At 42.9% G+C, this 71,855-nt stretch overlaps 2 protein-coding genes across 3 annotated transcripts in view; both read left to right on the top strand.

Moving 5' to 3' along the window:
- Cpd (carboxypeptidase D) overlaps nt 1-11,680 on the top strand; it is a 67,131-nt gene extending 55,451 nt beyond the window's left edge. The window contains exons 18-21 of the mRNA XM_028759331.1: nt 3,633-3,764; nt 4,960-5,145; nt 5,693-5,792; nt 7,664-11,680. Of these exons, the coding sequence (XP_028615164.1) occupies nt 3,633-3,764; nt 4,960-5,145; nt 5,693-5,792; nt 7,664-7,890 (645 nt within the window). The 3' untranslated portion in view covers nt 7,891-11,680. The remainder of the gene's footprint in view (nt 1-3,632; nt 3,765-4,959; nt 5,146-5,692; nt 5,793-7,663) is intronic.
- Nucleotides 11,681-22,356: 10,676 nt separating this feature from the next.
- On the top strand, nt 22,357-57,721 carry Gosr1 (golgi SNAP receptor complex member 1). 2 transcript variants are annotated; one of them, XM_028759302.1, is made up of 9 exons: nt 22,357-22,461; nt 24,510-24,630; nt 30,559-30,646; nt 30,918-31,025; nt 34,714-34,805; nt 36,882-36,956; nt 47,098-47,127; nt 50,052-50,134; nt 54,128-57,721. In XM_028759302.1, exons 1-9 carry the CDS (start codon nt 22,431-22,433, stop codon nt 54,250-54,252), a joined length of 753 nt encoding a protein of 250 aa, XP_028615135.1. In that variant the 5' UTR covers nt 22,357-22,430; the 3' UTR covers nt 54,253-57,721. The 2 variants fall into 2 exon arrangements, with proteins under 2 accessions (XP_028615135.1, XP_028615136.1); XM_028759303.1 differs by having other exon boundaries at nt 24,510-24,624.
- Nucleotides 57,722-71,855: the final 14,134 nt, after the last annotated feature.

Here is a 71,855-nt window from a genome sequence, read left to right on the forward strand (position 1 = left end):
ACAAAGAACCACCTCCTACAAGTTGTCTTTTGCCCTCACACATATACTGTGACATGGATGTCTACACAATGTTAATTTTAAATTTTTAATTGGGATGCTAGAGAGATGGTTAAGAGCACTGGTCGCTCTTCCAAAGGACCCAGGTTCAATGCCTGGTACTCACATGATGGCTAATAACCAACCATATATAACTCCAATTGTAGGGGTTCCAGTGCCCTCTTCTGGCCCCATTAGATACTGCACATAACATACACAACATACAGGCAAAACAGCATCCACACACATAAAGTAAGAGTGAAATTAAATTTTTTTAACTAATTGAATTGTTAGTTTTCTATATAGTCCACATATTAAATCCCTTTCATGTACATGACTTGCAGATAGTTTCAACTATCATCCTAGAGGCTGTTGGGTGTTTGTTTGTTTGTTTGTTTGTTTGTTTTTTCGAGACAGAGTTTCTCTGTGTAGCCTTGGCTGTCCTGGAACTCACTCTGTAGACCAGGCTGGCCTCTAACTCTCCAAACTCCAGGCTGGCCTGCCTCTGCCTCCCAAGTGCTGGGATTAAAGGCGTGCGCCACCACTGCCCAGCAAGGCTGCTGTTTTAACTTTTAAAAATTACATTGATTTGGGGGTGGAGCATGTGCCACTTGTGGAAGGAAGGAAGGGAGCAGTCTGTGGGAGTCAGTGCTGTCCTTCCACCGTGTGGGATCTGGGATGCAATTCAAGTCTCTTTCTTAGGATTTGTTGGCATATTAAGATTCTGTTTTTCTTGTAAGAGTTTTATGGCTTTAGCTCTTGATATGATTTAAGTTTGTTTTGTGTACAATGTGAGACAGGAGCTTAGTTTCATGAGAGGGCAAGGATCTAGATGGCTTTTTTTTTTTTTTTGTCAAAAAAATGTGAGTCTTTCCGGTCTTGGTGTCCTTTCAGAAAGCATTTGAACACAGAAGTATGGGTTTATGTCCAGACTTGTATTTCATGGGTTTACAGCTGTTCTTTTGCTGTTATATTGTTTTTGCTATAACTATAATTTATAAGTGTTTTGACACTGTTCTTCTTAAGGATTGTTTGGGTTATTCAAAAGTCCTTGCAACTCCAGCTGGACTTGAAGTTGGCTTTTCATATTCTGCATAGAAGGCTGTTTGGAGTTACTTAGGAGATGTGTGGACTCTATAGCTCGTCTTTCTGACCCCCATTTAGTAAGTGCACTTAAAATTACACAGTGAATGGTTAACTGATCATTTGTTCTTGTGAGTAACAGGAAATTAACTTCATTTTCATTTGTTTATTTATTTTTTAAGAGTTTACTATGTGGGGTCCTACAGAGCTAGTTCAGCAGTTAGGAACACTGGCTACTCTTCCAGAGGTTTCAGGGTCAGTTCCCAGCACCAACATGCTGGGAACATGCTGACTCACAGGTACTTCTGTCCCAATTTCAGAGAATCGGATGTCTCCTGACCTTTGTGGGTACTCCACACATGTGGTTCACATAGGTACATGCAGGCAAAACATGCAAATATATAAAATAAATCCAAAAAATGTTAAGGAATTTACTATGTGGGAAGCATTTTGCTGTACTAATGATAAAATATTTTCCAATGCCTATCAAACAAGTAGCTGTTTCAGAATTAATTGATTTGATCTAGAAGAAAGCATCTTCCACATATCATAAATTTAAAGACAGAAAACATTATACCAAGTCAGAGCCACAGAGCCGCAGAGCCACAGAGACACAGAGCCACAGCCTTTCCTTTATGTGAGGGATAGTGTCTGTGATGCAGAGATAGTGAAACAGGATGCTCAGAAAGAAAAAGTGGCATATACAGAAGCCAGCAAGCAGTTTACTGAGTAGCCTTTACCAGATAGAGACAAGAAGGAAAAGTGTTTAGGGCTTTGAATTAGTATATTTTAATAAGGACTGGAAAGTCACTGAAGGTTTTGAACAAGAATATAGTCTTTGAGCAAGAATATGGTCTGAGTTGTGCTAAGGAGAAATTAAGTTCATAATAGTGAGATACTGCTACTTTGGAAGGAGATATTGCACAGACACTGGTTTGAAATAATCTAGATAAGGAATAAGGACTTTGCTCAGGGTAATGACTATAGGATATGAATCAAGCATTAAAGCTTTAGTTTTGATACTGAAGTGCAGTGACAGGATTTGGAAATTATTGATAATAGTGAAACAAATCAAAATGGAGTTTCTGGCACAATAACCCTAAGAATGTAGTAGTGTCACAAATATCTTAGTGGCAACCAATAGCTCCCCAATTGGACTTAAGACAGGTTCAACAAGAAGGAAACCACTCATAGTATTAGAAACCTAATTAATAATTTAAGGCTAGTGAATTCACAGATCTTGGAGGAGAATCTACAACCACCCACTTTACTAAAACAGCATGAACACTAACTACATTCTAAGTATTTGTCCTTGTATCACAGATAAATGTAGTCCTTACCCTTCATCAACAGACAGACAGCATTACAGAAAACTACAACCAATCAAAATGCAGAGTTGCAGAGTCCAGTCCCAATAGATAAATCCTGGAAACAACTCTAGCACTTACAGGCTCAGAGAACATTGCAGAAGAGATGGCAGGATTATGAGAGTCAGAGAGGATAAAAGGGTTTACTGTGAGATTGTGTCTCCTAGCGATGCAGAAGCTAACCCAGAAAAATCTCACCAACATAACTGCCTAAAAATGAGCTGAACAAGGACACCTACAGTAGACATGCCAAAGTGGGTAGGGGGAAAAACACAGGGCCTCAACCCAAATAAAGAACTGCAGGCAACTTAGACATGCTTAGAGTTGGAGAAATAGTATTCCCCAAGGAACAGCACACCAATTGGTTATCCAGTACCACACCAACTGATTATAGCTATCCCTTGAAACATACATATTAGTTGCTGTATATAGACTGAGCAGGTTATATTTAGAAATCTATGTGCATATACATATGTGTGTACAGAATATAGGTAACAACAATCAATGAAAAAAGAGGCCATGGATTTGAAAGAGAGCGAGGAGTATATGAGAGGATTTAGAGGGAGAAAAGAGAAGGGAAAAATAATGTAATTATATTATAATGTCAAAAATAAGAAAAAAAGGTATATCAAAAAAAGGCAAAGTTTGTTGACAATGTGAGAAAGTTAGTATTAGGTAAACAGGAGAGCTGAGGGGAAGGTGGCAAGTAGAGTTAGGAGCTTGTCTGCACAGGTGGTCCCTGCACTTGACCAAGTGCTCCACCATGACAGCCATTGCCACAGCAGGCTCAGACAGGAAGGATCAGGACAAGTGCCTGTCCTCTGCCTCCAATGCTGGGGGAGCAGCAGTGGGGTTTGAGAGTTGAAAGGTTAGCTGGCTCTCCATGTGAACTTGTTTGCTCAGCAAACCCCAGTAAACTACCTGTTCTTACAGGCACCGTGGGAAGCACTGCCACATCAGAATGGACTAGACAGTCACTGTCCTCAAGGGATCTGTCTGTGACCCCTTATTATACATGCTGATTTATTTATATTTGTTGTAAGATGTATCACAGATGGTGCTTACATCACACATTTTCTTTAGTTCATTTGTTTTACAAAGTTAATTTCCACATGTACTAATTTGATTCTGGACTTTATATTTCAGGATTATAGTGTCACCTATGGCCATTGCCCAGAAATCACAGTCTACACAAGCTGCTGCTACTTCCCAAGTGCAGCTCAACTCCCTGCCCTGTGGGCAGAGAACAAGAAGTCTCTCCTTAGCATGTTGGTGGAGGTGAGCTCGTTTTGAGTTGTTGTTTCCCCCATACTGAGGATGAAACCCAGAGCATCATGCATGCTAGGCTTCATCATAGGAGTGTATTCAATGAGAACCTTTATTAAAGCATTCTATTTATTTATTTATTTATTTACTTATTTATTTTTGGTTTTTTGAGACAGGGTTTCTCTGTGTAGCCCTGGCTGTCCTGGAACTCACTCTGTAGACCAGGCTGGCCTCGAACTCAGAAATCCGCCTGCCTCTGCCTCCCAAGTGCTGGGATTAAAGGCGTGTGCCACCACTGCCCGGCAAAACATTATTTTTTAAATGTACATAGAAAGAAGAATTTTATTCTTTTGTGTGTGTGAGAGAGGCAGAGAGAGAGAGAGAGAAAGAAAGAAGAAGAGGGAGAGAGAGAGAGAAAGAAAGAGAGTTTTTATGTGTTTATGCTGTTCACACGTGGGCCATCACGTGTGTACATGTCTGAGGTTGAGGTTACTTTCCACTATACATACTAAGACACATATCTCGATGTACCCAGACCTCACTAATCTGGCTGTCCAACTTGCCCCAGGGTTCCCTATGTCTGCCTCCTGAACACTGGACTACAGGTGGGCTGACATGCTCACCCAGCCTTCTACATGGGTTATAGGGATCCAAGCTCCAGTCCCCACACTGGGGTGGAAAGCCGTCTTCTTAGGCTGAGCTTTAATCATCTCTTTGTTGCCAAAAGAGATGCCATGCAGTCACATGTCCTGAATCTGCTGACACTCGGAGCTTCTTGTTTTTCAAGCTCAAGATCACACAGTTACAGTCAGTGTTGCCATGGAAGGAAAGCATTCAAGGCATTTGAAAACTAGCTAATGCATTAGGCTTTCATTGTATCAGAGTTCTTATCTCTGACTCTGACTCAGAAGCACTGACTGATTAGCAGATATAGTCAGAGTCACTGGGGACACTATAATACCCCCATCAAACCCTGATTTTTTTTTTGAGACAAGGTTTGTTAATTTGATGATAGTGGCCTTGAACTCCATTTCCTACATATACCTCCTATGTAGCTAGTATTATAGGATGTGTCCTCTTGTAACTACAAGGTTTGTTGTTTTGTGTATGTGCACACACATGTGTTTAGTTGATTTTGATCAAGCCTCAAGCTATTGGCTGTAAAATATCTGCTGACATTGTGAAAATTATGTTTGGTTTTTTTCAGGTCCATAAAGGAGTCCGTGGGTTAGTAAAAGACAAGACTGGTAAACCGATCTCTAAAGCAGTCATTGTACTCAATGAAGGAATAAAAGTATACACAAAAGAGGGAGGGTACTTCCATGTGCTTTTAGCTCCTGGGGTCCATAACATCAATGCCATTGCTGATGGATACCAGCAACAGCATTCACAGGTAAGAAACTCAAGTTGGATTAGATAAGTGCTTCTTGTTATTAATGCTTGTGCCTTGTTTTGAAACTCTTGTTAGGAAGCAAGAAGCAAAAGTATGCCCACCTCTTGATTACAGAATCTATTCTCTTTCTGTTGCCAAAAGGTATCTTTCTGTTCCTCAGCAACAAAAGAATAGCTTGCATAGCATCTGTATAGTGTAGATGACACTTGCCTACCTTCTTGGTTTGCTTTTTAGGCCCAAGGCATTTAGTGAAACAGAGCTACAGTGTCCTATAAATGGCTTTTGCAAATTTAATTTTAACATTTGATGTGTATGGATATTTGCTTTATGGTCTGTGCACCATTCACATGCAATGTCAGCAGAGGCCAGAAGAGGGTTTGGATTTCTGGATTCCCTTGAACTAGAGTTATGGATAGTTGTGAGCCACTGTGTGTATGCTAGCAACCAAACCTGGGTCCTCTGGAAGAGCAACCAGTGCTCTTCACAGTGGAGCATCTCAGCAGCCCTGTAAGTGACTTTTTATGATTCTTAAATTTTATCCTTTTAGGTCTTTGTGCATCATGATGCAGCCAGTTCTGTGGTAATAGTCTTTGATACAGATAACCGGATATTTGGTTTGCCAAGGGAACTCGTGGTAACTGTGTCAGGTAAAAATTTTTCAGTTTTTAAATACTTGACGTTAAAGCCAGTTCTGCTATTACACTTTGAGAGTGGCTGGCCCCCACAGACACCTCTAGCTAACTGGTTATCCCCTAGAGTCTGCTTACTTAAAGCTTATCTGCTTGATTTTCCCAAGCTGCTTCTGCTGCTCTATATGTTCTCCTGACTTGCCCCTACCTTTTCAGGTCCATCCTCAAATTCATCTCTACTGAGAGACATGTTTGTATCTGCCCAGCACATTGTCTAATGTCCCCACCAAAACAAAGCTCCAGGCAACAGAGTCGATCTGCATCCCCAGATCTTAGAGCCACAGTTGGCACAAATGGGTCTTACTGAGTGTTGAACAAGCAAGTGTGACTTTATATCAAGATCATACTGGTTGCTAGAATTTACTCTTTGGTTTTTCAAAGTCCAGGAAAGAGGAAATGTTTCCCTGCCAGGGTTAATTTGTGCCATTGTTTGAATGTCTTAAAAGTTAAGGGGAAAATATGTGGAAAAAGCCATGTTCCAGTGTACTGTGTCTTGAATGAACTTCCATTGATTTCTCAGTGTAACTTGGACTTAAAGCAAAAACCCAAGCTGTATTGCAGGTGTGGGGGTCTCAGGTGAAAATGGTACCTTGGTATCATGGTGTGGTCACAGAGCCCTTCTGGGATGCTTACCATTCTCTTTGAACCTGGCAAAATACAAAGAAGTTGGTGATTAAAGCCACAGGAGTCAGGATTCAGCCATGGTTTAAGTCTAGCTTTGCCAGCTATTAGCTGCTGTGCACTCAGATTTTATTTCATGACTGTTTTTTTTTTTTTGCTAAGTCTATTGTTTTGCTAATCTTGTATACAAATTTAAATTAAAAAAGAGTTTAAGGCAGAAGGATTACTGCAAGTTAGAGGCCAGTCAGGACTATATTAGTCTCAGCTAGCCTGAGATACAGTGAGACCCAGGATGTTTGGATGGATGGCTGGATGGATGGATGTCAGCAAGATGGCTTAGTAGGTGGTAGCATCTTGCTACACAAGCCTGATGACTTGAGTTCAGCCCCTGAAGCCCACAAGTAGAAAGAGAACCAATGTTTACAAGTTGTCCTCTGAACTCCATATGCATATATGTGTGCACACATGTGCGCAAACACACAGTATAAATTTCTAAAAATGTAATTTAAATTGGGAGTGATGGCGCATGCCCAGCACTTGGGAGGCAGAGGCAGGTGGATTTCTGAGTTTGAGGCCAGCCTGGTCTACAGAGTGAGTTTCAGAACAGCCAGGACTACACAGAGAAACCCTGTCTCGAAAAACCAATATATATATAATATATACATATATGTATATATTATATATATTATTAAATATAATATATTTAAATATATATAATTTAAACATCTTTAACTAAAAATTAAAAAGAAAAAAAGAAAGAAGAAAGAAATAACAATCTTGGGCAGTCCAGTGATAGAGAGCTTGCCCTAGGATCAATTCCCAGCACAAGAAAGAAAAAGACAAGGAAGAGAGGGAGAGGAGGAGGGGGAGGGGGGGTGGGGGAGGGGGAGGGGGAGAGAGAGAGAGAGAGATCTTGGAAAATAACCCTAAAGCAATTAAAAATTACCGGGTTCTGCGTTTTGCTGGTTTGCTTATTGATCTCTCTCATTGTGGTATGGTAGGTGCGCTGCTTCTAGACGAGGGGGTGGGTTTGTTGAGATGCTAGAGATTGGGCCCCGGGCTTCTTGCCTGCCAGGTCTACCACAGAGGATCCCCTCCAGACAATCAAATTGCTCTTAATTATATGAAATTAAAGTAAATGACATATTATTAAAAGTGCCATCAGAGGTAGTTGCTTGTTAACACTCCCATGTGATTTTGTCGGACAGGAGCCACCATGTCAGCACTGATCCTAACGGCTTGCATCATTTGGTGCATCTGCTCCATCAAGTCTAACAGACACAAAGATGGCTTCCATCGGCTGCGGCAGCATCATGATGAATATGAAGATGAAATTCGCATGATGTCAACTGGCTCTAAGAAGTCCCTCCTAAGCCATGAATTCCAGGATGAAACGGACACAGAGGAGGAAACATTATATTCTAGCAAACATTGAAAAGCATGGTTTGCATATCTCCCTGCATAAGTACCAGGCAAAATGACAGCTCCTCTTGGGAGACACTGCAGTAAGAAGAGAGATGCCTTCCTCCTTCAAAGAGCTTTGGGAAGTTAGCCTGCTAAATTCAGACACTCAGAATGTCACAGGCAGTTTTGAACTTCCCTTCCTTAAAAAGTACTCTTAACCTTTTCTTTTTTAAAAAAAAAAATCTGATTTCTATTTATGCAGCAAAATATGGGACAGCCACTTTGTTTCCCTTTTTAATTTAAGATGAGCTGTTCAGAGATTCTGTAGAAACAGCATAAAGCCATCTAGTAGATGTTGTATTTTGCACATCAGGCATTTACTAGTGGCTTTAGTTTTGTTCTCTTTAATTTAAAGGCCAAAAGAATCCAGAAACATTAAGGCAGGGACACCAGTCAGACTCTGACATAAAGCTTTAAAAACTGGAGATTTTCTCCATCTACTGAGGAGTTCTCTTCTCCAGTTAGCAAATAGCTGGGGTTTCTCTTATTCAGGTTTAATGGAGGATGAATGATTCTTAAACAGATTTGACATTAGGAAATGGAATAAACGGGCTTCCGTATTTGTCTTTCTACCTGTTTCCAAGCTGGATTAGAACTGGTGGGCTATGCTTTAAGCAGGATTTTACTACCTCTCTTGTAAGGTTTAACAAAGTTCTAAATATCCTCATCCTAAAGGAGAACTCACTGGCTTTGCTGTGGAGGCACCAGATGTCCCGTGAGTAGAGGTGAAAAGGAGATGGAGCAGAAGCAAGGACATTGTCTGTCTTATGTTGGTTGGTAAAACCCATAGGTGCTGCTGCTTTATCTGTGAAGCACTCATTATGTTCCTTAGCGTTTCCTACATCTCAGCCCCTTCCGTGTGTATACCTGCGGTTTCCATATGATCTCACACCTAAAGGTTCTGAATTCTACTGCTGAAACCATCTAGAAGTATAAGAAACCTACTTGCACATTCTTAATACACTTGGATCCAAAATGTCTACACTTGATGCTCCAGCCCAAGCCTTCGCCCTGTGATGGCGTACTGTCATGGAAATAGTGTGGCCTCTGCATACAGGCCTCCGAAAGTAATTCGGTTCTTTGTCCTAATGATTCCTTTGACAGTCTCTTTTTTTTTTTTTCCTCTCTCTCTTTTTTTCTTTTCTTGATCAAGCAATTATGTTAAAATTTTCAGTTCTAAGCTTTGAAATATGGCTCTTTCCATGTAAAAAAGTCAACTGAAGGACTGCCATGTGATAGAACATTGGTATGAAGGTGTCCTCTTCCATGCCAGTCAGGCAGAGACCTAAATGATTGGCATTTTTTCGTGTCTGTCTGAATGCTGTTCAGTGGAATGATGCTTTTTGTGTGAGTCTTACCAATGACGTAACAGTTTAATATCTGTGAATCTTTTTAATGGCCAAGTTGCTGCTGAACTTGTAGTAAATCAGGGGATCACAAAACTAGCTCTTACCTTTCCAAACTGTATTCATACCATTGATGTATCAGTTACCCCAAAGGCTCAGCTCACCCAGGTCACTCGGCCACACTTGGTGAGGAATGCACCCAAGTGGCTGTATAAAGTTGAGATCTTGGTTAATGGAAGGGACTATGAGGTCGTGATATCTGTTAGCCATGGTCATTTAGGTGGCTTAGGTCCAGCTGTTCTGGAATCTGTCCTGGCATCAGCATAGCTGAATCGTTGTTTCACTGCATGAACAGAACAATCTGTGGCAGTTCATGCTAATGAGGAGCACATGACTCCATTTCTTCTAGTAACACTTTGTTTTCCTAAATGATGTGTATTGTTCTTTTTCAGCTTTATTTTTAAAAGTGCCAAGTCAGAAAACCAACAAGTGGCCTGTGGCTGGGCCCTGCTTGGGACAACTAGAAACCAAGTTCATGTGACAGTCTTCACTTTACTAGAGTTCACTAATGGACACTTTCCACTTGTTCTCTGGAATTAAATGTGTCTTTAACAGAACATCTCAGCGGTCACAGGCCACACCTTGGTCACAGGCCACGCCTTCTTAAGTATGTATGAAACATTTTTAGAGATGAATACATAGAATAGTTCTCTTAGTCATCTTTTCCTGAAATGAAACCCAAATTCTGCTCTATGTTTTGAGTCTTTAAATGAACTTCTAATGTACTGAGGTGGAAAATCAGGCCTCCCTAGCCTCTGTCACCTATGAACATGAATGTACAAGACCCATGACTACAAGACTTTGTTCTTAGCCCAGCCTTCTTTTGGTTGTGAAACCGATCTAATCTCACACTACTCCGGCAGCCAAGGGCACGGAAGCCATGCAGGGAGGGCAGTGCGTGCCTCCAGTGTTGCTCCTGAAGACCTTCTGTTTCTTCAGAGTCCTGGACTCAAGTGTCACAGTATTAGGAAGTTTGCCCCAGTCTGAGATGTGCCTTTCTTTGCTCACAAGATGTTGCTTTGTCCTGGTGATGAGTTTATAAGCCTTCTTCCCTCTCTGCTCCTTAACAAAAGCATCGTGATGGATAGGAGATGTTCACAGTGTCTGCCTGTGCGGATGCACTTGTGCTGATAGAGTTTGCTAAGATGATCTCAAGTAACTACACCAGCTTTGGTGTAGCAGTGAACTCTGGATGGTGCTGGGATCTGATCCAGTGAAGAACACTTGCCATTCTCACTTAAAGAGAATTGGCTTTGGGACTCTTAGCTTCGAGGAAGGAAACATTGTATGTTTTGGCTCAGTGTGCTTGACTGGTTAATCTTTGATAATTTCATCTGAATGAGATTTGCTGAATTAGTGAAAATTGAATTTAAAACTAATTATGAGTGAAAAATAAAAGGGTAGTGCTTATGTCTGAACTTGCTGCATTTTTGAGCTAGCACCAGCTCACCAGGAACCACACCTCTCTACTCCATTGATTTCCACCTGTTCCCAGCATTAAAGAGGTTTACTGTCTGCCAGACTCACATTTATGCCAGGTTCTGTCCCTGCTCTCTCAGATGCTGCTTGGCTATGAACACATCGTGGTGTCCTGCAGTGTGGGTTTCTGGTGGATTGTTTTATGGTAGCACCCAAATATTTTCCCCCCAAATTTTCCTTTATTGTTATTACTAAAATTCCACTAATGGTTAAATATTCAATGATCTTTCAGTCTAGCAACTTGTTGATAACTTTAGGTTTCTGATTTGTTTTAATTATAGCAGTTTTGGGGAGGGGGTGAATAGGGCCTTTGATTAATGTCAATTGAATCTGGGTTTCTAGTTTTTTGAAGAAAACCTTCCCAAATACACTTTTCCTTTATACTTGGAAAAACTTTATTAATAGTTCTACCTAGCTCTCAGAATATTATCCTGGTTGATTTTGAAATTTGGAAGTAGGTTACCATTTTGAGGCAATTGGATAGAAATTATGTAAATACAGACAATTACAATGTTTATAAATGGGATAAGATGAGTGTCTTAGCCACATTCTATGCTGCAGATTTTTGGAGGTATGACATGGTATTTCTTTATGTTCCTTTTACCTCTCTTTTTTTCAGAATACTTCCCCAGATCCAAAACTCTCCATGGCTATTTACATGATAAAACACCCATTCGTCTTAAGTGCTTCAGTCTTTTGTTTTATTTCATGCACTGTGCCTTCAAAATGAAAATTTAAAAGGGACTTTACGAGAATTGAATAGTAGTTTTAAGAAGTTAATCTGTGTAATTTATGTGAAATCTAACTGTAATGAGGTCCTTTGTTTTTTATATGTAAACAGATCTACTAATCCTGTATAAAAGTTATTTTATGATGTTTGTCTTTCTTTGTGTGTTGTCTCATAAGCTTTATTCAAAAATAGTAGACCAAAGAATGTTACTGTTCTAATCCTGAAAGTTTTAAGCTTAGTTTTTCTACCTAACTTGAAAAGAAAATAGTACCAAAGGCAGGATACAGAGAGCCACCTATAAAGTGTTCCCATCTTTATGAATTGACTAACAGAAGGTTTTGTTTCAGAAGTGACTGTTTTACATAGCAGCCACAACTGTGTAGCTCATCCAGAATGATGCATTCAGAAGCACCACACACAGTAGCAACACAGGGCTTACCACTGCGCCACCCACTTCACAGGTGTTCTATGTGCTACCTTTTGGATTAGGAAAGCCTGAGAGGCTTATAGACCCATGTTACCTTTGTTCATTAAAATTATGGTCCTTGTTCCAGGTGAAGCACAGTTAGAATAATCTATCCTGGCATCTCAGTCATGGCAGTGATTAATTTGGTGTCCCCTTGTTACTTAACAAGTTTCCCCAATGTTGCTGCTCTAATGAGTTGGGAATGAATGTAGAGCTATATAAGAAACATGGGCTGTGCTGACAGGGAACTTGTCATCCAGACTAGAGGAACAGAAACAGCAATAGACTGTGCTTCAGTGGCATTTGTCCTCTCTCAGAAGTCTCCTGAGGAAGTTCTGAGAGGTTTCAGTCTGGCCTAGTGTGCAACAGATGTCATTTGTAATGTGACCTTGAGTTGCAAGAATCTCAGAACAGGCTCAGCATCTCGGTCTCATGTGTGTTAAGGAACCGACTGGAAGAGAATAGAGGAGGCTTGATGAGACAGAGTCACGTAGTATTTGGTCCAAGTATCTGGAGTAGCTGTTGCTGGTGTCATTTTCCTTTGTTGTTTCCTGGTCTGCTTAGTGGTATGTTGTCAGCCATCTGAACAGAGATCTCTTAGAGGCCATCTTTTCAATTTAGAAGATATTAAGATAAGAAAACTTCCTGTAACTTTCTTCCACTGTGTGGTTCAGTTGATTATCTGAAGTATGACAAGAGTTTTAATTTTCCAGATGCTTCATTACTAGTTTTTAGGTGAGATTAGACTGTATCCATGTTACTTTTGTAGGGGCTTTCTTTAACTGTTGGAAATCCTGTCCTGAGTTTTACCACCTTTTCATGCCTGAATCCAGACATCTTTTGGTTGTTTTTATAATCTACTGCTTATGCTCAGGTTTTCGGATGTCTGGGACTTGTTGCCAACAATGTAAATGCTGTAGCCACTGCTCATATGCATCTCAGTTGTGAATAAATGCCAGCTTGCAGATCTGCATGCCTCAGTCTCACTGGCATTCAAAATGCCAGCTCAAATACTGATTCTCTGTTATTCACTACAAATGTTAAATAACTTTGCATTAGTGACCCAGAACTTAAAAACTTAGCAGTGGAATCTGATAAAAGCATTACCCAGTAATGGGTTACAGCAAGCATGCAGCTTGGTTAGTGCTTTTAGCTAGGGTCAAATGGTATGTTTTCCTGTTACTGTGTAACAATGTGGGTAAAATGAGCAGGAATGAGCAGCTGGCCTCAGCTAGTAGAGTGGAATTAAGAGGGGTTAAGAGTACAGTGCAGTTTTGAGTCGATCCTGGAAGACGACTAAAGACAAAACAGTACAAGTTTCAAGTTTAGATTGAAGGAAGTATGGTAATTACAAATGATAGTATAGCTGGGCATGGCTCACACCTTTAACCCCAGCACTCAGGAGGTAAAGGCAGGCATGAGTTCCAGGCTAGCCTAGTTTACACAGTAAGATCTGCTATCTTCAAAGGTGGGGTCAGGGTTAGTATGAATATCTCAACTTTAGCAAAAATTGTATACTCAAATAGAAGAATATGAAGAGATCAAGATAAAGTCAAAGCTGTAGTGGAAAATAAGAGCAATAATTGTAGAAAAGTTTAGCATAGAACGTTTAGAAACAGTACAGAATAAACGCCTTGTTGATAATGTGGACTGTAGAACGTTTAGAAACAGTACAGAATAAACGCCTTGTTGATAATGTGGACTGTAGTCTGAGATTGTCATTGAGGTTGAGCCAAAGTGAAAGAGGTATGAGGAAAGTTTAGGGTGCTAGATCTAATGCTGGGGTGTAGCCCAGTGGTAAAGCAGTGGCCTTCCATGCATGGGGCCCAGGGTTCATGGTTCAGACCTGAGCACTACCTGTTATAATTCCAAGTATTTCCCGTGACTACAGCATCAGTACACACTGTCATCTGTGAGGGTCATATCGTTTCTGAAAGAGTCCAGCATCAACCAGACTTTTGATTTAGGATCTGAAAAGACACAAGGAACCTAAAATTGATCTTAAAGATAGTGTATAGAATGAATGTATGGGCAGGTTGTGGAGATGGCTGAATTAGAGGCCACTGGATTTTTGGAAATAACTTTGGGAGAGTTTCAGCTATACGAAGTTGCCAAGAGAGCACAGAATTGACTGCTGAATTTATTGTGGAGGATATGGATGTTGGGATACAAGGAAGGGCTGTGTACAGTTTTCTATTGAACAGGACTTGAATGGGGTGAATTTGAGAAGGAAGGAACTGGACATAGGAAGTAGGATGCCTAGACCTGCCCAGCCGTGTGGAACTCAGTTTCTGTGGAAGGTGTCTCCATAGAGGCAGGGGGAACCTCACAACTTTCCCACCACCATAAAGACAAATAGAAAAGCTTCTGTTAATTTCAGGTGTTGGAATTATCAAATGCTGTAAATCAAAAAACAAAGGCCAGCCAATGGAGACTATTACAGAAAACCGTCAAATAGGAGACTTCTGAAAACAAAAGATACAAAAATAAAATTAGAGTTGTTTTGGCCAAAAGACAGAATCGAATTTAACTCATTATATACTCTAAAATCTACTTTAAAAGTGCTGGCTAATACCTAAGAGATTCCAACATAGGGTATATAACACATTCTCCAAGGATGAAGAGGAACTTGCAGATAGCTGGAAACACCATTAGCAGCCTAGCTGTCTCCCAGTATTTCATTACAGAATAACACAAAACAGAAAAGGGGTGGGCATAGTGGCATACACCTGTAATCTCAGCCATCCAATGCAAGGAAGCAGGGGGACCTCTAATTTCAAGGCCAGCCTGGGCTACATAGCAAGAACCTGTCTCAAAGGAGGAAAAAGTGTATATAGATACCATATACTCTTGATATAATTTGAAAGTAGAGAATGTTAGAATCAAATTGAATAAAATGAGAAAAATAACACTACAGCATGTGCTCTACGTCCTAACACCACCCCCTACCATCTCCATCCCCAGTCCCACCACCAGACTGAAAAGCAAACTTCAGGGAAGATGAGAGGTGTGTCTGCAAACAGATGTGACACTCCAGTGTTTTTTCTAGAACTACTTCCAGGAAGACAAGGCTGCTGCCATCTGAAGGGTTTCACGAGGTACACAAATCAAACATCCAATGCTAATCCATCACACAGAATTTATTTGAAAACAGTTCTTTGTTGCACATAATTTCACCATTAAAGATGCAAACAGTTATTTATATGCTAAGCGAGGTAAACATGCTAGTTTGTATTTACGCTAACATGGTTGAATATGTGCTACTGAAACACGGCGTCCATCCTCGGCATCCATCGTCGGCACTTCTTGGTTTTACAGTGGTCAGCGCTGAGACTGCTGCTTGGAGCCATTTCAGAAATTGAGAGGTCTTTCCTAATCTAAGCCAAGAGTCACTGAGCAAATTTTTATGAAGCTTATCAGCCACTCAAACAGCAGTTTTTAAAAATCAAGCATTCTAACACAGCACAACCCAAATAATTGGACACGCACATGAGGAATGACAATAGGAAAAAAAATCAAGTCTTGTCTTTTCTATTATTAAGCCATTTTTAATAAGGGCAGGGAACTTTGTAAAAAAACACTACACTTTCTAGTATAAACAGTCTCAAATCTGAGCTGGGTGTTGCTGGCCACACTTGTTGCCCTTATGTCGTGTGATGTCATACACAGTGTGAAGTGTGGGTCATATGCTCAGAACCAAAACTGGAGTGAAATATTCTGAGAAAACATGGACAAGCACAGCCAGATACCTTGTAATCACTGCACATTTGATTTTGAATTAGTTCTTGGTGATGGCATATTCAGAAACCTTTTCCACTGCCAAATTTATATAAGTTTGTTTGGTTACTGGGCCCCCGGGTAGAAGCACCACAAACTGGAGGATGGGGTGTGGAGTAAGTGTGATCTGAGTTGTGTAGGCGTGACCTAAAGAGGCCATCTTTGCAGTGTAGCTTCTAATGAAACACAGAACACAAAGGAGAGGTACCCTTTCGACAATTAGGAATAAAAGAAAAGCAGAAGCCATGATTCGATTTTGAATCCTGTCAGATGAGAACTGCAGAGTTGGAGCATTTTCATCCCTGTCAGCAAAAGCATCCACTGAAGTACCTGAACTCCTCTCTGTTGACACAAAATCCCAGCCGTGAAAATAAGATATGAATACCAGAGGTGGAGGGTTGGCTCAGTGGTTGGGAGTACTTGTTCCACTTGTAGATGGCCCAGTTTCAGTTCACAGTTTACATGTGATTGAATCAAATGTGTTGACCCTAACTCCAGTTCCCAGGGATCTGACACCCTCCTCCTACCTTTGGGCACCAACTATACACACAGTGCACATACATGCAGGCAACACACTCTTACACATAAAACTAAACATTTTTTAAAAAATAGATACATATTTTTAATAAATGGCAGATAATATGATTATATGGAAAGATATAAACTAATTTACAGGCAAATTACAAATATAATTTAGTTCGACCTGTAACTCTGGGCAGATTGAGTTGAAACAGATTTTATTATGAACAATTAGAAAAGCTGGGTTGAGCATGGTGGCACACATCTTTAATTGTAGTATTTGGGAAACCAGGCAGATGGACCTCTGTGAATTCAAGGCCAGCTTGATCTGTGTACAGAATTTCGAGACAGCCAGGGCTATGTAGTGATATCCACTGTCTCAAAAAAAAAAAAGAAGAAAGAGAGGAAGGGAGGAAGGAAGAAAGAAAGAAAAAGAAAGAGAGAGAAAGAAAAAAGCTGGGCTAGGAGAAGTAAAACACACTAAAAACTTGGGAAACTACTAAGAAGAACTTAGTATCCTAAACATTTATCATTTCCTAAATGGAGGTAGGAGAGAGAGTAGCATCTAACAGCAAAGAAACCAAGCAAGCACAGGATACCTAGTCACTGGTTGAGTGACAACATGTCACACAGTGGACACAGGAAAATGAATGGTTGCCCAGTAAAAGTGACGGCTAACCCAAGCCAGATCAACTTCAACAGAGAACCAGGCCAGGCATCAGTTCCACCCACAGTGGATTGAGCTGGTCTGTCCCTACCCCAACTGTCTGCATAGAAAGTGATGCATTCTAGGTTAGAGAAATGGCTCTGTAGGTAAAGCATGGGCCACACAGGCCTGAAACCTGAGCTCTGTCTCCAGAGCCCATGTTGTCCTTCTGACCTTTACACTGTGCACACTGTGGCCTTCTTGCCCCCGAACACCGATGATGATGATGATGATGATGATGATGATGATGATGATAAGAAGAAGAAGAAAAAGAATTTTCAAAAGAAACAATTCTATTCAGTGAATAATCATCCAACTATCCAGAGCTTCAACTTCTTAAAAGTTGTATCTACAAGATAGCATTCACCCGAAAGTTACCTATCAAAAGAAAAATCAAAGGAAGGCTGTATCAGGTTAAGACCTATAATTCTCACAAGTTAGAAAACTGAGGCAGGGGGATCACTGCAAATTTGAGGCCAGCCCAGGCTACATACCTCAAGGCCCCCTAAACTACACATTAGAACATGCATCCCAAAATTTAAAAAAATGGGTGGGAGGATGGGAGTAAGGAGTGTCAGAGAGCAAGAGAGAGAAAGTTACCATGGTTACCCGAATGAAACCAAAGAAACTTATGTGTTTTGGGATGTGAGCAGAGTAAACATCAAAGCCATGTCACCCAAGCAGGAAACAGAGTAGAGGCATATTCTATAGGTACTCTGAGAATTCCTCCAGACCTAGCCAGACTACTGGGGCTAATAACCCCAGCTACTTGAGGAGATTAAAAGTTCAAAACTTGTAGGATACAGAATAAGTTCAAGACCAGACCAAGCAATTTAGTGAGACTCTTATCTCAAAATTAAAAGGAAAAATGGGCTGGTGGGGGATGGGGAAGTGAACCTATCTGATGCCATGGTTAGTTCCCTAATTCACTTTCATTCAGTGAAGAGCAAGCATAAGAACTTGAGTTTGACTCCCCAGCACCCACATAAAAACGGTGGATGACGCTGCATGGACTCCTCAGTGCTGGGAGAGCAGAGACCAGAAGATTCCTTGGGCTTGCTGCTCAACCAATCAGGCAAATCAGTTCAATGAGAGCTCCTGTCTCCAAAATTAAGGCAGGGAACTACCGAGGAAGACACTGACTTCAACCTCTGGCCTACACACACACACACACATACATACACACACACACACACACACACACACACACCCATGAATGTACACATGTACAAAGAAGGACTGGAGCTGCCGCTCAGTGGTAGAGCATGTGCCTAGATATGCCCTAGATCCAACGCCCAGAATTATAGGGGGAAAATACCCCACTCTTGTAAGATCTGAACCCATGTACCTGTTCCGAACACCAGAATTACATCATGGAAGGTACAAAAGCTACCCTTAGGGATGTTACTCTTCTACCAAGCCAAGGCACGTCCCACACTATCATACTTGCCTCACTCTCCTGAAAACTTTGATGAGGAAGGACTCCTAAAACACTATGGATTTTCCTACAGCACTGCTTCTTCCTCTGTGGGTTTGTCCCACATGGTCCTCCATGCTGGGCTGAGAACTCAACAGTCCTGTGACAGCTTCATAGAACACACCCAGCACCGAGGCCAGCTTCCCCCACTCCTTTGTGTATTGCAATATTGAAGACCTGCTGAGTCAGGCCCTAGAGCATGTCATTGTCAGTCAGGAAACAGAGCCCTTGCTGTTTGTCTCATGTGACAGGGCTTTACCTACACAATAGATTAGGAAACCAGCCATGGCATGGCTGAGGGAGAGGGTCACTTCTGATAGGAGAAATGGGTCCTTGGGTCAGAGCCATCTTGCCTGTATGGTCTTCCCCACTGTTAATCTTGTTTGTCATATGGTCTAGCCTTTGGTCCTCAGCTAATACCTGGAGCTTCTGCCTCCTAGTCTGACAGAGAATCCAGCTTCCCACCTTTACCTGTGAATCATTTCCCGCTCATTTTTCTGCCAGTGTTTATTTCTCAGGTCCTCTGAGCTAGGTAAGGCCTTTCCTGGGTCCTGATGGTCCTGAGCTGTGAGTGTGTTTGCTGACAGCCTCCTGTTGGAGCTGGTGCACCTGTGTGCTGCGGAGCTACATGGTGGTAGGTCTTTAGTGCATCCAAAGAAATGTGTCAAGAGCTCTCTGGGACAAACACTCTTGAATTTTGCATGGTCTAGTGCTGGGACTTTTGATTAAAGATATTTTTCTAAACTTCTTGTAGGCCTTAGACTAACTGGTTGTGTCTTAGGTGCCTGCGATGTTATGGCACCACTGGAGAAGCGTGTGTTACTATGTAAGTAGTGAGGAGAGTATGATAGAGGAGGTGCTGGGGGTATAGCATTTTGCTTCTCATTTTTAAATTAATGAAGTGTTCCCCCAGAGCCTCTCTCTACTGGAAGGCTGCTTCCATCCTGCAGCATGAAAAGGAATCCTCAAACAATTAAAGAGTAGAGAGTGAGAGGCTTTGCTAATCTTCTACTTGAGACATTAGATTAGCCTGAGCTTTGTGTTTTTACCAGACACCGTGTCCATACAACCTAGCTTCTATGCCTAAATCTGTTTTTATTTAAACCCTGCATTTCAATGCAGACAGAAGTCATAAGAAACCCAGTGTCAATATTCTGTTGACTCTCCCAAGAAGACACTGTTGGGAAGTCATGGCTTATTTCTGAGCAGTTAAGGGAAGTTGTCTACTGGGGGCTCCCTTCAGGAGCATCTCAAGAAATCTTCAGTTAGATTTCCAGGGATAGCAGTAAATGTGAGACTAAGATGTTAGCCCAATCTGTAAGAGCAATCCTCTGACTCACCAACAAATACCATGGGTTTAATTAATGTGTTATTGCATGCCTATGTTTGTGTGGTATCTGTGTATGTATGCATGTTTGCAAGTGTGTGAGCATACATACATGTGTGTGTGCATGTGCACACTAGAGCTTACTGCCAAGTGTCTTCCTCACTACTCTTCAAAGTCTCTCATTTGAATACAGCTCAGCGATTGAATAGCCTAGCAAGCCAGCTTGCTACAGGCACCTCCTGTCCCTGCCTTCCAAGTGCTTAGAGACTGAACCACCAACTAAAGAACATACACTTCATGTAAGACTTTCCACAAAGTGAAATCATTGTGTTCTGGCTCATCACCGTGGAATATAAATACATTTCATTATTTTCCCAGAAAAATAGCAATAGTCTTGTGGGAAGTACAATTATTTTCAACTGTCACTCAAACATTATTAAAATGATGGCAATGAATAAATTCAAGAATGGAGATAAAATAAAGAGATAAGAGGAATTGTTGCAGAAAATTAAAATGGAAAGCTTCATTTCTCGACAAGATAGACATGTTTGTGTTCTTCCTACTAAGGACAGTGAAAACTTGTGCACCATATGTAGAACAACTAGACGTTGAAAATGGGAAAGATGTCTGAGGCTCAAGACCTCAGGATCCAAAGAACAATGTGCCAGCGAGTTCCCTGGGGATTATTTTGGGTCGTATACACCTACATCTCACCAGATATGCAAAAAGTACAGACAAGAAATATTGTAAGCCAGTGGCTCTCAACCTTCCTGATGCTGCTACCCTTAATAAAGTTTCTTATCTTTTGGTGACCTCCAACCATAAGATTATTTTCATTGCTACTCCATAACTTTAATTTTGCTACTGCTATGAATTTATAGTGAAAAATGTCTGTGTTTTGTGATGGTTTTAGGTGACACCTGTGAAAGAGTCCTTTGACTCCCCAAAGAAGTCCCACTCCACAGGTTGAGAACCATTGTTTACATAGCCCTGGCTATCCTGGAACTCACTGTGTAAACCAGGCCATCCTCAAACTCACAGAAATCCACCTGCCTTTGCCTCCCAAGGGCTGGAATTAAAGGAGCACACTGCCACAACACCCAGCTATAAGCATCGTGTAACCAATGATTTTAAAAAGAGTCTCAGCAGGGAACAGTCTCTACAAAGAAAAGTAGTGAGTGCAAAAGACCTGAAAAATTCAATAATGGAAATAAACTCACTAAGGGGAAATAGAGTTTAAGAACTGCATAGCCAGGGACCTGGGGAGATGGCTCAGTGTCCTGAATGAAGAATGATCTGCAATCGTTGTGCTAGTTTCAAACGAACATGGTTTTTAGGTATACAGCAAACAGAAATGAAAGAGACAGCAAGCAGGAGATAGTAGCCCATGAGAGTGGGACCGTCATCCAGCAGAAAGCAACTAAGGAGACCTGGAGAGCAAAACCCAGCCAGCTGGAGCCTCTCTCGGCTCCAAAATGGGTTCCAGGAAGAATGGCTTCTCTTAGGTGAGACGTCCAATGAGCCATTCCCACCCCCGGCATCTTTATGTCAGGAAGGTCACAGGGAATAATTGGCCTTCCAGATGTGATAAAGGACACAGTGTTTTGATTCAAATACTCTCCTTCTGACCTCATGGACCTGATATTTTTAATCTTTGCTATCCTACGTTTGCTTTCTCAAAAGGCCAGCCAGTCACCCAGCCCATCCTCAGCCAGGGGGTCTTTGGGACACTTTAAGAGAGACAGCTTGGGTATTAACTGTGTATGTGATGAGGGAACGGGGTGACAACCCTATGTCCACAGCCAGCTTCTCAATGAACTTAAACAACACATAACAATTTATTAATAGACTGCATATTATACCCAACCAGTAAATTGCTTGGCATACAAGTATTAGGATGTGAGTTCAGATCCCTAGGACAAACATGAAAAAGCCAGGCGTGGCAACATATGTCTGTAATTCCAGAATTGGGGAGGCAAACTGGGACTTGCTAGCCAGCTAGTCTAACCAAATCAGTGAGCTTCAGGTTGTGGGCACATGGAAGCTGTTAGCTAGACAGAGGACTGAGGCTCTGCTGTAGACATGGGGAAAACATCCAGGGACCTAGCTGGCCTTGAACTACCTATGTAGCTGAGGGTGACCTTGAATTTCTGGTCTTTCTATCCCTACCTTCTGAGTACTAGAATTAAAGGCATATACCACCATGTTCTGTTTATGGAATGCTGGGGATTGAACCCAGACCCTCTTACATACAGGCAAGGCACCTTACCCATTAAGCCACCCCCCAACCTCCACCCCAGCCCCAAGACATCCTACTTAAGGGAGATAAGGGAAGCTGTGTCTCTCCTCTAAGTCACCTGCTGAAAAGAGGAACAATCTGAGATCAGCGAATTGAAGATTGGAGGCACAGAAAGATGTGGTACGAACACCCAGAACAGCTAAACCAACATTTCAAACGTGCTACTTAAAGCTGTAAAATAACGAATTGTCCACCAGGTGGCAGTGTCTGCGGAGGCTCGAGTATCCCATCAGCCTCGGCGCTCGGGGTGGAAGAAGGCGTGGAGGTGACTCTCTGGCCCTCAAGGCCTCTCCTCATCTGTCCCGACTGACGTTGGGCAACAAAGATGGCGGCGGGAACCAGCAATTACTGGGAAGGTGAGGGTGAGGCCTCTGAGTGGGTCCCGCCGGGTGCAGAGGGGACTTAGTGAGGCTGGGTCTTGAGGGAGGCAGCTGAGAGAAGAGCCAAGGCTCAGGAACGGCCATACTTCAGGATGAGGTTGTCCGAGAGGAACCCTGGGCCTGAGAACTTGGGGAAGGATCTGGGGCGGAGTGAACCGGACCTGGGAAGGGGTTGGCACCGGGATGGAGAGGAAGAGGCTCCTGAGGCTCCAGATGGAAGTGTCTGAGAGGGTGGTGAGACTCTCAGGATGGGGCTACGGGGACGAGCTCTTGGGAGGAGAGTGTTGAGCAACAAGATCCAGAGCCCGGAAGACAAGTAGTCAGAACCTTGGAGTTGAGGTCACTGTCAGAAAACTAAAAGTGAGGAGGAACTTGTCAGTGCCGGCCTTGCGGGGAGTTTGAGTAGACCGGCTCATCCTGGACCCTAACTGGCAATTTGAGATTGAGACTTTAATGACAACTGGGTGACAGAATCCTGGACTCCAAGATTTGTTAAAAATGATAGTAAAGGGGTTCCAATGAATGGATTTGTTATTCTTCTCCCGCCAAGAAATCATTCAGTTGTGTTATTTAATTCTTGAAAATCTGGTCCACTCAAGTGAGGTCACACGAAACTTTCCTAGACCACAGTGATCCACAAAGATCAGAAATGGCTCACCTTTTTTCATTTAACTGTTTGCTTATTTAGTTTGTAAACCTATTTCCTCTTTTTGTCCCATGAAGCCCCTGGGAAAATATGGTATTGTCACCATCAACCAGTAGATCTAAGGGACTGAATTTTATGTTCTATCTGTCATGTTTTCAAAGTGCTTTCTACTTAATGTTTTCCATTAGACTATGTGCCTATAGTTTAAAACATGTATTTAAAATGCCCTTTGGAAATACTTGTCGCAGCTAGAATTTCTTTTTAAATGATGTAGAAGTGGCTGCTGGTACCTTTGATAGTCATTAGGCTATTGGTTTTTGAAACACTGTGCTGTAATAATTAGAACAGGCCATTATTGACAATATACCTTTGTGCCAGATGCTTTAAGTATGTATAGAAAAACCAAAGGCTTGAGGTTTTTAAAATAACTGAGTCGTCAGTAAATCTCAAATGCAGTGGGTGGCTGAGCAACATTGGGAGTGGGATTTGGTCTCTGGGTAGATATCCACCATATAATTCCATTTCCTGCCTTTGATTACAAAATATAATGAAACAGTGTCTTGATATTCTTTAGTCCTGAGACACTCTTACATTATTCCTTCCTGTATTACTCCTTTCATTTGAACTCCACCATGAACACACACGCGCACACACACACACTCACACTCATACAGGGGTTTCCAAGTATGGCTTCTTTCATTCAGCCCTTTAGAAACCAAGCTGCTACACCAGTTTATCTGTTTGCTTCTACTTTTAAAACATGCTTTTTAAAAGCCTGTCACAGTTGTATTTTTGTCTTGTTTATAGTGTACTGCTTGTTTTTACTCGAACCCCCAACACGGTTTTTGTAGCAGCAATATTTTTTTTTGTTAATTTGCTTTTTCCTGTGTTTAATTACTAAGGTACTTTACCTGTATGAAAAAAAAATTCCGAACTCCTAACAGAGTTTTGAAACATAAAAAGAAAAATATGTCAAAAAAAAAATGCTGGCTTCTTACAAAGTTAGCTGGTAAACTGACGGGAGGATTAGAAATCATCTCCATTTCTTCATGATTTCTATTCTCTCCTTGTTTCCCTTCAAGTTACAACAGTTGGCTATTGCTGTAAGAGTGTTCTCAGGATGCTATGACACTGGCTGCCCAGCTCTCTGTGAAAAGACAGTGACAGGTTGTATGTCTCCCACAGCCGCCTCCCTCATTGCTCCCATCTGAAGCTCAAATACTTGACCAGTTTACGTTCTTAGACATGCCTCTGGTTTCTGAGTAACTAGATCAGAGATGAATATGTGATCATTTTCATAGCTGGCTTTTTAAAAATAGTCTTATGAGTTTAATAACTACTGATAGACTAATGGTTTACTTTTGTAATTTTCTTAAAGATCTCAGGAAACAAGCTCGACAGCTGGAAAATGAACTTGACCTGAAACTAGTTTCCTTCAGTAAACTGTGTACGAGCTACAGTCACAGCAGCGCCCGGGATGGAGGACGCGATAGGTATAGGTACTGCCAAACTCTCTCGTATGCCTTAAACTATGTGATGCTTTTAAAAGGAAACTGGCATAGAGAACTCTGTGACTTGATCTGCTGCTGAACTGCTGATGTTTTGGTTTCGTTGTCATTATCTTTGTGTGTTTGTCTCTCTGTGTATATGTTTGTGTGTATCTTATTGAAATTCTTCATAATTCTTGAGACAGACATTTATTTGAGGTCTTAGACAAAGATTGTGAGAACTCAGGAAGAGACTTCTAGATTTTAAAAATGAGTTTGTGTCAATAGTAAGTTTCGGAAGCTAGGCTTATACACCTCTGCCAGCACTAGGAGGCCGAGACAGGGGACACAAAATTGTAAATTCCTTCTGGGCTCCATAACAGATCCAAAAAATTTCATTCTCAGTCAGTCTACAGAAATGTCTGGCTTGCCCACATGATTTTTGTTTTGTTTTTGTTTTGTAGGGTTTCTCTGTGTAGCCCTGGCTGTCTGGAACTAACTCACTCTGCAGACCAGGCTGACCTTGAACTCAGAAATCCCCCTGCCTCTGCCTCCCCAGGGCTGGGATTAAAGGGCTGCACCACCACCACCATCTGACTGATATTTTTGTTTTCTAATTTCTGAATGGAACTGTATTCAAGTATGCAAACTTTTTCTGGTGTTTATGTTTTAGAATGAATCTAATGCAGGATCCTCACAATCATGGAAGTTTTTTGTTGTTGTTTTGAGAAACTAGCATATTACAACTCAAGGAAAGGTTATTTTGGAGGGGGGGGTGGCAAGGTTTGAGACAGTGTTTCTCTGTGTAAACAGCCCCTGGCTGTCTTGGAACTTGTTTTGTAGACCAGGCTGGCCTCTAACTCATCAGAGATCTGCCTGCCTCTGCCTCCCTAGTGCTGGGATTAAATGTGTGTGCTGCCACGTCTGTATGAAAGTTTATATTTTTTAAATCTTATGATTACTTAATCACTTGCTTCAAAAAAAATGAGGAAATGTTTGAGGTTCTTAGAAATATAAGGAATAACATCATGAACCCTATTTTGTTAGTGTCTCTTTAAGGAATAATCATTGCAAGCTCAGATGAAGCCCCTGGTAGCGACCACATGCCCCACACTGTCCTTATTTACATAGAAACATCACTATTTTTGTTACAGATGTTGGTATTTCTAGGCAATTTGTAGCATTTTACAAGAACTATTTCGTAGTTTGCCTTTTTTTATTTAACACTGTCTTTGAAGTTCAGCTGTGGGTACATTTGGCTATTGTCTTTATTTGCTACATGTATTAAATAACTTATTAGGATTTAACTATTTGATAGACATTTCTAATTTTTGCTCCTTAATCATAATTTTAATAGCTAATATGATCACTGTATCTCAAGTTCTGTTCTTAAAACTTTGTATAAATGTTGCTATGAACATTTTCACCCAGATTGTACTTATGTATACACCAGCAGTGAGATCGTTGACAGCAGAGTTGTCATTTGTTAATCAACTCTCATTTCTGTATTTTTCAACAGTTAGTGGAGGATGAATATTTTCTAGCTAATACTGATAACAACAGAACTGCGCTTTAACCTCCAGTACTCGCATCCTAAGGCTCCCGTGTTGTTGCGCTTTAACCTCCAGTACTCGCATCCTAAGGCTCCCGTGTTGTTGGCATCCCCACAAATCTCTTTTCACTATTGTAGCCAAAACATTGGTCCTTTTTCATAAGGGCTCGAGGCTTACAAAGTTAGCAGGTACAATATGTTGACTGTGGGACCTAGAAACAAGCTAGCGGCACCCCACGGACCTCAGTGTGAGACTGTGGTTTGCGCGCGTTCATTCACCACGTAAGCAACTTGAGGATCACTTTTGCCTTTGTTTCTTAATGAGTAAGCTTTCTATCCAGAAAGCTTTTTTTTTTGGATTTAAGGTTCGCATTTGTTTTTTCCAGTGAGTATACAATTTTAAAACTCAAATCTGCCAGGAAACATTGTTATAGGATGCTTTTCCTGTACTTTCTGCTTGGATTCCCTTTTAAAGAAACAATGTCTGTGATTTGGGGCTGATTCTGCTTCCCTAGAGAGCCTAGGGTTATGAGGTTGCAGGCTGACATTGGAGTTCCATGTCTGGGAACTGTAATCCCCAGCTCTGGAAAATAAAGATTGACTGTGCATGGTGTCTTAGTTGGGGCTTTACTGCTGTGAGCGGGGCAAGTCTTATAAAAGACAACATTAGTTGGGGCTGGTTTACAGGTCAAGAGGTTCAGTCCATTATCATCAAGGTAGGAGCATGGCAGCAGCATCCAGGCAGGGATGGTGCAGGAGGAGCTGAGAGTTCTACATTTCATCTGAAGGCTGCTAGCAGAACACTGGCTTCCAGGCAGCTAGGATGAGGTCTTAAGCCCACGCCCACAGTGACACACCTACTCGAACAGGGCCACACCTTCTAATAGTGCCATTCTCTGGGCCAAGCATATATAAACCATCACATATGCTCAGTGTTCATTTTGATTTCCAGATTGGAAACATGTCGCATGAATAGAGTCATCGGTGAACAGAACGTTTCTTTTAGAGGTCTTGGGGTTCTTTTCTGTATGCTGAGAGTCAAGGACTATGGATCATCTCATACCTATTAAGTGAACTAAACTCAGCTGAATCCTAGTGTTGTAGAGAATGAGGAGGTTTTGTTTATTTTTTTAAAGATTTATTTGTTTTGGGTAAGTACATTGTCACTGTCTTCAGACACACTAAAAGAGGTTCTATTACAGATGATTGTGAGCTACTATGTAATGGTTACTGGGAATTGAACTCAGGACCTCTGGAAGAACAGTCAGTGTTCTTAACCAGCCCTGAGAATGAGTTTTTTTAAACCATTTTCCTGGACTCCTCTACCGTCCTAAGAATAGTGACTATGGAATATCCAGTAGTAGAGATTGCCATGTTACTCATTCATTCAACAAATACTTAAAGAACAGTAAATACCATTTGCCAGGTACTGGGCATATGTAGATGAAAAGACAAGCAGTTTCCTTCTTGATCTCTACTGGCCCATTGTTGTCTTCAGTGTACCCTGTAGGAGGGTTCAGATCAGCGGCACAGAGAGCTGTTTCGTAGTTGCACATCCTAGGAGATGCCCTCACAACCTTGGCTTAGGAGACAATAAAAAGCTGACCCCAGTCTCTACTTTGATCCCTGTGTGGTCCAAGCTGGACTCAAGCCTGTTACCTTCCTACCGCAGCCTCCCAAGTGCTGGAATTACAGGTATGTACCATCATGCCTGCCTAAGAACTAGATATTTTTATGTCATGTTACGAGGCATAGAAATGGGAATGCTTGAAGAAGAAATAAAGCTTAAGACCCAGTGAAGCATCTAAAACAAGAATCCTTATTAAAGCCCGGCATGGTACATGCCTATAGTCCCACACTGAGGAGAATAGAACAAAAAGACCACAAGTTCCAGGCTAGCTTGGCCTGTGTATACAAAACAAGCCTCTGTCTTTAAGGGAAAAATAAAAAAACTGAGACTGGAGATACAGCTGCTTTTGCAGAGAACCTAGGTTTGATTCTCAGCAACTACATGGACATACTCACAAATGCTTATAATCCAAGTCCAGGGAGTCTAATGCCCTCCAGACTCTTCCAGCTCAAAATACAGTGGTGCACATAAACTCACACAGGCAAGCAAGCATACCCATAAGTAAGTAAGATAAGTATGCTTTAAAAGTTCTTACTAGCTGCTCTTTAGCAGGTTCACTGATTGGTTTCATTATGAAAGTAAGTATTTGAGGGAACAGTGATCGCTAAGGTTCTTTTGATGTTGAGTTGATGATTTAATCTTTGAGTTGCCTCATTAAATGCTGTATAAAGATGAGACATCAGTCTACACTCAGGTTGGAGAGTGATCCATTTTGTTGTGTTGGGAATAACTAATCTGCATTAAGCTGCCTGTGTGATCGTGTATACAGTACGGCTTTCTAAAAGAGGTGTGGTGTTTGAGAAGAGACAAGTGCAACTTTTAGAATTTGCATCTGTCAGACATCTTTCATCTGTGAAAAGCCCGATTTCTGACGGGTATTCTGATATAAAGAGACTTAAATACATTCTTGTAAACTAGTATGAGGCAGATTGTGAGTGGAAGTGGAGCCTGGTGTGAAAGCATGCTGACCTCTGCTGTTAGCCTGGATGCTATCTGCTGATTCCTGAATAACTGCTTATCTAATCAGGTCATTTCAATCTCAGTTTTCTTTTTGATAAGAGTCATTAAAGGAAGAAAGAATTTAAAGGCATAAGAAACCTTGTTTTTGGAGAAAAGATAAAGATTATTTCCTCTTAGGCTCCATAATGTAATCTGTAACCATTTTTTCCCCTTCACTATTATAAAGAGTTTTTTGCTTCTTTTCCATTATTCTTTCAAATTTAGAATTTTAGTTGCTTAGAGTATTCTCTGTCATTTGGAGAGTGGTACACAGCGTTTGGAATGTCTTCATATCATTTATATTTTGTACTGTTTTTTAGTATTTTAGGATGTGTGGGTTTTTTTTTCATTGATTTATGTTTTCATTTTATATCCTGATAGCGGCCTTCCCTCCCTCCTCTCCTCCCAGTCCCACTCTTACAAATCCTTCTCCTCAGTGAAGGGGAAGCCCCCCTTTGGTACCCAACACCCAGGGACATCCAGTTGCAGCGGGACTAAGCTCATCCTCTCTCACTGAGGCCCAACCAGGCAGTTCATTTAGAGGAGAGGGATCCAGTGGCAGGCAACAGTCAGAGACAGCCCCCACTCCAGTTATTAGGGAACCCACATGAGGACCAAGTTACACATTTGCTACAAATGTGTAGGGAACCTAGGGCCATCCTGAGCATGCTCTTTGGCTGGTAGTTCAGTCTCTGTGAGCCCCATTGGCCCAGGTTAATTGACTCTGTGGATCTTCTTGTGGTGTCCTTGACCCCTCCAGCTTGCTCAGTTCTATCCCCCCCTCTTCCACAAGCCTCCCCAAACTCTGATGTTTGGCTGTGGGTCTCTGCATCTGCCTCCGTCTGCTGCTGGATGAAGCCTCTCAGGAGACAGTTGTGCTAGGCTCCTCTGTACAAGCAGAGCTGAGTATCAGTAGTAGTGTCAGAGGTTGGCTGTCTCCCATGGGATAGGTCTTAAGTTGGGACAGTCATTGGTTGGCTGTTCCCTCAACCTCTGCTTCATCTTTATCCTGTGTATCTTGAAGGCAGGATAATTTGGGGTTGAAGGTTTTGGGGATGACTTGATGTCCCCCTCCCTTCACTGGAAGTCCTGCCTGGCTACAGGAGGTAGCCATTTCAGTCTCCATATCCCTCATTGGTAGGAGTCTCTAGGGATCACCCCCAGAGACTTCCAGGAGCTTCCCCATCCCAGGGCTCCAGCTAGTCTTAGAGATGCTCCCCTATCAGTTTCTGTTCTTACTCCCAGTCCTCTCCTGCACCCCCTCTCCCCACCCCTGATCCCATTCCCCTCCTCACTCCCTCTCCCATCCAGTTCCCTCCCTCCATATACCTTCAATGTCTATTTTGTTTCTGCTTCTCAGTGAGACTCACACATCCTCCTTTGGGACCTCCTTGTTAGTTTCTTTGGGTCTGTGGATTGTAGCATGGTTATTCTGTACTTGGTGGCTACTATCCACTTATCAGTGAGTACATACCATGCGTGTCCTTTTGGGTCTGGGTTTCCTCACTGAGGATGGTATTATCTAGTTCAGAACAACTAATAGGAGTTAGTTCTCTCCCCCTACCATGTGGATCCCAGTAACTGAACTCTGGTCACCAGGCTTGGCAGCTTTATCCACTGGGCCATAAAATCATAGTTTTTAAAGAAAGAGAAGGAATGTTTTGGAGTTTATTTGATCTCTTTAAGAAAAATTACCTGACTATTTTAAGGATGTTTTAAAGGGCTAAGTAATGGATTTTTTAATTGAACTTCTCTTTAGTTCTGACACAACACCCCTATTAAATGGATCAAGCCAAGACAGAATGTTTGAGACAATGGCAATTGAAATTGAACAGCTTTTGGCAAGGGTAAGTGCTTTTGGGTAAACAGCTAGTTTGCTGTTTGTTAGATATGGTTCCAAATTATACTGTTTACTGAAAACACCTGTTCATTCACTGTGTGCTCCTCCTCTGACCACGTGAATTTTAATGGCGGCCATCCAAATTGGAACATGTTCTTTGTGGGAATTGCTGGTGACTGGGTCTTGTCTTGTTTACTGTCAGCCAAGAGGACATATAGGCGAATAATTCACTTGAGCTGTGTTTAGTGCTTTTTAAACTATTTCCCTTTTCTTTCTAGCTTACAGGAGTAAACGACAAAATGGCAGAGTACACCCATAGTGCAGGGGTGCCGTCACTGAATGCAGCCCTGATGCACACGCTGCAGCGACACAGAGACATTCTGCAGGTGGTGTATGGGGTGTAATGTCTCCATGCTACTGAGTTGGCTGCAAGAGGAGTAATTAACTGTGGTTAGAGTATCTTTTTAGCAAATATTAAAAGTATAACAAAACAGCATAAATGTAAAGATTTATTAGGTGGTATTAAAGTACAGATGTACAGATTAGAAGGCAAACATTGTTATTACTGAGAAAATTAAACAACCATATGATTTAAGAACTCTTTAAAAATTGGTACCCAATTTTAAATCCTAGCACTCAGGAGTCAGGCAGGCCAGTTTGAGTGAGTTCAAGGCCAATCCAGTCTATAGGATGAGTTCCAGATCAGCTGGGACTGCATAGTGAGACCCTGTCTCAAGATGGTGATGGTGGTGATGGTGATGATGGTGATGATGATATGGTGGTGACAGGAATAGGAGAGATGGCTCCATGGGTCAGAGTGCTTGCTATGAAAGCAATAGGATCTGAGTTCAAATCCCTAGAACCCATATAAAAGCCAGACATGGCCATATGTATCTGCAATCTCAACTTTGTAGGAGATGAAGACAGATAATCCTAAAGACTTGCTGGCCAGCTATCCTAGCCAAAAGTGCAAGCTTTAGATTCATTGAGAGACTTAAAAACTAGGTGGAGAGCAATAGAAGAAGATACCTCTGCACATGTGTGCATAGGAAGCACACAGGCACACACCTAAACAAAGAGGAATGCTTTCCAAAACTATCTTTTATACATACATACCTACATACATTTATGTATGTAAGTATGTATGTATGTATGTATGTAGGTATGTATGTATGTATGTATGTATGTATGTGTATCTGTGTGTCTATGTGTACATGTGGAGGTCAGAGGACACTTTACAGAACTCAGTTCTAGTTTTCCGCTCTGAGTTCTTGGGATTAAACTCAGTTGTCAGGCTTGGCAACAAATGCCTTTACCTGCTGAGCCATCTTTCTGTTCCACAATTGGGAATCGGAGTATGGTGGCACACAGCTGTAACCCCAGCAGTTGCAAAATAGAGGGAAGTGGAGTACCACAAGTTGGAAGTCAACTTGGTGTGTGTAGTGAATTCCAGGCCAGCCAGGGATACATAGTAAACCTCGTCTCGAAGGGTGGTGGGCGGTGAGGGGGACAACAGCAACGATCAGAAGTAGAATTCAGTGGGAGGATTTGTAGTAAGTGCACAAGGCCCCACACTCAGCCCCCAGAAGGTGGCAGAATATACACAGAGCTCTGAGTTCAGTTCCCAATTCTGGTTCAGGCCTAGAATCCCAGAAGACACAAGAAAATCAGAAAGCCGAGACTAGACCATGCTGTTAGACCCTGACTCAGAAAAGAAAAGAACAAAACAAGAAAAGGGTACTTATAACCACCATAGATGTCTGACATTGCTTTGGAGTTTCTCATCAGTACAGTTAATAAAAAACAACAGCAAAACCTGAGATAAATATTTGAAAGGAAGAGGCCAATTTATAACGTGGCATGATAAAATCATGTATGTCTGATACACCAAGAAAATTAAATGATAAAAGTTAGAAACAAACTCAGTAGGATGGTATATATAAAAGCAAGCCATTGTGCTCTGTTATCCCAGTGACCCATTAGGAAATGAATTACATGGGGTGGGGTCAGGACCAGCAGAGAGCGAGCATGAAGGAGGCCCTTGTTCAGTCACTGGCACCAAAAGTGAAACACACCCAGCCAGGTGTGATGGTGTCAACCTGTAATCCCAGTACTTGGGAGGTAGAGACAGGAAGATCAGGAGTTCAAAGCCAGCTTGGGGGATAAATGAAACTACATATATGTATAAAGGAAGAAATAGGAAATTATTTTTCTTTGGGGCAAGCTTTATGCTCTGGCTTTGTAATCCATACTTGTCCCTGACTTTCAATCCCCCTGCCTCAGCCTCCAAATACTGAAGTTCCAAGTGTGTGCCCTCACTCAGCTCTTTGTATTCTTTTTTTTTAAATTTGGTTTTTGAAACAGTTGCCTTTACCATAAACTGGCCTTGAATTCCCAATCCTCTTATTCCACTTTCCAAGTACTGGAATTACAGCTGTACCACCAACTGACTTCCTTTACTTTTTTTAGAATGGCAAGATGATAGCAAAGTTCATTTAAAATCATATAAAATGATCAAGAATAAAGCTTAATATAGCTCTCAAAGTGAAGAAGAGTGTTTAATTTTACCAGATGTTGAAACCTGTTGAAAAGCTAAGATAAGGGGCTAGAGAGGTGGCTCAGCACTGACTGCTCTTCCAGAGATCCTGAGTTCAATTCCCAGCAACCATATGGTGGGTCACAACCATCTGTAATGGGATCCGATGCCTTCTTCTGGTGTGTCTGAAGACAGCTACAGTGTACTCATGTACATAAAATAAATAAATAAATCTTTAAAACAAACAAAAAAGCTGGGATAATTGATAGTTTGTTTCTAGGGGCCAGCTAAGTGGCTTTTGAGTAAAAGCACTTGCTATCAAGCCTTGACAACTTGAGTTCATTCCTTAGGACCACATGGTGGAAGGAGAGAGCTAACTTTACAGCTAACTTTGCTGACTTCCACACATGTACCCCCACACAAACATGCATAAATTGTAAAAATTCTCTAAAGATAAGAGTGTGTGTGTGCATGTTTGTGTGCGTGCATTCATGTGTGTACATATGTGTGTTCATGTGGACATGCATGCATGAACACTCAGGTGCAGGTATGTGTATGTATGGAGGCCAGAGGCCAACCTTTGGTAGTCAGTTGTTCTTAGTTTTTGAGGCAGGGTCTCCCTAGGAACTGAGGCTTGCCAATTTGGCTAGGATGAGCCATAGAGCCAGTGAGCCATGGGGCTCCTCCTGTCTCTGCCTCCTCACTGCTGAGATTACAAGAGTACACTATCATCCCCAGCTGTGTACAAACAGTCCAGCTGCAAACATAGGGTTTTACTGGCAGATTTTCCTCTCTCCCTCCCTCCCTCCCTCCCTCCCTCCTTCTCTCTCTCTCTCTCTCTCTCTCTCTCTCTCTCTCTCTCTCTCTCTTTCTCTCTCTCTCTCTCTCTCTCTCACCTCCTCCTTCCCTTCTTTTTTCCCTCCCCTTTCTCCTTTCCCTCTCCTCCTTCCCTCCCTTTTTTCTCCCCCCCACCACTCCCAAAAACTTAAGTGTAGAAAAAGCATAGGAAAGAAGGAGAGGAAAGAAAATCCATCAAAGTTCCAAATAGAGAGTGGGTGAAATTTATAAATTTCTGAGCATTGAAGAGCTAAGGAAGATCTAATGTCAGAACTACAGCAAAGGACTCAATTGTTTAATATACATAAAATTAATACAAATACGAAAGACAACAGAACTTTCTTAAAAATAGTCTGGGGGTGTAGCTCCGTGGTAGAGCATTTGTTTTGCATTTGTAAAGCCATGGGTTGGATCCTCAGCACTGAGAGGAAGGTGGGGATGTGGGCATGGGTTTGAAAAATAAGCTCTAAGCCTTATTAAATCACACCATTGAGTAGAAAAGTCTCTCCCATTTTTTACCCTAGGCTATTTGAAGTCGTTTCGTCTTAGATTTTTTGTTCTTATAATTCCTGTGTGATAAGGCACGGGGTGGTGGGACACTTCGTGCTCTGAAGTGAAGGCTGATGTGCATGTACAACTACTTTAGAAGGATCAAAGTACATAAATAGTTTGTGTTAAGTCTGGATGTTGATTTATTGCAGGACTATACACATGAATTCCATAAAACCAAAGCAAACTTTATGGCAGTACGGGAAAGGGAGAATCTCATGGGATCAGTACGAAAAGATATTGAGTAAGTTACCTTTCATGTTACCGTTTACAGTGTTTATGTGGATTCAGGCTGTATCTGTGGTTAATTGCAAATTGAGTAGCAAAACCAGGATTTAGACTTTGGGGTTTTTGGTTTTCCATTTCATGTTTCTTTGAAGCTTGCTAACATATGGGCTGACTCTACTTTGCCGTCTCCCAGTCGTCCTATGAGCCTTTGCCAACCTTGACCTTAAGTCCAGCGTAAGCTATTAGCTTCCCTGAAATTCCAAACTATGTTTCTATGGAGGCAGGAGTTTCTAGGTTTAATGTAGAATGAAAGCCTTGCAAGGCTAAGGCCTTCGGCATTTTACAGTGGTCTCAGTCAGAAAGGTTTGTTCTTTCCATCCTTTGCTTGACCGCCCCTCAGGGGCATAGGCTAACATTCCACATAGAGTCTTAGTTTCTACAACTGGCCTTGACTGATGAAGTCCTATAGAGTATATAACCGATGCTGAAGATTTTCTCTCTTGTTTTTTGTTTTCTTGAGGCATTGGTCAGGCTGGCTTTGGCTGTGGCCCTCCTGACTCTGCTTCCTGAGGGCTGAGATGGTAGGTAGCTTCTACCATACCTAGACAGTTTTCCCATTTTGGACCATTTAATGAATGATGCTACCATGATCTGGTTTGTGATAGTTTGTGATACTTATGGTATATCAACTAGGACACGCACTCATCACAAGTGCATGATGTATTATGGTATGTGTTACGTGTGCTCTGAGAAAGCTTCCTAGAGAGCCTCTCTACATAGCATTAGCAGGCCTGAAACCTGCCTTATAGAGCAGACTGGCCTCAGACTCTAATTCCTAAGAGCTGGGAGGAAAAGTGTGTACTACCACGCCTGACCTGCCGTGTGGCAGTGTCGTTGTTTGGAATGTGTAAGCTTCTTTAATTTCTGTACAGCTGCCTTGCAGTCACAATTTGAAGACTGCAGTCAGAACCCACAGAGGGGTTTAGCTCTTCTACAGTTTGTGGAAGCCACCAGAATATAACACTTTAGTTTCTGAAAAACTTCATTCATTAAACCATTGTCTGAGTACCAGCTATGAGCAAGACATTGTGTAGACGGACGGTGTGAAAATGTCAGCTTAGCCTTGAAGGAGTTTACCATCACAGTGCTGGAGGGAAGCTTGTTAATGAGTGAGGCCTAGTTATGCCTAAGTAACAAGGGTTTGCTGACGGCTTTGCTAGTGTATTCTGTACTGTTTTTGCATGTTACACAGTCCTTTTTGTGTATTACCTTTTTGGTTCCACGATACTCTTTTGAAAGAGGCAGCTACCATCAGGTCTTATTTTACAAAAGTAGGTATCGTACACATTGGTACAGTTTGAGAATTAAAAAAAAAATTGTTCTTAAAGACCAGTTGTGGTGGTGCATGCCTTTAACCTCAGCACTCAGGAGGCAGAAGCGAGCAGATTCCTGTGAGTTTGAGACCTGGTATACATAGAGAGTTCCAGGACAGCCAGGGCTACACGGAGAAACCCTGACTCCTAAAAAAGAAAAGAAGGAAAGAAAATGTTCTTAATTCTTATTACTAATGAAAAGCAGGAAAATAAGATTATTGATAGAGGTAAAGAAAGGTCCCCTTTGGTAACTGTAACGTGCTGACAGTGAACATGGAAATCCTGAAGTGTACCAGGACTAAACATTGGGGTTGCAGTGTTCCTCAGACTTTGCTCATGAGTGGCCTGCGCTGCTGTGATGAATAATGTTGGTTCAGTAGCTTCCTGTGCCATGTGCTCATTAGTCTAAAGTTCTACTTCTGCTGGAGAAAATAATATGGAAGGTAATACACACAGGAAAAGGAAGATCCTCTGTTCAGAAGCTTGGGTTAGTTTGGTGAAAAACAGAAAACCCCTAAATCTAAACTGGAGAAACAAAATTCATCCTTTACATCTGTGGTAGTCATTCTCGAGGGAAGTGAAAAGCATTACGTTCTTGTTGTTTACTTAAAACTGTGGAGAACACAGAACTCTCCTCTGCTGTCATTTGGCTTAGTGTCTTAACCTGATGTTGCAGCATCTTCTAAAAATGTTCTTGCCTTTTCTTGCCATTGTTCTAGATCATATAAAAGTGGGTCTGGAGTAAACAACAGGAGAACTGAACTGTTTCTGAAAGAACATGACCACCTTCGGAAGTAAGTACTACCTGCTTTCCTGTGCTTGCTGACTCGTCTACCTATAAAGACATTTGATCACAGTATGGGTCTTGTTCTGAGTGGATTCGGTGGAGATGGATGGCAGCTCATTAGCCATAATTAAAGGATGCCCTTCGAGGATTTTCCTCCTCTCTGCCTGACTTCTCTTTTAGCCAGCATACTGCTGTGCTGCCCTTATTCCTACTGCAAGTTATTAATGGTATCCACAGTAGTAATACTGTGTTTATGTTTGAATGGTCTCTTGCCACTTACCTTATTGAAGAAACTTTATAAAGAGTAAAAAGGCCAAATATCAAGTGCAAAAAAACCAACCAAAACCAAGATTTCAGCAGAAAATGACTGGGTAAAGTATAAGTGTGCTTTAAAACAAGTCCCACGTTCTACTCCATGTCAGTTATTTTTCTCCATGATTTTTTTTCTTGTTTGTATTTTGTGGTAAAATTTAAGGATCAGAGCAGTTGTCTCTGAGCTCAGCTTGCTATGCTAAATAGTCAGTGTTAGGAGTTGGTTTGCTGTTTACTACTGAATGTCACTAATTAGTTATGTATGATAAGCTTAAGGTACTCTTGAATTCATTTGCCTTTAAAGGCCACAACTTTAGATATAAACTGTTAAAATGAAAACATGAGTGACTGGAACAGTAGCTCGGTAGTTAAGAACACTAGCTGCTCTTGCAAGGACCTGGGCTCAATTCCCAGCATCTATATGGCAGCTCACAACATCTGTAACACCAGTCCCAGGGAATCTGATGCCCTCCTCTGGTCTACACAGGCACCAGGCACATGTAGGCAAAACATCCATACACATTAAAATAAAATAAATTCAGGTCTTTTTAGAAGCTGTGATTCTTCTAGTGTCAGAACTAGTTATTTTTACATTCTGTTTTTTGCTTTTATTATTAATCTATGTGTGCATGCATGCGTGTATATAAGAATGTAGAAGCCTGAGGCTGGAAATAATCTTTTCTCTTCTACCTTATTCATTAAGGCAGGGCCTCTCAAGTCCGCGGCTCAACAGTATGGCTAGTCTTTCTGGCCACCTTGCCCTGGGGATCCTTTGTCTCCTCGTACTGAGGCTTGAATTATGGGTGGTCCACTGCACCTTCTTAGTGTTTCCCATGGGCCAGTCTGGTGATCTCGAATCTGGTTATCATGCTTACCTGGCAATTATTTTAGCCGCTGTACCATCTCTCCAGCTCCTTTCCTTTGAATTACGTTTTATTTACTTACTTTGTGTTTGCAGGGTATATGTCACAGCATGTACATGGAGGTCGCAGAACAGGTTTTGGGAATCTATTGTATGATTCCACCATGTAGGCTAAGGGCTCAAATTCCTACATGGTGGAAGGAAAGAACCAACTTGTCTAAGTTGTCCTCTGACCTCTGCATATGTGCTGTGACACATGCAGTGTACTCATACACACAGGCTAAATTAAAATGTAATTTTATGTGTGTGAGTGTTTTGCCTACATATATGTGTACTGCGTGCATACCTTGTACATGAAGAGGCCAGAAGGTGCTAGACAAATATGGTTGTAAGCCACCATGTAGGTGCTGGGAACTGAACTCAAGTCCTCTGCAAGAACATCAAGTGCTCTTAACCACTGAGCCCTCTCCAGCCCCTGATTTTAAAAAATAAGAAATAAAAGCAAATAGATGTAAAAGGAGCTACTTGGAGACTGTACAAGTACTGTCTCTACTCAGAATGTCCTAAGTCTAGCATTCCTCCTGCTCTCACTCTCACTGCGGGGTTATGATTTGTCTTGTCAGTCCTTTGTACATTTCATTCTGTGACTCAGGGAGGGCTCAGATGCAGTGAGCCTTGTCTAGGACTCTAGTTACTTTGTCGCTCACACCATTGGGCGGGCCTCCTTTGGGTTAGCATCTGTCACTTGGCACACCTTGTTATTCTGGGGTACTTCCTGTAGTTCCTGGTACCGTGAAGCATCCATGGCTCATGTTATATTTTCCTTCCCTCAGCTCAGCCACTTTACTGAGCAGCCTCGGGGGTTTATTGGCAGGTGTTATTAAGGAACTTAGATCCAGGTGTAAGGAGGAGGGTTTTTGTTTGGTTGGTTTTGTTTTGTTCTGTTTTATTGCTATGAGGTGAGTGTTTCCAGGCACCTTCTTACTGATAGTTTTTATCATGAATGTGTTTCAATTTTTAAATTAATAATTAATTGTAGCTATTGAGGGGAACAATCATATTTCTCCTTATTTACTGTAATGTGATAAATTATGTTACTTTCAAACTTTAAACCAGTATTGAATACCTGGAATCCCACTTGCTCATGAAATATTTCTTTTCTATAACTGCTGGATTTATGTTAAGGAATTCTGCATTATTCTTATGATATATAATACAGTTTTCTATTCTAGCAATGCTTTTGTGTGGTTTTAACTCAAGTAATACTGTTGATTTTAAGTTGCTTGGGTCACGCCCCTTCTCTGTTTTCTGAAACAGTTTGTGCAGGCCTGGTGTTGGCTCCGTCTTACGTATGCAGGGTTTACTGGTGAGTCCATCCAGCTCGGGTTTCCTTTGTGGTAGGATTTTCCAGTTATAAGTTGTGTGGGTATTTGTAGAGTAAGAAGTTGAATGTCCCTGAGCCAGTAGGTGGCTCACTGCAATCAGCTCAGTGTAAGACACAAATCATCCTTTGCCAGAGGAGTTGGAGGGCTTCCAACGAGGATGTGTTATGCGCAGGGCTCCTGTTTGAACCAGCTGGTAGTATCAGTTTTGGCTTTCTATTTTCTGCTAGACTACACCCAATCTACTTACTGAGAGGTTTTACTTTAATACTCCCTTCTTCCCCTCAATCCCTCAAATGAGTTAGCTTCCTGGGCCTGTAGCACCCTCCATGTGGAGTTGGTCATCTTACCATTGCTTCATGTCACTTTGCTTCTTTGGAGCCAGCTGCCTGCCACCTGGGCCTGTTTCCTTTCCCATATATGTTGTAGTTAAAATTAATATCAATCGGGGGTTTATACCCCACCTTAGATTGTTTAGTTCCCAGATAAAAGACACCAACTTTAGACAGCACTAGAGCTGGACAGATATCAGCCCTCTGTGCTATTTTGTCTACTTTCCTGCCAGTAACTCCAGCTGGCCAGCCCTCATGGCCAGTTCTTGTACATAGCATCACTTGGTGTACATGAGGATTTCCTCATCCCTGAGGCAACCAGACCTTGGGGCCAGTATTTAGCATTATGATACATGGCAACAGACCACACCTCAACGCACATATTCCAAGATACGTCCCTGTCATCCTCTTTGTGCTTTTGCCTTGTTTTATTCAGTTGTTTTAATTTTTTTTAACTCTTCCAGATAGCTTGCTTCGGTTCTGGTTCCGTGCTTACTCGTCCCTCCTCCAGGAGGTCTTTTCTAACTCTCTTAATTCAGCTAGCCCACCCTTGATATGACTTATGAAAGCTGCCTTTTGTTTCCCTGAAAGCACTATGGCAGTGTGTAGTGTTTGGTCTGCCTTCCCTCCTTGAATGTAAGTCTCCTGAGGGAGAACTTCATCCACTACAGCATATCTGGCTCTCCAGCCCTTGTTATGCCATTGACACTTAATACCCAGGTGTTGTATGAGTCCGTGGTTATAGGCAAGGCTGTTAATTTTGTTTTCATAAACATGGATATACATTGTACACTAGTGTAGAAAACTTATTTGTTTCATTCAGTTATTCTCTGTTGAATACTTAATATACACACACAAATACGAAATTAACTTTAAGGACTATAGGAAATAATTATTCATGTAACCAGTTTGTGAAATCCTTTTGAAATTTTAAAATTTAGGGCTAGAGAGATTGCTTATGGCTAAGAGCACTTACTGCACAACTGTGAAGACCTGGGTTCAGATCTAGCACCTGTAAGTCAGGTGTGGTCTCTCACGCGCCTGTGACCCTGTGACCCAGCACTGGAGCACGGAGATGGAAGGATCGCTGCAGCTTGCTGGCCACCGCATAGCTTGAAACATGAGCCCTGATTCAGAGAGGCTCCGCCTCAAAGGAATAGAGCCAAAGTGGGGGAGGAGGTCACCTGACACCCTCCTCTGGCTTCACATGTGCACGTGTACCTGCACACATATGTGCATATGCTTCAGTGGGAGGCAGGGAGGGAGGGAGGGAGGGAGGGAGAGAGAGAGAGAGAGAGAGAGAGAGAGAGAGATTTAAATCTTTAGTAAGTCTCAAGCATCTAGGTACTGACGAGAAGAATCGGAGAGTATATAGGTCGCAGCCTCATAACTGTTTAATAGTACAGCTTTTACTAAACACACAGTTCCTAACATTCTGGTACCTGTCCCACACCTCACTGCCTTCCCTGTGAGTTGTTTCTTTAAATTTTTATATTCATTTTAAGAAGAAACCATCATGGACTGATTTTATAAAGAACCAAAAGACCAGTTGCTCTGAAAAGTACATTACATGACTTCTCATTTTTCCACTTTTAGAAGGGAATGAGAGCTGTGTTACGTAAGGATAAGTGCCATGGAAGTTAAGTCATTTTATAAAGTTGAAAACGCTCTAAACTTACAAAGAATTTATTCCCGGTAACTTTTCAGATACAGAACCATTGTACAAAGCTTGTCACACTTAAATAAGATGGCATATACTATTTAGTTGATAACTTTTTTGTTCTCGTTCTGTTGACTACCTAGTGGGTAAGCTTGAGAATGGCCACAGTAACTGTTTGTGTTACTTTCGGTCTAACCATGTCTATGAATGAAGAATTATTTTATTGCCTTTTAACTGTTGATTGTTTTTCAGATGACATTATAGGGTTTAGGGTTTTGACATTTTAACTTTAAATTTCACCAGCCATGTCAAGTCTAAAGTTTTTGCAGAAATATTTTAGGTAGGCTTGTTTTGTTTGAGACATGGTCTTGTGTATCCCAAGCTAGCCATGAACCCACTGTGAGGTCAAAGACCTAGAACTTCTGATCCTCCAGCCTGTACTCTCTAAGTGCTGAATAGGTGTATGCTTCCATGCCCAGTTTGTGTGGGGATTGAACCCAGAGCTCCACACATGCTTGGCAGGCACTCTACCAACCTAGCTATGTCACCAGTAGACTTTCTCTTTCCTTTTTGAGACAGGGTCTCACTATGTATGTAGTACAGGCTGGTCTGGAACCCACAGAGATTTGAGCCCAGGTCCTCCACTTTGTTGTTTCTGTGCTACTCCTCAAAGTGAGTCCGATGGCATAGACTGCACAGCGTTGCTACAGTAATGCATGTCCAAGGCTTTGTCGGCCCTTTCTGCGTATGAGGACATAGCACATATGTAAGACTAACAAAAGTAAATAGTAGATCTGTACAGATAGCTCAGCCATTGAAGGCTAGGCTCACAACTATAAAAGATGAGAAAAGTAAGTATTAAAAGAGAAAGGGACTACCCCACAACCCTTTTTATGGGAGCAGGGGTGTGCGTGTGTGCTGCTTCAGTGCAAGGATTGCAAGTGTGCACCACACCACAGCTGTGTTCTTAGGTGGTCCTAGGATGGAGCTCAGGTTCCCATCCTTGCACAGCAGGCCCTTCCCCACTGAACAGCTCCCGCCCCCAATTTTATTTAGTAGAAATTGAAGTACTTTTAATGTTGGGAATGTCTTAGTAAAATGAAATTCCAACTCTATTAATGGACTGTGACCATTTTTGTAAAAATTATTATAACATAGTGACCTTTACAATAAGCAGTGGTTTTATCTCAAAAGTTTTTTGTGGGTCAGGAAACCCGCTTACCAGTTAAGAATGCATACTGCTCTTGCAAAGGATTCGAGTTTGCTTCCATCACCCACGTTAGAGTCCACAACTGCTGGCTAGTAGCGCCAACTAGAGGAGAATCAGTGCCTCTGCAGGTACCTGCACTCAGGCACATGTAGGTGCACACATAATAAGCATAGATAAAATATAAAAATAAGTCTCTAAAAAGGTTTCCATATGGTTACGTTGTAGGTTGTTTAATAAGTATCACGGACTTCATGTTTGGGTTTTTTTTTTTTTTTTTTTTTTTTTTTTGGTTTTCGAGACAGGGTTTCTCTGTGTAGCTCTGGCTGTCCTGGAACTCACTCTGTAGACCAGGCTGGCCTCGAACTCAGAAATCCGCCTGCCTCTGCCTCCCAACTGCTGGGATTAAAGGCATGCGCCACCACCGCCCGGCAACTTCATGTTATATAATGGTCAGGTCTAACATCTCTGAGTGAAATGATTTAAAATCCTGGCATTTAAGGAGTTGACCTTTCTCGAGTCTTTATGGACTCCATTAACTCATGCAGTTTTGTTGAAATAGACATGCGTGTTATGTGCTGTGGGGCTGCTGTTGGGGACATCTGCTGCCTGACAGTCACATTCACCCTCTGGACAGCAAGCTTACATCAGCCTCGGCTCTACGTTCTTACTTGCTGCTTCCTGTTATTCACATAGTAGCTGCAGTGGGACAGCTTATGCACGTGCATACATATGCTTTGCTTTTGTGTGTGTGTGTATGAACTAATTACCCCAAGGAAAACAACATAGGCAGAGAGAAAATGTTTACAGAACACACACTTGATAACAGCATTCATCATTGCTAGGACCAGACACCAGACAGCTAAAGAGAACAAACCAGTTTGCCTCATGTTTCAGAGATACCAGTTCATTGTGACAAGAAGGACATGGTGGCAGTTAAGTTGTCCTCAGACAGCACTGTTCTGAAGTGAAAACCCGGGACCTGTATGTTGAAGAAATCCTAGGGACTATCAGTAACCACAGGCTTTGAACTGTGCAATGGTTGGCAGCTGGTGGCTGTCATGGGGTATTTCAAGGTTCCCTGTTAGAGATAATTTGTCTTAAGTGATCTAGTTATTTACAATGGTAATAAATACCAAAGCACAATGACCTGGTTAGCCAGGGATGACCCTTGAACTTCTGATCCCCCTGCTTCCACTTTCCAAGAACTAGGTTTATAGGTTTTCCTTACAACTGGTTTACAATTGGGAGCTATTATATACAGCTCATTTTTCTTTATTTTGAAATAAAGAAATAAAATCTGTCTTCAATGACATACAACCTTTTTTTTTAAGACAGGGTTTTTTTCTTTGTACCTCTGGAACTTGCTCCGTAGACCAGGCTAGCCTTAAACTCACAGAGATTTGCTTCCAACTCCCAACTGCTGGGATTGAGGACATGCGCCACCACTATCCAGCTAGCACATGACTTTCCTAAAGAAAAGACTTCAAGTGGAGGTAGTGTCATAATGTGGGATTATAAAATTATGATTATAAAAATGTGTATATGTCTACTTCTGTGGAAAATGTCTAAAGATTGTAAGGATTATTTCAGTGCTAATCCTGATTGTTACTTTATTAATGCTAGAAATATCTGTTACTCATTTATTTGTTATTTATTAAGTATTTAATGAGTTTCTCCTGTGTGCTAGGTACTGCGTTAGACTCTGGGGAATCAAAGATGCATGAAACTCATTCCCTGCCCTGGGACCCAAGCTGCTTAGAGGAGTCGTAAACAAGCATGCCTCCCTCTGAGAGAGCTTGTTTTCAAGTCTTAACTGAGAATTTAGGTGGAACCCTTCTGTCTCTGCAGCACAGCGGTTCTCAGCCTTCCTAACGCTGTGACCCTTTAATACAGCTCCTCATGTTGAGGTGACCCCCAACCATACAATTATTTTCATTGCTACTTCAAAATATAATTTTGCTACTGTTGTGAATCGTAATGTGTATATTTGATATGCAGATGGTCTTAGGTGACCCCTGTTAAAGGGTTGTTTGACCACCAAAGGGGCCGTGTCCCACCCATGAATTGAGAACCACTGCTGTACATACTATCTGAAGCACTTAATGCTCTGACTCCTTAACAGTTTCTCAGAATATTACCAAATGAGTTGACGTGAGGACATAATGTAATGTAAAGAGTTAGGTGCCTGGATACACAGGTGCATCTGGAGAAGCTCCTAAGGATACAGCTTTTGAACTAGACTTTGGGATGTGTAAGTAGTTTATGTCAAGACTTAGGAGGGGTTGGAGAGAAAAAGCTGCTCTTCAGAGGACTGCTTTCAGTTCCGTGTTCCAGGCCTGATGCCCTCTGGTGGCCTCCATGGGTACCTATATATGCTCAGCACACACATAAACATATATTTGAAAGGTTTTAGAATAAACGGAGAGCCTACACTAAAGAGCAGCTAAGAAACATCAAAGTGCCTTGATCTAGAGCAAACATTCCTATAGGCCTGTGCATCTGCAAGCCGCTTTTGTTTAGATCTCTTGTGAGCTTTGTGACATGAAAAGTCCATGAGATGGGCTCAGACAGCCTCGTGTTTGAACCTTGACCGTAGGGTGGGTGGAAGGGAAATATATATATATATTTATATTTTTTTTTCTGGTTAGCTCTTACTCGATATGTAAGAGAATTCAAAGCCAATTAGAAGGTGCTTCCTTCTTGTTTTATAGAATGATGTTGGGATTCATCTGGTTTTAAAGGTTTTCAGTCCTGTTTGCTTACTTGTTGGTTTTGTTTGTGGGAGACAAGGTCTCCAATATGCCAAGTTGTCCTTGAACTCCTTATGTAGCTTAGGATAACCCTAAACTTCTGATCTCCCTGCCTCTACTTTCCAAGGATTGGGTTTACAGGCATGTGCCACTCTCCTCAGTTTATGCCTTCCAGCTGAGCTACATCCCCAGCCCGTGGTCCTTGTAAACATTCATAGAACAGAAAAGAAGTGGAAGTTCTGAAGCATTCCACTTCTGTTAGAGTGAAACTCACCTATCGACTCGAAATTCTTTCTTTTACCTACCAAAATGTTTGATCTAAATACTTTTAAATAAGCCAGGCATGGTGGTGCATGCCTGCATAGTGAGTTCCAAGATTATCTGGCTTTTAATCACTGTCTTTGTTACTTTTAAATCTTTCCTTCTTTCTTTCTTTATCCCTTTCTTTCTTTCTTTCTTTCTCTCTTCCTTTTTTTGTTTTTAACATTTGTTTTATTTATATGTTTTTAACATTTGTTTTATTTATATGAGTACATTGTAGCTGTTTCCAGTTGTGAGCCAGCATGTGGTTGCTGGGAATTGAACTCAGGACCTCTGGAAGAGCAGTCAGTGCTCTTAACCACTGAGCCATCTCACCAGCCCTCACTTTTTAAAATCGTTTGTTTGTTTGTTTGTTTGTTTGTTTTTCAAGACAGGGTTTCTCTGTGTAGCCCTGGCTGTCCTGGAACTCACTCTGTAGACCAGGCTGGCCTCGATCTCAGAAATCTGCCTGCCTCTGCCTCCTAAGTGCTGGGATTAAAGGTATGCTAAATTCTTAATTGTACAACTTATGCAAGGTATTTTTGGCATTCTTATGAATCTCATCTTCAAACTTTATATCACTGTTAAATTGAAACCTCAGTGTTCTGTTTTATAAACTAACAGTAACTCTTGGAAAGAAGTAGCTGGGGAAATGCAAATACTTATTCCTGTGCTACTCGAGTAAAACGGCAGTGTCTAGAAACTTGTTTCTGCGCTCATGGAGGTTTAGCTGCCCCTTACCAAGCTCAGCTCTTGTATCTTTCTCCCTGGAGTGACTGTTTCTTACAAGGCGTGAGGTGCTAACATACGCACTCTACAGAGGTGCCTATTCATTGCCTGTGTTCACGTTCTTAGATTCTAAAGTTTCAGGAGCTGAGATCTAGTTTAGTTAAAAAACAAAACAACAACAACAAAAAAATCCATATTTCCCCAAAAAGGAAGAAACTCTGATGTTTGAATGACAATAATTAGAGGGATCAGAACCACATCTGTCACCCTTCTCGACAAGTTGGTTATGATAGTGGTGAATACCGTGAGTTATCTAGATTTAACCTTCGCTCCTTGATGCTGTCATTAGAACTAGCCAGACTTTAATAATAAGGAATGTCACACACACACACACAAAACCTGGAAGGTTTAATCTGATAAAAGCAAAATGTAAATTACTTCATGTGTGGCTGAATTAATTTCAGAGTTCAGGATTTTCTAGATGCTCTAAAAATAAAAATCTTAATTATTTTATATACAAAAATGGCTATAGAATTTATACATATAGAAAAATAAGAAATACTACTAAATAAATGTTCATAGTAATTCAGATTTTTAACTTTCTGTTTCAGCTCTGATCGTCTGATAGAAGAAACAATAAGGTAAGAGTAGTTTTTGTGGTTCTTCACTGCTGTGTTTGCACATGTACTGACCAGTTCAAGCCAGCCGTGTCCACTAGAGTGAGCATCAAGCCATGCTCCTTAAGTGATGACAACTTTACTAGGTAGTAATGCATTTCTGCTGTGGCCTTTCTTCCTAAGGGCATTTAATCTTAGTAACAGGTTTATGAGATACACATTGATCAGTAGATTCCTTCTCCAAAACAAAAAAGAAATTATGGGATTTATCTGTGGTCACATGACCAGTAACTAATATTGAGCCTCGGACCCCCTAATTAGAGTCTCTTATAGCTCTGAGGCCAGACATTTATACTGAACCACTGCTCCGAGACAGTGAGATGGCTCATGGACTTGCCTGCCACTAAGTCTGATCACCAGATCCTTGGGACCTACTTAGTGGAAGGAGAGAGCCAACTCCCAACAGCCATCCTCTGACCTCTGCATGTACATTGCGACACTTGCAGGCACATGCACGCACACATGCACACACACACTCATACATACAAGGCAAATTAATTTTTAAAAATAGGTAATTATGTTTAGTCTATAATAGTCGTAAGGAGTCTGAAGTTCCAGTAAGCATATCAATGATTTATCATTTTTGAAGCATTATGTATATGAAACTTACATTTTATCTCTTAAATATTTGAAATTGAAATAACAGCCTATATTTCACTTAGCTCAACTCCAGATGATGGGGTAGATAGGAAGTGTGTCTAGATAGACTTTATGTGGTTCTGGAAATCATGCATATTCAACAAGGTAATAACAATGTCATATTCCGTCTCCAAGGAATACAAAGTGCTTTGTGGAGATTATGTTTTAATGCCTGTCCACTGTGGTCAGGTTCACATGAGATAATGATGGTTCCCCTTCAAACACCAGAGGCCTGCATGCTTCAGAGACTGTCCTGACTGCAGGCTGCAGTTCTCTTTCTATAAGACCATAAACCTGTTTTAAAGTAGGAGTGTTCAAGTTCAAGGCCCTGGTTGTGATTTCAAGCAGAATTTGGTCAATTTCCATTTCTTCTCCTGCTTTCATTTCTTCCATGTGCTTTCAGAGGATCCTCTGAGCTAGATATCATGACACACGCCTATACTCCAGCATTTGGGAAGCTGAGGCCTCAGTTCCTACACAGTGGCCTGGATTCTAGGATCTTCATGACACTCTGCCTGGCCTTCATCACTGCCCCTCTTTAAGAAACTGACCGTTTGTAATACCACCTGTATGTGTGCATTTTAGCGACACAGAACTTCCTTCATCTTCCTTGGCCAGTGCCCCACAGATAGCGTCCCAGGTCCTCCTGGCAGCATCATGAAAGATAGTCTCCTTCTGCTTCCTTTATGTCACCTGTTTGCTTGTCAGTGACTCTCCATTTCCTTTCTTGTCCTCAGTGACCATTTCCTGACCACTCACTAGACAGCCACTCCTTGGTTTTTCTAAACAGCCTTTGTCTAACTTAAACCTTTCTGCTTTTGTTCTTTGAGGTCACTGGCTTCATAGGGTGTTTTCTGATATTTTTATTGCTTTTTTTTTAATTACTTCAGTAAATATCCTTCTATGTGTCTCCTTACACACTGTCTTCTTAATAGTGAGATTAAAGTTTTGAATGAATTGTCATTCCTCTAGCATCTCTCTTCAGTAAAACAGCTGGCAGCTTGTTCTGTGAGGCTCAGCCCATTCAGTGTGTGTGAATTTGCCCATGAATACCCAGCAGCTTATCACCAGTGGATGACCTAGATGATTGTCTTCTCCAGGGGCTGAACATTCTCACCAGTAGCCAGCCTGGAAGCCCCTGGGCCTCTAAGTCCCTCTGCAAGCACAGGAACCAGGGAAAGTGAGTCCCTTTTCTCAGCCCCAGGACTCCCAGGTCCACAGCCTCCCACTGTCAGGCTCCAGGGCTTTCTTGTGGGTCTCTTGCTTGAGAAGGTTTATGTAGCTTCTCTGGCTGGTGCGCTCTTCTAGAGCCTTCAAGGGAACCAGGGATTAAGACAATCCTTCCCCAGAGTGAGTGCTTTTGTCCTGATTAGTCCATGGAAGAAAATGTATCTAAGATATACCAGAAAATGGTATCTAGCTACAAAAGATAAACCAGGAAATTGTATCTAGTAACCATTTCCCTCAATTTCTATGACTCTTTTTAAAATAAGTTTTAGAGTATCTTTTATTCTTTGGCTATTTCAAACGAGTGCAATGTTTCTTGATCAAAAGTGCCCCCTTTGCATTTTGTATGTTACTGTCTAAAGCACTCATATGTGTTACTTATCAAAGTGGACACTGACCCTGCTCTCTAGGATTCTCCTGCCTGGGGCGGATCATGAAAATACCTGCCTGGCAGTCCTAGCGGATCAACTCGTATCTCACCAGGTCATCAGCGTGGCCTGTTCTGTAAAAGACCAGTTCTTCCCCTTTCACAGTGTGTTTAGTGAAGCCCAAGATCTGCCTACTGAGTCTTCTAGAATTTTCAACCCCCATTTGTTTTATGTTGAGAGCTGGTTGAGCATGGGTGTGACTTGGGCCCCTTTCTTATGGTTGTGATTTTTTTTTTTTAATGGTTGTATCTTTGCTTTCCTCTTAACAGTTTTTCCTGATTAAAATTATTTTACTGCGTTTTTTTAAGCCATTGAAGAAGTGTTGTAATGTATGATTTGTCTCTTAGTGTCTCATTTCATTTGTTACTTCGAAGAGAACACGAGATGACTCATGACAAGACTCCCTGTGTAACAGTAGCTTACGTCAGACAAGGACAGTGGGAAGGTAGCTGGACAGGGATTTGAACCCATTTCCTGCTGATCCCAGGATCGGTTGCTTACTGTAGCTTTCTGTTTGCTTTTAGAGGTGTGAAGAACTGAACAAGGTAGTGCCCCCGTGCCAACTCAAATTGTCTCTTTTCTCCTCTCTTGAAGCATTGCTATGGCAACAAAAGAGAATATGACTTCCCAGAGAGGGATGCTCAAGTCAATTCACAGCAAGATGAACACTCTGGCCAGTATCCTTTGTGAAATGTTGGTGGGATGAAGGGCTTGTTCTTTTTGTTCTTTGTTTTACTGGAGTAGAGGTGCATGTCACGAACATTGGTAGTTGTAGACACCCTTAGCAATTGCATCGTGTGGGGATTTCCTTACTTTGTGATATACTTATGTTTAACACCATTTCTAGAGAACATCTCACCAGAGATTTCATTATAGAGATTTTCATTTATAAAAGTATTCACGGGCTGGAGAGATGGCTCAGCGGTTAAGAGCACTGACTGCTCTTCCAGAGGTCCTGAGTTCAATTCCCAGCAACCACATGGTGGCTCACAACCATCCGTAATGGGGTCTGATGCCCTCTTCTGGTGTATCTGATCACAGCAACTGTGTACTCACATTCATAAAATAAATAAATCTTTAAAAAAAAAAAAAAAAAAAAGAGTTTCCACATTCTAAAAAAAAAAAAAAAAAGTATTCACAAAATTATTTTTGTCCTTAAAAGCTCTGGCTCCACATTAGTACTCCCTGCATGTGTTCTTAACTACCACCCCCCAAACACACACACACATACACACACACACACACACACACACACACACACACACACACACACTGTGGTTTAATTGGCACTTTGGAGGACAAGTCATTTGCAGGTACCTGGAAGGGGCCAGGACACTGCAGGTGTACTGTACCTGTTGGCAGAACGTGGTAACCACACAAGTCCCAGGGGAGAGGAGAGGCCTTGCTTCTTAGCTGTGACCTCTGCTTTCAAATTTTAGCTTCTCAGGCTGGAGAGATGGCTCAACAGTTAAGAGCACTGATTGCTCTTCCAGAAGTCCTGAGTTCAATTCCCAGCAACCACATGGTGGCTCACAACCATCTGTAATGGGATCTGATGCCCTCTTCTGGTGTGTCTGAAGACATCGACAGTGTACTCATATACATACAATAAATAATTCTTTTAAAAAAAAATTTAGCTTCTCAACATAAACTAGGATTAAGGTCAAAGACGCTCGGGGGTGGGAGTTTTCCCAGATGACTGTGAGCAAGAACTTGTGATTTTCAAAAGGTGAATATCATCTGGTCTATAGTGATTTAGGGGCACTTTTATCTTAATATCTATCTGCCTAAGAAAAAGGATGTCCCTGGCATTGCTTGGCATTTTCCAGTCCTTTGTCAGTGTTGTTATTAGTCTAGTGTAAAAGCACACATCCCAAAGCATGTCGCTCACCCATGCTGAGCAGTCTACACAGCACACCCCTCCCTACCCATGCTAAGCAGTCTACACAGCACGTCCCTCCCTGCCCATGCTGCGGTCTCTCACCCTATAAAAGGGAGAGAGTGGGGACTTTTTTATTTTTATTTTTATTTTTTTCAGATAAAGAAGTAAGCTCAAAAAAGTGGCCTGGCCCATAATCACAGGGCTCAGACTGTTTGGCAAATTGGAGATGCACCTTTTAAGTTCCCATTGTGCGCATTGCATGTTTCTGTGGCACACATGCGGAAGTCGGAGGACAACCTCAGAGCCAGCCCTTGTCTTCCGCCTGCCGTGAGACAGGGTGTCTATTGTTACTCCTTTGCTTACCCCAGGCTAGCTGGCCCTTAAGCTTCTAGGGATTCTCCTGCCATCTCCCCACAGGAGAATGAGGATTGCAGGTGCTTGCGCTGTGCGTTGTCGTTTTATGTAAGTCCTGGCGACTCAGTTCCTCACACTTCTATAGCAAGCACCTTTGTCCACTGAGTCACCTCCCTAGGCCCCGGCATGTTCCCATGAAATCATCAGACTATTCTGCTAGCCCCACCCCCACCCCATCTCTCCTTGTCACCTAGTGTGAATTTGAATCTCCAGGACTCACATAAAGGTCAGTAAATACAGAGTCATTTCTGGGGTGATACAATCTACTCACTCACCTCACACAGGGAGACCAAGACAAACCGAAAAGTATGGACACGATCAATGTCCAGCTTGTTGAACTGATGCTTTACTGTGGTTACTTCCAGGGACATGCATGTGCGATGACTTACAGGAGCAGGAATGCATCAGCAAGGCCCATTCCAGCATGGGTGGCAGCTCACAAGAGCTAGGGAACCTGGACACAGTACACAACCGGCAGGCAGCTCAACAGCTTGGAGAGCGTCCTTTCCAAGGGACAATGGTCTAAACCTCTTGTAGGTTGCTGGTCTGGTTTTAAGAGTCTTCTTTCAGCTTGGCTTGTTTGAGACTTCTTTGCATATTAGCCCTGCTTACCCTGGCAGGGAGGTGCCTAGTGAATCTGGTCAGTTTCAAGGACTTCCTGGGGCTGCTTTGAGTTGTTTACCTCCTACAAAATGGGATGTTTTAATCTCAGAGGAAACAGTTACACAACACCCAGGCTGCTAAGAACACCTGGACTCAGCTACTCAGATGATCTTCCTGCCTGGGCCTCACAAGAAACTGGGTTACTTATTTATTATAAACTGTAAGCTTAGTCACCAGCAAGAACAGAGGCAACTTAGTGAATGTACAAGTGTATTTTATGTAACTATAGAAAATAAAATAGAAGCCAGGCCTGGTAGCACAATTCCTTTAGCACTAGGAGGCAGAGGCAGGCAGATCTCCTGAGTTCCAGGCCAGTCAGGGCTACACAGTGAGACCCTTTCTCTAAAGTAAAACCAGAAGTGGGGCTAGATAGGTAAGTTTGCATACTGGTTGAAACTGAGTTGTCCATTCAACTTTGTTCCCGTTGTGTTTTGTGCCTTTTCTCCCTGAATGTATCTGTTCCCTAAACCCCAAGTCTTCTTAAAGGAGCAGTATCCCCAACCCTAGCATAGTGTCTGCTACAAATAAAGCACGCATCATTCCAGAAGAATGTGTGCTCAGGATCTAAAAGATGGCTCAGTGGCACAGTACCTGCCATACAAACATGAGGGCCTAGTTTGGTTGTATCTGTGTAACGGTCAGCAGGACTCTGCTGTTCCCCGTCTCCTCCCTCTTAGCACAGACCTTTTGTCTCTGTTAGCCTGGCCCTCAGGCAGACTCTCTCCGTATGATGACAGAGATGGTTGCTACAAAGATTGAAGGCCATAGGAAACGCATAAGCTTTCCAACAGCTGTCACTAACTCCTCCAGCCTTAACCAGTGCCCATTTCTAGTTTAGCCACTAGCCAAGGGATGGCTGTTTACTGTGAGTATAAATGCTTCTGACTGTCTCACTCCTGAGCTAGACTGTTAGAAACAGGGGCGGATGGTCCACAAGATAGCTGAGCAAGAGTGTGTCCACCATAGTTTAGGTTTCCTGATGCCACTTTGTTATTTTATTTTTTATCTCTTTTTTTTTTGCACGCACCTGTGTGTATATGTGTATGCGTGTGCATGTGTGTAATGTATATATCTCTTTGGTTTTGGTTTTCAGGACAGGGTTTTTCTGTGTAGCCTTGGCTATCCTGGAACTCGCTCTGTATCCAAGCTGACCTCAAAACCTGCCTCTGCCTCCCGAATGCTGGGATTAAAGATGTAAGCCACAGCAATCTCCTTTTTTTTAATATTCCCCAAATAGAGCAACTATAGCATTTAGCCCATTTCCCTGCTACAGTGTGCTGACCACTGCAAAGTAAACCTGAATTTTTAAAATAATTCATTAGTACCCACCCAATTTCCTAAGCACAAGAAGGATTCCTTCCTGGGTTCGAGAGAACCAGGTTTTCTCCTGAGCTTCTGTCTCTGAGGAGAGGAGCACAGGACAGAAAAGGGAAAGGAGGATGGGTGGGGCCTGGCCCCCTGCCCTGCAGAGCTCACTCATGCCCAAGCCCAAAAGCTCCGGTGGATCCTGCCGGCTGTTCTTATTTTCTCCACTGACTCTTCCCTTTGTTCTGTGCACCATACAGACTGGGTGGATGAGTCTATCCCAGGTTGGGAATGCAGGTTGCTCCTCTCTCCTCCACGGTCTCTCGTCCTTGGCTGTTTGTGATTCCCGTAACTTTTCATTAAAGAGTCCTCTCTCAAGCATGACCTTAACCAAGGTTTCCTAAAGACCGCTTTCCTGCCGTGAACAGCCTGATACAAAGGATCAACCTTAGGAAGCGGCGTGACTCGCTCATCCTTGGAGGTGTCATTGGCATCTGCACCATCCTGTTGCTGCTGTATGCATTCCACTGAAAGCACGGCCCCAGGACTCTCTGCCCACCATCTTCATGGCCTGATCTGGAGTGAGGAACCTATGAAGGAGAAAGACCGGCCCGGCCATGAGCCTGCCAGCGGATGAATTCTAAACTGCACCCGTGGCTCTGACCTGGTCAGACTGAGCTGAAGCCAGTTTTTCTGTGCTATCTTTTCTAATACACATTACTCTGTTTTTAATCTTAAAAACAACAAAAGGTTTCAGTTGCTTGTGTCTCCCTAGGAGGTAAGCAAGCAGAGGCAAGAACCAGGGCTTCAGTGACTGGTGAAGCCAGATGACCAGCGGGCCTCACAGCTGGACTCCTCACAGCACCAGGCTCTCTACATCCAAAGACGGCTTTGCTTTCAGCCACGAGATTGGATGTGAATAAAAGTAATTCTTGTCCTTTTATTTAACACTTGTGATGAGATATCAGCTGTCTATTGCTGATACTCTGTGATCTATATTCTCTTCTGTGTCCCTAACTCTTGGCAGTCAAGAAAAATTCCATTTCCCACGGAATCTGTAAGCTGTTGGTAGACCAGCTTCATGTTTGAGGCGGTCTGAAATGGAGAGCGCTGTAGAAAGGGTGTCTCTTTTCTGTTTCAGTTGTGAGCCCTGGGTCAACTGTACCGGCCGCCAACACATCAGAATGGCAGGCCTTGCAAAGGAGCTGGTCATTGCTTTATTATTTCTTCCATTGGGTTAATATTTGTTTGTACATGATAAAGTTGCATTTTCACTGGCAGCCAGCCAGTGTCTGTCATTGCCCCTAGCAGTCCCATGACATGTGAAGCTTAATACTAGGAACTGAGGACGGGGACTTGGTTCTCAGTGAGGGGTGGCTCTCCAGGCCTTCCTGTCTTTCGGTGTTGTGCAGCCTACAGCAGGTTAGCCTGCAGCCTGATGCCACAGTACTCTTGCCCTGTGCAGATGGTCCCTCCCTTCTCTGTTAAGCTCCTTCCTACTCCCAGGCCACAGGGTGACCACTGACGGGGCCTGTGACTCCTACTTGCACCTCTCTGTTACTATGTACAGTGACAGAATTATGAGTGCCTCTCAAAGTTAGCCACTTCTCAGCACCTGTAAACTGGTAACTTGTCTTACTGAACTAGCAGATAGTGTAAAGACTCCAACATCTGTGCTCACCAAGAGAGAAGGCTCCTGGTCCCCCTGGAATGTCCTCTAGAACGTTGTCCACGGGCAGTGAGGATATTAGAGTGTAGCTCTTCACCATTCTGCGGTGTGGGATGGTGCCTCTGGGCCATTGATATCTTACTGCTCATGGATAGACTGACACCCAGTCTGGGACTGACCGACAGGTCTGACATTCTGCCATTTGAAGTGTTAGTACATTCTGGGCATGAAAGGCGTTTGATATATTTTTCTTAATTATGGGGTTTATTTTTCTAAATATGGGTTAATCAACTTGTTGACTGGGCATGCCCTTAAAAGACAATTAAATTTCTCTCTGTGGACCTTAAAAGAATCAGGGAAATTTGTTTGTTAAATTCTCTTTGAGAGAACAGGATTTCTCTTCCCTGACACTTCATTGTCTTTGATTTTTTTCAAAGGGTCTTGATTGGCAGTTGTGCCTCAGCTAGATTTTATGGGACATAGGACTTTGTTTGTTTTATAGTGGGCATATATAAAATCTGGAGTATCATAAATAAAGTTATTTATTTAAATATACAGCTAGTCTTTTCTACTGGTTTGAATACATGTTTCATTCACTAAAGTTGATGAGTGAGTGTAGCTAGGACGTGGTCCTGCCCCACTGCTGGCAGCACAGCACAGCAGCTGGCAGCAGATGGGCCGCCCCGGGAGGCCGTACTCAGATGAACAAATAGAATTATGTTGCTTCTTTTCTTTTTGAGAGTAAATCAGTTCTTTCAAGGAACGCTAGTGTAGATGCTGGGTCTGACCTTCCATTGCAGTGCCCTAGAGGAAAGACTGTTCTCCCTTCCAGTTCTGCCCTGTACAGGACCCCGAGATTGGCAATTGGAACTTCAGTTTTATGACATTCAATATTCAAGTTTGTTTCTCCCATTTTGGACTTACCCAGTTATCAGGCTTAGGCTTTGGCAGTGAAGAATTTCTTGTCAGAGCCTGAGGTAAGAGGGTTTTTTTAATTTGTCATCCCAATGAACTGTACCTCCTGTAGCCATGGTTTTTACAGAATATCTTTTTTTAAAAAACCATTTTTAGTAACCATTCAAAACTTCCCACTTCACTAAAAGATATGAAAAGTGGAAACAAACAGCAGAAAATCCCAAGTGTGTCTGTCTGCCTGGCTTGAGAGCGTCTCACTGCTTAGCCCTGACTGGCCTTGAACTCCCTGCCTCAGCTTCCTGAGACCCTTGGACTGCTACCTGATGTATACCACCAACCCTGGCTCCAAACAGTACATTTCTACAGTTTCTCACGTGGCCCAGTGACTTAGTGCGCAGTACATTGTTACCGAGATCCACAGCCGATACCGGAGGATCCGCTGCCTCCTACCCTGGTCACCTTTTATTTTTCTCTTGATACCAACATTTACTTTTATTGAGCATATCTTTTTGCTTCTTCCTGGTACTCAGAAGTGGGGACAGGTGAGGAAGAGCTGCTCTTGAGGATGCTGAGCACGTCCCTGCTGGGTGTGGATATGTGAGTGAGAAGCATGCTCGCTGCTCTGACACAAGCCCTGTGGAGTTGAGGTGCCTTGGCCTTCACCACGTTACTGTCCTGTCTTATTGTTGATGATCTCAGCCTGAGGAGGTGGCTTTTAAGTACGGGTCTAGCCTTTCCAACTTCTAATACTTTATCTTCTGTCTTTAGGTAAGAATTTTGGAAATTCATTGAGCTTTTGACCTTGTAATATTAAGTGGTTGAAATACGTGGCTGTGCCCAAGTCATTTGTGGCAGATGTGACAGCAAACAAACCTACTCAAATGACGGATTGTACGCCGTTCCCATTTTACAGTAGAGGGCATTAATTGGCCTGATCTCCAAAAAGATGTAACATTTCCCACTGTGGTCCCAAACTCATTCACTCCCGTGTGTGCCCACAATGCGCCTTTCTCAGAGGGAATTGGGGACGAGAAACAGGGTCTAAACACGATAATCTGGTGGGAAGCTGGGAAAGTTGAGCCATGTCTTAAAGAATTTTTTTTTCAATCTGATCTAAAATTGTAGTACCAAAATATTTGTACCACACCCTAGTAGCTCTTAGTGATGGGGGGAAATCAGTTCTGATCATACTTTATTCCAATGGAAGATGATTGATTCCTTGTGAAAAATGCCAATACAGATTTTTTTTAATCTATTCTTTTCCAAATGCACTTTCTAATTTTTTGCTTTTAAAATAGTGTCTTGGAACCAATATTATTGTATTTTTACTTAATTTTTGTTCTCATCTAAATGTGCATTTTCTGACTGTATAGAAAAAACTTTGTTATATAATTTAATAAATTAAATATCTAAATAGCCATGTCTGTTGTTATCTGTTCCGGCAAGATAACATGAGCCCCTCTGGGATTGTGACATCATTTCTGCAAGGACTTCTCCACAGTTGGGTGGTGTCTGGGCTCAAAAATGAAGGAGAGGGGTTGAAGAAAGAGCACAGTGATTAAGAGGATTGACTGGCTGCTCTTCCAGAGGACCTGGGTTCAGTTCCCAGCACCTACATGGCAACTCACAGCTGTGTCATGCCCTTTTCTGGCCACTGGGTGTCAGGCATATACATGGTACAGACATACACACAGGTAAAGCACTCACACACATAATTTTTTTTTTTTAAAAGAAGGATGTCTTTATAGTAAAATGTCAGGGGTTATGATGAAAAAGTGTATTTTAGTCAGAAATTATGTCCTCAGTCTCCTCAAATGACTTGTTAAACTTGATTCTCCAGCACACAGAAATACCTTATTTCTCAGGCACTGAACCAGACATTCATGATTTCTCTCTCTTAAGATAAGGCTATCAGGGTTGCCTGTGGCTCAGTAGGAGAGCACTTGCTGAGCATGCACAAAGCCCCAGCTTTGAGTCCCAGCACCACAAAAACTAACAGAATAACGTATGTGATCCATGTAGACAGATAAAGTTCAGCCTTGTAAACTGTACTGATAAAGAGTAACTTGAGAGCATTGCCTCACTGCAGAGGGAAGCCCTGCCCCCTCCAGCAGCCCACGTTCCACTCCGTTCTCTATCTGATCAGATTCTCCTGTCTTGTTCAGTACGTAGCCATTCCCCTGACTAACGTGACCTCTTCCATAGGGATCCTGACCTTATGACCCACTGTGTGCCCACGAGTATGTTCACATTTCCATGTGGACACAAATAGTACCCAGCACCTTCCTGTGGGTAGCCTTTCCATTTCACAGATTAGAAACAAAACTCGAGCTTTGCTCAGCCGTTGAGTGGGCTGTAAAAGGATTTGAGTCTTGTGGGCTTGTTTTCCCCAGCTGGGATGGAACCCAGGATTTTCACATGTTAGACAAGTGTTCTACTACTGAACTATGTCCCCTGTTCTTGAGGGCTCAGTGAAGTCAAATCTTAACACTTAGTTTCACAAAATCTTTTAACTCTAGCTGCCAGATTAAGAACTGAGGAAAATAAAAATCACTGATTTTGCTTCAAAGTAGTCATTTAGGATTTTATAGCCTTTTTCTTTCAAAGGCATGCCATTAACCAAGTGCTTGATGAAAAGGTCCCATCTGAAGGTTTTTCTGTGTTTGTTTGATTTGTTTCTTAAGGACCTTGGGCTCCATGTACTTCTTGCCACAGTTGCCTTCAGGTAACCAGACAGACCTTTCTTACCAGGTCTGCATTGTTCTCCCACCTCACAGACATACAAGTCTCAGTCACTTAGGTCTGCCAGAGGCTTCGCTACTCATAAAGATCCCACCCTACCAAGGGGGCTCGGCAACACCACTAAAGCTCCGTCCAGGTCCTCCTGAAGTCTGTAGAGATCACTGTCCTTTCAGGCCTGTAACCTGGGCATCATGTGTTCTTTCCCTCATCCCTAGCTCCCTCGGAAGTGCCACTTGTCCCTCCTCTGTTGTCCTCCAGCCCTGATATCCATGGGGACCTCCACTACTAATAACCAAACGTACCTGATGGCTCCTGAGCCAGTCCGTCAGTTGTCCTGGTGTTAGCCTTGGGCTTCACAGCTTGCGTCAAGAACAGGTGTGTGGTGCTATTGTTCATTTCTCTGTGTCCTCAGCTCCAGAGTGACTCCATCCTTCTCTTATCCCACAGCCTGTGAGAGAGAGCCAGCCATTGCTTGTTCAAGACTCTCTTCCCAACTTGCACACCTCCAGCTTTGACCATTCTCTGGTGACCATGGGCTCTCACACTGGACCACACTGAAGACCCTGACTACACACTTGCTCTCAGATTTTTTTCCTTTCTCTGTACTGAAGGCTGGACCTGAGGGCTATGTCCATTCACCTCTGCTGCTTCCCACTTCCCATGGTTTGGGGGGGTCTTGGGAGGGTTCAGTAACACAAATAATACAGAGCTGAAGGTCTCTTTTTACTCCTTGCCTCCCAGTCTTGAGACACACTAAGCCAAACCTTCATTTCACCCTCTTTTACCCAATTTTCCTGCCAGTTCAGTCTGATATCTATCCTATGGATATCTGATATCTACCCTATGGCTAGTCACCTCTGCCTCGGCTAGACCTCTTACTCCCCATAGCTGCAGCCAGGCTACCCTGAGCGCATGGCTGATGCCTCTTCCCTCGATGCACCACTTCCAGGGTTTGTCCTGTCTGCTCTAGACCAATAGCTGTTCTCGAAATATCTCCGTATTCTTGGAGTGGACCCCACCCATCAAACAGCTGAGCCACACCACACCATTTGGAAGAGGACTGCCACCCAGGGATTTCCCACATATACATCCCCCACCCAAGTGGCCTGCCACTACCCCCACTACAAACAGGGACGACAGACCATGCCAAAATTTCCTCTGCAAACATCACCCGGGTTGCCTGTATCATTCCCCTCATCAGGTGCACCACTCTTCCCAACCTCGTCTTCAGTGTTGGCTCCCACCAGCTACACGCCAAGTATTGCTAAAATTTCTTCCCTGGGAGAGACAAAAAAATCAATGTGTACCCCTCCTTCTGGACTCCAAAGTCAAACTCAGGTAGGATTCCACTGAAGTTCACTCTGGAGAACTGAGAACTTTATCGGGCTCATTTGCAAAGCAATGAGTAAGAGTTTATGAGCTGGTGACGCTAAGGCAGCCATGCTGAAAGATCTACACACAGCGTGGATAGTGACTCCTCACGCATCGCTGCCTACACACTCTAGCTACATACATGCCACCCCAAGAATTGGATACATACTGGTTGGGAGGAGTGACTGGATACCCAGGTGAGGGTCCCACAACCCTCCCCCACCCCTCTCCTTCTATGAGGAAACAACAGCTGTCAATAAGCCCAGCTAGGAGGATCTTCTGTGAGCTAGCCCAGCTCCTGAAGATGGCAGTAATTGGGCTGGAAGGGCAGTTAGTATGACCAGAGCTAACCCTGAAGTGTGAGTGAACACCTGTTTAGTATACACACAGTTCTTTTTTTTTTTTAGTGAGGTTGCTTTCCCCTACAGAGGAGGACACAATATAAGATTAAATGTTCCAATTCACAGCTCTCCCCCAGCACCTACAGAACAGTAGCTGCCATTGGCCTGAGTTTCTAAGCAGAGCTGCCTGGTCTCTGGTGTCCGATCTCTATGCCAGGGCCTCATCTCCAAGTTACTCTGTTCTGTGTCTTTGAATCTGTTTGCCTTTGCTTCTTGGGCTGTGCAGAGCAGCCCTGACTATTTGGGGGAGGACATCAGGTCCACACTAGAGCCCTAACCATAGGGTGTGTTCATGTGGAAGCTGACAGTCTCCCGGGGATGAGATTCCTCATGTGGACCCAGGCCTGCCCTCCAGCCTTGTTCTTCATGGCAAAGCTGTAATGTCCAGTCTTCACTGCCACTGTCCCGCTCTCTGTCCCTCCTCATTCTCTCTTTCCTTCACGCAGAAGATGGATATCTCAGTGTCCTTGGTTCCAGCGTGTTCTTCCCAAGCCTGCCTGTGAAATGCATCTTGTTTTTAAAACCAACCAGAAGAAACAAGTGCTTAATGGGCACTGGGTTTCACTTAGGGATAATCGGGACGTTCTTAATGGGAGAGAATTATACACGCATTTAGAAGCGATTTGTTTTCTGATATGTGGATTTCTGCTCAATTTCAAAGCCTTTGTGTCTCATTTTCAACTGTTATAACAAATTACCATGAACTGGGTTAAACAATTTCTCATTTTTCTAAAGGATGGGAATTTCAAGATGGAGGAGCCATCTTCCAACCTGCTGAAGGCCACTGTCCCCTCACCTGGCAGGGAGAACAAGCGTCCTGTCTCTTCTCACAAGGATATGGCCCCTTGTGGACATGTGTTCTTCCTCTCACTGTGTCCGTCCCTATCCATAGAATCAGCTCTAGGTCTCGTGGAGCTCTTCTGGGATGCTGACAAGCACCCCACTGTATGAAGAGGAGAGAATTTCCTCAGAATCTTACCTGCTGTTGCACCGGATTGTTTCCAAGCTGGGGTCATTACATGGGAACTGCCACCATGACAGTGGGGCTCAGGGAAACTGACTTCCTTGCTCTGACTCGTGACTGAATGGGACATCTGAGTCATGGTGGCACACATGCTGGCTAAGAGAATTCCAAGCTGTTCTCCAGCTTGTACACCACTTCACACGGGGAGCTCTGGTTCAACCTCCTCCTCATCAACTTTGATCTAACCGAGACTTGTGTGAAATGCACCAGGCCAGTCCATTGTGCCTTTGTTTGCATTTCCCTAGTTGTTGTGGATGTTGAAAGTCTTTCTATGACTTTATCACCTATATACCTTTTTTTTAAGTAAAAAAAAAAACCAAAAAACAAAAAACTATTCAAGTATGTAGACCAGGCTTCCCTTGAACTCTGAGATTAAAGGCCTTTGCCATCACCGCCCACTTGACTGTTCAAATATTTTACTTAATTTCATAGCTCTTCCTTTCTTTCTTTCTTTCTTTCTTTCTTTCTTTCTTTCCTTCTTTCTTTCTTTCTTTTTTTTGGTTTTTGGTTTTTTAAGACAGGGTTTCTCTGTGTAGCCCTGGCTGTCCTGGAACTCACTCTGTAGACCAGGCTAGCCTCGAACTCTCGAACTCAGAAGTCGGCCTGCCTCTGCCTCCCAAGTGCTGGGATTAAAGGCGTGCGCCACCACTGGGCGGCTTTTGGTTTTTTGTTTTTTGGGTTTTTTTTGTTTGAATTCTAGATTTGCTTTATTTTTTTGTTTTCAGTCACCTGGGAGCAATATTAACTATCCTGATAGTATGATGAGACTTGTTCACTTCTTTTTTTTTTTTTTTTAAAGAATTATTTATTTATTTATTTATTTAATGTATGTGAGTACACTGTTGCTATCTTCAGATACACCAGAAGAGGGTACAGATGGTCATGAGCCACCATGTGGTTGCTGGGAATTGAACTCAGGACCTCTGGAAGAGCAGTCAGTGCTCTTAACCGCTGAGCCATCTCTCCAGCCCCCACTTCTTTTTTTTTTAATTGACAATTTTTTTAAAGATTTATTTATTTTATTTATGAGTAGACTGTAGCTGTCATAAGACACACCAGAAGAGGGCATCAAATCTCATTACAGATGGTTGTGAGCCACCATGTGGTTGCTGGGATTTGAACTCAGGACCTCTGGAAGGGCAGTCAGTGCTCTTAACCACTGAGCCATCTCTCCAGCCGGGCTGCTTTGTTTTTATAGACAGGATTTCTCTATGTAGTCCTGGCTGTCCTGGAATTTGATTATAAATAGACCAGGCTAGCCTCCAGCTCAGAGATCTGCCTGCCTCTAACTCCAGAGTGCAGGGATTGAAGCTGTGTACTGCCACCACCCGATTGATAGCATTTTTTAATGCTCTAAATGATATATTTTATAACTTTAATTATTTTTTTTATTTTGTGTATGGGTGTCTTGCCTGCGTTTATTTCCATGCGCCATGTTCCTGCAATGTCTGCAGATGCCAGAAGAGGGCGTCACATTCCTGGAATTGGAGTTACAGAGGATTGTGGGCCACCATCTGAGTACTGGGATCTGAATTTCAGGTCCAGCGCAAGAGCAGTAACTGCTCTTAACCACTGAGCTCTCTCCCCCTCTCCCTCTCCTTCTCCCTCTCCCCCTCCCCCTCTCCCTCTCCTTCTCCCCCTCCCCCTCTCCCTCTCCCCCTCCCCCTCTCTCCTTCCCCCTCTCCCCCTCCCACTCCCTCCTCCTCCTCCTCCCTCCTCTTTCCCTCTCCCTCCCTCTCTCCCTCTCCCCCATCTCTCTCCCTCTCCCCCCCCTCTCTTCTCAACCCCCCGCTTCTAAATTATATTTTATAAAAACAAACAGACTGCTTTGAAAACATCAGTATTGAAGGCGTGTCTCTTAATGGATGTATAGAGGCTGCCTGCCTAGCCAAGAGCGCTTCAGAAACTCGTCGCTGGTAGAAATTGGAGCGCTGAACCGTTAATGGAACCGTGAGCCTCTTACATCCGATTGTTTTCAATCATTTATGATAGTGTACCGTTGGCAGATGTCTGGGCTAGGATTTTTCTAAGCAGGACGCAGTATTTATACTGAAGGGACCGCTTTTCCTGTTGAGGACGATCTCTGAAAATGCAGAGATCCAGTTTGCTTCAGCTTCCTGCCTGGGGCATACTGCAGATTTTGCAGAGGTGACAGAACTGGGTGTGTGAGAAACCCCCAGAATAGGGAAGCACATAATCCAAGGCCATCATACTCTTTTTAGGATAGCCAGGGCTACACAGAAAAACCCTGTCTCAAAAAACCCGAGAGAGAGGGCAGGGAGGAGGAGGAGGAAGAGGAGGAGAAGGAGGAGGAGGAGGAGGAGGAGGAGGAGGAGGAGGAGGAGGAGGAGGAGGAGGAGGAAGGAGAAGAAGAAGAAGAAGAAGAAGAAGAAGAAGAAGAAGAAGAAGAAGAAGAAGAGAAGAAGAAAGCAAGAATTGGATTTACAAGGAATGTTTTCTCATCTTCGACCTCCTGGTGATTCTATTCTGGCCCTGCTCTTTAATCCAGTCCATTAATTAATTAGTTCATAAAAATTTCACATAAATTAAAATTCATCTCCTAGACTGAGTCCTTTTTTTTTTTTCTTGAGGCAGACTGACCTGGAATTCACTATAAAGCCTTGGCTTCTGATTCTGTTGCCATCCATCCTTGCACTGGGATTGCAGGTGTCCTCAGTTTATGCGGTGCTGGGACTCAAACCCAGGGCCTCCTGAAACCTAGGCAGACCCTCTACCAACTGTACATCTCCAGCTCCCTAGAGGGAATTCTGTCGAATTCACTCGCTCTAAGGAAGTACTCTTCTGAAAGAAACTCTGGCCGAAGCAGTGCTGTGTGGCTGTGTGGACATTGAGTCGAGGATGAAATCCAACCTCAGCCAAAAGCTTCCTGTAATCCCTTGAGAATGGAAAGCTCTTAAGGACCACACACTCTTCAACTCCCATTTTAAATTTACATTTTCCTTCACAAAAATTAATGTTTATTCGTGGCGGAATTCATGCGCTGAATAGGAAAAAAAGAGACACATTTCCAAACAGTTTGTAATGGCTATAATCCTTTTAAATTTTATTTTATGTATATGGGCATTTTGCATGCGTGTATGTCTGTATACCAAGTGCATGCCTGGTGTCCAAAGAAGCCAGAAGAAGGGCACTGGATCTCCTGGAACTGAGCTCACAGATGGGTATCAGTTGCCATGTGAGAGCTGGGGACCAATTGATTCCTCTGGGAGAGCAGACAGTGTTGTTTGTTTTGTTTGTTTGTTTAACTTTTTAGTGGTTCTTGTGAATTTCACATCATGCACTCCAATCCCACGCACCTCCCCCTCCCCTGGTACCTCCCCCACCCTTGTAACCTCCCCCAACTGAGAAAAAACAATCTCAATGTGGAAGCTGTACTTTATCACAGTGTGTCCCACACTTCTTTGCTTGCAAAAGTTCGGTACAATGAGTTGTTGGTGTAGTACAAGGCCTCTGGCTTCTGCTACACTATCAATCCCGAGACTCCTCTTGGGTATTGGTGTTGCCTGGCTTCATGAACTCCAGCAGCCCGTCCATGGGGTAATGTTGGGGTGGACCAATTCAAAGCCCTGGATCTGGGCCTAAGAGGCATCTGAGCTGGTCAGCAGGCCGGTACTCCCACACCCACACCACCAGCATGAGCTCGCCTGCCCTGCCCTAACTGGCCCATCCTATGCCACAGTCAGCAAGGAGCAGAGCTCTTTGGTTCTCATGCCCTTGGGGCCAGCTCTACTGTGCACCAAGCAAGGTGGAGTGCTTCAGCAGGTGAGGGGCAGGGCCAGCTCTGCTGGTATATAGAGAGGAACCTGCTCTATTTACCAGGTTGGCCCCAAACTCACAAAGCTCTCCCTGCCTGACTCCCAAGTGCTGGGATTAAAGTGGTGTGCCACCACTGCCTGGCAACATCCAGCCCTCCCCTTCTTTTACAAAATTGGATTGTGTATCACAAAGACAATATCCTTTCCCCTTCCTCTCCCCCTCCCTCCTCTCCTCCCTCCCACCCTCCTTCCCCCCCCCATGCCCCCCCCCCCCCCCGTCTCCAGTACTGAGTATCAAACTTAGGGAATAACTCAACACACTAGGTGAGCCCTCAGCCAGAGAATCCTAGACTGCACACCGCCTTGTGGCCAGTTTCTTCATATAACTTGGTGCCCACAACTTTCCGAGCCATTAATTCTTCATCTGCATCATGTTTTGCAAACGCTGCACTGAGTTTCCTTCTGCAGATGGCTGAATCCGATTAATTTTTCAAATCTACAACCCCCAACTTTTAAACTATGGTTGCCAAGTTTTAGCCCATTATAAGTAAGTAACCCACATTGGCTTCTCCTTTTAAAAATCCCAAAGCAGATCGCTCTGCACGCTCCTACCTAGCGCAGCCTCCTACTTTTCTGTCTGTTTTATGAATTGGACTGAGGGACACTCTCCAGTTTACTAATGAATGTTAAACTGTTTTTTTGAACTTGACGATATACTAACAAAGGCCATGGAGAAGGACCCCAAAATGGAAAGACGAGCATGCCCCCTTTTAAAGTAGATCAGAAAGCCAGAAGTGATGGTGCATATTTGTAATCCCAGCACCTGGGAGGCAGAGGCAGCAAGCTTTGTCTTGAGTTCAAGGACAGCCTAGGCTACATAGTGAATTCAAATTGAATCTTCCCTGCACAGCAAGACTGCATGCACTAATCAGCTGGTTAATTAATCACCTGGACGGGGATCTTTGTTACAGTAGCAGTTTAAAGGGCTAGGCTCCTTTTCAACTCAAAACCATCAGCATTTGAGAAATTGAAACAGGGGCCTGCTGTCAGTTTAAGCCCAGCCTGGGCTGCATAGTGAGGTCTGTCACAAAAATAGATAAATAAATAGAAATAAAAGACCAGCAGGTAACTCTGCTAACAAATGCCTGATGCACATGAAGCTCTGAGTTCTAGCGAGCACATGTGCCTGGAATCTTAGCACTTGGGAGGCAGGAGGATCAGGAATTTGAGAACTTTATTGATTGGTTGATTGTTTTTTTGTGTTGTTTATTGTGTGTGTAAGAGAGAGAAGGTGGGGAGAAGGAGAAGAGGAGGGGAAGGGGAGAGGGAGGAGAGAGAGAGAGAGAGAGAGAGAGAGAGAGAGAGAGAGAGAGAGAGAGAGAGAGAGAGAGAGAGAATTTTTATGTAGAAAAGGTTGGGCTCAAATTTGTAGCAATCCTCCTGTCTCTGCCTCCCAAGTGCTGAATTCAAGGTATCAGCCACCATTCAGAACTTAGGCCAACTTTACTCTCAGATCAGAAGTATTAGAAGCCACGCCACTCCAAACATTTTAGAGAAGTGTTACATAAATATCCAGCCTCAGGATATAGCATTAAACAGGCTTTGGTTTTGTTTGTTTGTTTGTTTTGAGACAGGGTCTCACTATGTAGTTCTGGCTGTTCTACAACTTGCTCTATTGACCAGGCTGAACCTAAACTCACAAAGATCCATCTGCCTCTGCCCCTGCCCCTGTCCCTCTAGTGCTGGGATCCAAGGTGTTCGTCACCACCACCTGGCTATTAAACATAATTTTTAAGTGGCTGTTCTGATCTTCATTTGACCATCAATGAGTGAGCTCCAGCTCCAGCTCCAGCACATTCTGGTGGTTTCTTCCCGAAGCTGTAATATTTTGTTTCCCATGATTAGTCCTGTACTTTTTCTGCAGTGGATTTCTGTGTATGCTGTGAGGCAGGAGGCAAGATTCACTTTCCTACCTGAGAACCCTCCTCTGCTCACTTGCACTGGCCCACCCAGTGAGCTGTGACTCCAGTAGCTGTATACTGGTCTCCTTCTGGATGGTTCCATCTTTGCCACTGGCCCACCCAGTGAGCTGTGACTCCAGTAACTGTACACTGGTCTCCTTCTGGATGGTTCCATCTTTGCCACTGGCCTATCTTTCTACTCGAGTCAATATCATACTATCATAATTACTAAAATGACATCTTGACATGTGGGGACATAAATCCTACAGATATCTTCATCTTCCTCAGGGTTGTCTGGGCTAGTTCTTGGTTCTTTGCAGTTTTGTATACATTTCAGAACATCTTAGGTCCCTAGAAAACCTTCCTGTATTCTTGTTTGGGTCTGCCCAAATACACGAAACAGTAAGAGCATGCCTTCTGCGATTACATTCTAAACACATGGTATTTCTTCTCATTTCCTTAGATCTTGTTGATACTTCATTGTCTTCCATTGGCCGAGGTTGTTGTCTGTCTGACAGTGTTCACACCCAGTCCCTTAGTATCCTGCCTGTCACTGGGGACAGTAGATAGGACACAAAACCATGGGCTTACAGCTCACACTCACTAGGATGGCTGCTCACAAAAGACATAAGCACCAAGTGCAGGTAACAATGGGGACAAACCAGAAGCCCTTGAATGCCAGGGCCAGGCGGCATAGCACATATCTTGGATTCCAGTACTTGGGAGGCAGAGGCCAGCAGATTTCTGTGAATTCAAGGCCAGCCTGGTCTACATAGTTCCTGGATAGTGGGAGCCACAGAGTGAAACTTTGTCAAAATGGATACAATCAAACAGAAGACATTGTTGGGGTGGTGGGGATCTAGCTTGCCTCGAATGGACATGGTCCTGGATTGGATCTGAATGTTGCAAAAAGTGATAATAAATTAGTCAAATTAATTAGAGGTCCCTCAGTAGATAAAAAGTACTTGCTGCACAAGCCAGATGACCTGAGTTCAAATCCTAGGACTGAAACAGCCCTATCTGGTGGCATGCATCTGTTACCCCAGCACTTCTACAGGGGGACGGGAGGTGAAAACAAAACTTTACCACCTGGAATATGAAATGTGACAGAAAGGAGGGACCAGCCACTGCCTCAGCCAGGCGGAAGAGAACCAACTCCCAAAAGTTGTTCTCTCATCTCCATATTCAGGGCATAGTGTGTGTGTGTGTGTGTGTGTGTGTGTGTGTGTGTGTGTGTGTGTGTGTGTATGTGTGCATGTGTGTGTGTGCATACATGTGTGTGTGTGCTCGAGCCTGTGCATGTGTGTGTGACATGCTAATAACAAATTTTAAAACATTATAATTAAAGAAAATACATAGTCATGAGGCTTTGTGGTGGTTTGAATTTGCTTGGTCCATGGGAAGAAGCACTATTAGGAGGTGTGGCCTTGTTAGAGGAAGTGTGCCACTGTGGCGGTAGGCTTTGAGGCCCTATGCTCAAGCTCCACCCAGTATGGAAGAGAGCCTCCTCCTAGCTGCCTAACTTTAGATCAAGATGTAGAACTCTCACCTCTTTCTCCAGTGCCATGTCTGCCTGAACTCTGCCATGCTTTCTGCCGTGATGATAATAGACTGAACTTCTGAAACTGTAATCCATCCCCTATTAAATGTCCTTTGTAAAAGATGCCTTGGTCATGGTATTTCTTCATAGCAATAAAACCCTAACTAAAACAGGCTCAAATGAAAGGTGTATGAACGGAAGCAGTATATAATAGATTCTCATTTAAAGTTGTCTTAGCCAGGTGATGATGGTACATGCCTTCAATCCCAGCGCTCTGGAGGCAGAGGCAGACGATCTCTGACTTGGAGGCAATCCTGGTCTACAGAACTAGTTCAAGGACATCCAGGACTACATAGAAAAGCCCTGTTTTGTAAAACACAAAGAAACACAAAGTTCTCTCTCTCTCTCTCTCTCTCTCCCTCTCTGTTTTTTTGAGCCAATCTCCCTGTCTAATCTCAGCTGACCTGAAACTCACTATGGAGACCAGACTGGCCTTGAACTCATAGAGACCAACTCTGCCTCCAAAATTCTGGGATTAAAGGCTTGTGCCATCACACCTGATTTATGTGACTCTCAAAGAAAATCAGAGAGCCAGTGAGATAGCTCAGTGAGTGATGGGGCTTGCTGCCAAGGCTTATGAGAGTTTAATACCCTAAGACCCACATTGTGGAAGGAGAAAACTGAGTTTCACAAGTTGTCCTCTGACCTCCGCATATACAACATGCCACACTCACCCAAATGCACAAACACACACACAACAACAACACAAATAAACAGATAAATGTAAAATAGAAAAATAAAGAAAATCAGAGCTCCAGGAAGATTGGCACTAACTGAAAGATTGGTGGGGAAATGAACCGAGACCCACTGTAGGTGTGGCTCCTCCCTGTGTTAGGAAGGATCAGTTTATCCCTGCTCTCCAGCCACATGCCCTGCCACGCCTCTATCCTGGGAGCTCCTCGATGTCTGTGTCACTGAATCCTTCCTCTAATCAGGGAGAAGACTCCAAAGAGACTTCTTCCTTCCCCTGAAGGACCACATGGTAATTAGAGGGTGAGCCTCCAGGGCCGGGTTCCCCATCATCTGCCTGGGGAGAAGCCTCTGGGCAAGAGAGGCAGAGCAGAGGACTCTGGAGCACCACCTGCTGTGTCACAAGTTCCTCAGAGACTGCCTTGGGCAGCCAGGACTCTGCCCCTGACGCAAAAATGGACCATTCGAGGACACCGATTGGGCCAGGAGCTCCTCGCTGCTCAGAATACCAGAGGAGAACACTAATAGATTTTACCTATATCAATCTATCTATCTATCTATCTATCTATCTATCTATCTATCTATCTATCTATCTATCAGTCAATCAATCTATCTATCATCTATCTATCCATCTATGGGGTGGGGGAGGGGCTGTAGAGATGACTTGCAGCTCTTGCAGAGGACCTGGGTTCTGTTTCAAGCATCCATAGCTTCAGTTCCCGGGGATCCGATGTCCTCTTCTAACTTCTACAGGCACATGCATTCAGTGCACATAGATACATGCAGGCAAAACTCGTATACACACACACAAGGACTTAAACCTGGGTCTTCTGGAAGGCTGGTGACATTGCTAAGCCACCTCAGCCCCTGACCTGTGGGTTTTAAATTAGAACTTTTCAGGGATTCTCTGTTGGAACATGGTCACCTTTTGGTCGGGGCTTGCCCATTTCAGTGGCTATCTCTGAAGCCACTGAGAATTTGTAGTCTTGAAATACCAAGAGCTATGGAAAGTTCCTTTTGAATTAGCAACCATAATCAATATCTGGCCTCAATGAAGTGCTGAAAGTCTGTAATTGAGGGACTTTGGTGCTCCGTGCCTTATTTGCATGTTTTCATGATTGCTTGTGTTTTATAGAGCTTTGCAGTTCAGATGGGCACAACAGACAGGCACACTATACCAGACAGTGAGAGTTCTCATCTTCGTGGGTTATACAAGTACAAGAGTCACCCCATCTTAATGTTCCTGGGAACTTTGCCTCAGTTAATGAATCAGCTGGCCATCTCTGGCTGCTGAAGTCAGTCTGGTGAAATCCATTTCCTCACCAGCACAGATGAAGGCTTTCCACAGAGCAAAGTCTAAACATGAAGGGCACTTAGCTCTCTGAAATGGCTTCACAGTTCCTTTGTAATTGAAAGCCTCATTAAAACCCAGCCTAGGTTTCTGGTTTGATGTTTTCCCTGAATGATAGCTTTTCTTATTGTGTCTGCTGATCCTTTCAACTCCATTGCTGTCTGGCTGTGAGATCTCTAGCAAGTTCAGTGGTCCTCTGTGATATATACGCAGAGCTACCAAGTGCCCAGAGACAAAGGTCCCACAAGGCAGGCAAACCAACAGGGGTACCAGGGGATGGAGACCCCACAAGGCAGGGGCTTCTCTCAGTGGGGTTCTTAGGAACATCTGACAGTTCTCTGTGCCTTGTCTATCCTGATCCTAGGCCAGCATCTTGGACCTGACCTTGGCCCCATCCCACCTGAGATGAAGAACCCAGGAACATTTCAGTTACAGAAATTAGTATAGGGGTTGATGACACAGCTCGGCACTTCCCACACTAGCCTGTTGAACTGAGACCTACGAAAAGGTAGCAAGAGAACTGAGTGACTACACAAAGTTGTCCTTTGACCTCCACATGTGCACCATGTTACACAAACCCACACACATATCATGCACACTCATGCATAGAGAGTGAGAGACAGAGAAAGGGAAA

Source organism: Grammomys surdaster, unplaced genomic scaffold, assembly GCF_004785775.1.
Source record: "Grammomys surdaster isolate TR1022 unplaced genomic scaffold, NIH_TR_1.0 126278, whole genome shotgun sequence".
Classification (NCBI taxonomy): domain Eukaryota; kingdom Metazoa; phylum Chordata; class Mammalia; order Rodentia; family Muridae; genus Grammomys; species Grammomys surdaster.

Bases quoted from the DNA above. Each gene is read 5' to 3' on its own strand.
- Gosr1 (XM_028759302.1), top strand. From the start codon at position 22,431: ATGGCGGCGGGAACCAGCAATTACTGGGAAG. The intron at 34,806-36,881 runs GTAAGTTACCTT...CCATTGTTCTAG, and splicing joins TCAGTACGAAAAGATATTGA to ATCATATAAAAGTGGGTCTG. The intron at 36,957-47,097 runs GTAAGTACTACC...TTTCTGTTTCAG, and splicing joins GAACATGACCACCTTCGGAA to CTCTGATCGTCTGATAGAAG.